The sequence below is a fragment of the Adiantum capillus-veneris genome, chromosome 6 (genome assembly GCF_014529385.1).
Source record: "Adiantum capillus-veneris isolate H3 chromosome 6, ASM1452938v2, whole genome shotgun sequence".
Classification (NCBI taxonomy): domain Eukaryota; kingdom Viridiplantae; phylum Streptophyta; class Polypodiopsida; order Polypodiales; family Pteridaceae; genus Adiantum; species Adiantum capillus-veneris.
Window position 1 is genome coordinate 142,975,873 of NC_140936.1, and position 63,697 is coordinate 143,039,569.

At 40.3% G+C, this 63,697-nt stretch overlaps 2 protein-coding genes across 3 annotated transcripts; both read left to right on the top strand.

Moving 5' to 3' along the window:
- The first annotated feature begins 49,353 nt into the window (after nucleotides 1-49,353).
- On the top strand, nucleotides 49,354-53,026 carry LOC147456399 (uncharacterized). The gene is made up of 3 exons (XM_086514893.1): nucleotides 49,354-49,501; nucleotides 52,433-52,594; nucleotides 52,890-53,026. Exons 1-3 carry the CDS (start codon nucleotides 49,354-49,356, stop codon nucleotides 52,904-52,906), a joined length of 327 nt encoding a protein of 108 aa, XP_086371019.1. The 3' UTR covers nucleotides 52,907-53,026.
- Nucleotides 52,986-57,327, top strand: LOC147456400 (uncharacterized). 2 transcript variants are annotated; one of them, XM_086514891.1, is made up of 10 exons: nucleotides 52,986-53,126; nucleotides 53,482-54,451; nucleotides 54,555-54,710; nucleotides 54,828-54,893; nucleotides 54,967-55,046; nucleotides 55,141-55,376; nucleotides 55,539-55,633; nucleotides 55,729-55,990; nucleotides 56,466-56,529; nucleotides 56,632-57,327. In XM_086514891.1, exons 1-10 carry the CDS (start codon nucleotides 53,046-53,048, stop codon nucleotides 56,788-56,790), a joined length of 2,169 nt encoding a protein of 722 aa, XP_086371017.1. In that variant the 5' UTR covers nucleotides 52,986-53,045; the 3' UTR covers nucleotides 56,791-57,327. The 2 variants fall into 2 exon arrangements, with proteins under 2 accessions (XP_086371017.1, XP_086371018.1); XM_086514892.1 differs by having other exon boundaries at nucleotides 55,735-55,990.
- The last annotated feature ends 6,370 nt before the right edge of the window (nucleotides 57,328-63,697 follow it).

Genomic DNA, 63,697 nt, shown 5'->3' on the forward strand with positions numbered 1-63,697 from the left:
TTTTTGACCTATTTTAACCTACTCCTATAAAGTTGAAGTAAAAGATTACAAAAAAATAAACAAAACTTGAAATACAATTAATAGTGTTGAATGGATGATTCTCTAAAAGAAATGAGTGACTTTGCAATTGAAATGCTTTGTTTTATTTTCAATCGTAGACTCTTTGCTACCAAATGATAGATCTAACCAGTCCTCGACTCCTAAATTCTATCAAGTGACAAAATCCCATTTTGCCACTATGTTGCTACTAAAAATGGAATAGTTTTTCTAAGGTTTTTGGATAAACACTAGTACGGTCACTAGGTCACTCACCATCATAAGATGAGATCCCCAATAGTAGCACCAATGGTAGAGGATCCCCACAATGGATGTCTATAGCATAACTATCTCACAATAACACATTATCTTGTCAGTACTCACTGAAGCGACCAAGATGGGACATGGAGATGATGCATTGGTTTGTCAATTACAACGGAATAACCATCGTTATAAGATGCACTCAAAAGAAATCACGAATCAACACATAATAATCAATGGTCAACCATTTAGTTAATCCTATCTCCAACTAATCACTTGCTGGTGTCTAACCTATATGAGCTTGAAATGATTCAAAAATCTAGGAGGCTATAGGTAACAAGGATTATAAGATCAAATATGGACCAAAAACTTGATTTTGAAAGGCACGTGAACCACGAGACATTGTTTTAGAGGTCTCCAAAACATGAGAAGAAATAATCTAACAACAACCACTAAGGCCTATGAGCAACAACCTATCAAGAAATAGCACTTAAACTTGAAAATATCACTAAGACATTATATTTAGACTCACATGGTGTAGATGCAAACCTTCATCAAGCTACCAGTGAATACAATTGATAGAAAGAGCAATAAGACAAGAACACAATGGACTTGTCAGATTTCAAATTAAATTATCAGAATAATAGGAGTGTTGATTACAAAAGAGTTGTTGTTAATTGAGCCGATGGTAGTTAACACAAGCTACTAAAGACCGAAGCCTTGCAAAGGCATATCAAAATTAGATACAAAGAAGCAATAAATATTGGAGTTACACAATTTTCACATTTTCCAAAATGGTCATGTATCGTAAATTCTTGATTTATTCCAAGCCATTGTAATCTTTATAATGTGTTGTGGGCTCAATGAGAGTTCCAAGAATAGGTCAGTTAATGTGTGCAGGTTGCAGATGCAGTAAGTTGTGGAGTCTTAAAGGCCTTGGGCGCCTGAACATTGCATATTTTAACCCTAGGTATATAAGGTAGTGTGTAAAAATAAATTAGGGTTCTCAGCCTCATTTGTTGAGACCACTCTTTGGTGAGAGCTCATGAGGTGTGTGGCTATGGAGTCCTTGAGCTTCTCCTTGCTCATGTGACTTGATCAACAATAATCAAGACTTAATTCTCTTTCACTATGCCTCTCTCATACTTCTTATAATTGTTAATGATGCTTTGATTAGCTAGATCGTAACTCAAGGGGGTGCACCTTTAAGAAACTATTCATATAATATGCATTCAAAGGGTAATAAAATGACCCCTTTTTCTTCAAAATCTTACGGGTTTTTCTCTAAAATCACTAGAAACCCCTTCTGTAATATAATCCTGTTAAAATTTGAACATTTTGGCAATTAAAAAACCCATTCATTTGAACTCGTGTGGTAACTTACATGTATAAGAGATGAACCCCCCGTGATCGTAACTAATCAGTGGTATCTCTTTCTAATCTTGTGTGATTTCCCTCTAATCTTTTTGTGTGCATGTAGGTTTGATTGGAGTGCGGATGCTTAATAGATCTATGAGTGTGTGTTTGTGATTAGTGTGTTGTATGATAGGATTAGTGATGTGTGCATCTTTGAAATCATTAGTGTATGTGATTAGGTTGATTTGAGGTGAAGAGGAGTGGATGTGGAGATTGCCAGACATCATGCCTTAGCTCCTCCATAAGTCGTGAAGCCTACTTCATAGATTTGACATTTGTGCTACCATGATTAGCTCACTAACCGGTGAGTGTTTCTATGCCCTATCCGGGTAGCCATCCCTCCGAATTGACAATTATTGTTGGTCACTGGAGCTATGCTATGATGGTACCCCCAACATTTGGAGCCGTTGCTGGGGAAAGTTGGCCTACGCTAGTGTCATTATGGCATAATCAAATGGTTTCCTCACTAATTTCACTTGTGTATATATGGTTTTGTGGATTTTGGATGTGTGTGCATGAAGCAATGTGTTCAATTTCTTCTAATTTGTTACCATATCTTGCTAATTGTGTGCCTACACATCCTAATTTCACACTAATCCCTTGCTAATTTCATTGATTTTTGCTAACTTACACACTAATTTTCTACTAACCGGACTAACATTTTGTGCTTATGCTTTGATATTTTCCTAATTAGAGGCTTGGATTGCATATTAACATTGCCGATTTGTGCTTTTGGAATGCAAGATTAGGGCTTTGGAGCTTCGACAAAAGCCGCCTACACATTGTGTAATTGGCATATAGATAATTCCTATGGACTCGACATATATGCGGTATGCTTATCCATTGTCAATTTGATGATTTGGAACTTTTCATTTTACACGTTAACATGCCGTTGTAATGCCAAAATTTTCTTGGAATTGGATGTGCAAATTAATGGTTTCATGTGCTAATGTGCATTGTGAATGAGTCTAATTGCATGCTTGAATGGTCAATTGCAAGTGCGTGCACCAAAATCAAGTGTATGTGCATTCTAATTGAGTGTGTGTATGCTTAATTTTAAGTGTACGTGCACTATTTTGCCCTTGTGTGTGCACCAAAAAATCAATGTGCGCATAAAGATTTTGCTAATTTGTGATGTGGTCATGCCCAATTAGACATTTGTGAATTCAATTTGCAAATTTTACAAGATTAACTTTTGTGTGTGCACCTAAAAATTGGTTAAAAATGGTCACTTATTAGTGTGTATGTGTGTGTGCGCGCGCGCCTAAAAAGTGCTTAATGTGCATGATTTTTTTACTACAAATTCCATGTGTGTAATGGCTAATTACTGCATTTTTTAAGCTCAAAACAAGAATTTACACACTCCGTTTGCATCAATTTTTTACCTAAAATTGCCGATTTGATTGCCTAGTTTTGAATTTTTATTGTCAAAATTATTTGGCAATTATTTCAATGTGATTATTGAGATTTGATTTGGTTGCACTAGTGGAGAATTTCCAAAAAAAATTGGATAGTTTATTTAAATTTTTGCCAATTTTTTGTATTAATTTCTAATTAATTCCGTAAAATTTTGGTATCTTATGATCTTGACAAGTTATTTTTATAAGCATAATTACAACATCATTTAGAGCACATTTATGCCCTCATCGGTCAAGTTTTGAGTGTTTTGCTATTTTTGGGGCCCAATTGTTGATTTTGTTATAATCAGTATTTTTGATAAAAGTATTATATTTGGTGCGTTTGTGTGTGTCGAAAGTGTTGGATCCTAACATATACAAGTACCATTAAGGCTAGACTTAGAGTTGCAAATGTCACATGAAGAAAAGACAAATCTTGCAGACAAAGTTAAAACCAAAGTGGACCTTCCACCGATTAACATCAAAGGTGTGACAACATATGACTTAACATCAAAAAACCTTCATGGATCGGCTTCTTCAAGCAAGTCAAGCTTTCAAAACTTCAATTCGGTTGCTAACCCAAACAAAACCTCTAGGAAGCCACCCAGAAAAGCAAAGGTATATCAGCCCAAGTACTCAAGAAATCAAAATAAAGTCAAGCAAACGTTTTTTTCGAGAGATTTTTTCAAAGTTAGTGATCCAGTGTGGATTGAAGACGGAAATTCAACATTAAAAAAACAAACACATGGGATGGATAACATCACAATTGATCTTAAAAGAACATGAGTATTATAGAGGTGACATAGAGATATGGGTACCAAAATTGTAAGTCAAGGTATATGAAGTGCAATGAAGACCCTCCCAAGAAAGGAGGCCCACTAGGTATCAACCTCGACAATATCCTAGGATACCCAAGGAGAAGGTTTATAACAAAATGACATCAGATGCTAAAGTCTACCACAACTCTCAAGAGGATACATAACAGAGACAGATCTCAACAAATCTTCCTCTTGCACCAAGGTTCTACACAAACTATACAAAGATTTGGCAATGAGTCAACCAAAGACCAAGTACAATTGAGACTGAACTGCATGAAGATCTCAAGAGCTCAACAAGATCTTGAGCTAGGCAAAGCCAACAAAGAACTTCCAAAGGTAGTTAAGAGATTTGGCTTCCTCAGTCTTCCAATACTCTGCGTCAAAATCCAGAGGCTGACAATCAACAAAGGCCTACAAAAACCTCAAAAACTCCTTACAACATGCCTAACTCAAGAACCAAATGGACAATGGAGTCTTCACCAACCAAGAAGGACAACCCAAAAAACAAAGTTTTAGATTCGAAGATGAAACATGTATGGCAAAAGGAACCTTCAATGAAAACTTGGTCCTTCGATAATCCTCTTTTTGAGGATTTAAGCTTACTTTTACTATGGACTTCTCCGCAACATAGTCGTGAAGCAACTCATCCGATTTTGGCCTATTTGGAGTCATTTTGACCTCGTATGTCAAATTTGACGCTTTGTAGCCTTCGAGCCGTTTTTTGCCTTTCGAGGGCTTTGCTTGATTGATTTTATTAAATCAATCATATATGTTGTGTATAGACCTCGTATGCAAGCTATCTGTGGAGTCAGAATCAAATTCTGGCATCTACCAAAAACCTAGCTTTTCTACTACCCCCTCAACCCTTGCCGAATGGTCAACTGATGATATAGAAGTGTTCTATTATGTTGAGCCATGCTACAATCTCATCCGATTTGGTTGAGCTGACAGGCCGCTATGGTCGATTTTTTGGTCGTAGGTCTTTGTGCACTGCTCGGATTCTAGGGGTTTTTCTAGGGGTTTAAACTAGCTACCAGGCGTACAAAATGGATCATTGATGAGTAAAGAACTTACACCTCATGTCTCGTGTGAGACGGCACTGAAAATAGGTGACTATGGACTCTGGAAAATACATGCGAAGAGGGTCGAAAGCTCTCTCTCCAAAGGCAACAAGTGAATGAGGTGGTTTTAGCCTACGTTGGGTATCTATACTCGGACTTCCCGAACCATTTTTTCCCAGATTCCCCTGTTAGTCCTCTTAGGCCGTGAAATCTATGTTAGGCTAAAAAATTTTCCCAATCGGATTCCTGTAGCTCATTTTGCAAGAATTCTGCAAAAGTAGGTCCGATCGCCTAATTTAGGCTTTCCGCTTCCATCTATCGATTTGATTGAAATTTTTTGTGCTTTTCCACCTTGTCTTTCTGATCACCACTGTGTCTTCAATTTTTCCATCTGAGCTACTTTGCTATTTATTTTTAATTTTTGACCTGTTTATTGGAAAAATCAAAGAAAATAACAAAATACGCTAAAAAGCAAAGTGAAAATTCAATAATTAAGAAAATCCATTGAAAAACACAGCTTTATTTTTTTCTATTGGATTTCTCTATATTTAAGTCTCAATATCAAGAAAAATGATGAAAAATAACCAAAAAAGACTATTTTTTTATGATTTTTTGATAGTATATATACTATTTACACTCATCGGGAAGATATTATCAGTTAAATTTCCCCTATTGATGAATTATAAGGGTGTTATTAGGTAATTTTGCAAAAAATCACATGTTAACATCAAACTTTTTCCTCCCTCTTCAAACATTGCCTTTAATTACTTAATGCTCTTCTACCCCTCCTAGATGGCGTACTCCGGGACGATTGTGTGTCTGGGTTGAACAATCGTGTCTATGCATAGCCTTGGTTGACTCTATTATGATTTGAAGATCAATGCAATTCAAACCATTATGTTGTGCAAGAGTTGGGTCTTAAGTAATTAACTCAAAGGTTTCTGATATCGAGGCTTTCTGATGTTGTTTTCCAAAGAGAAAATCTTGTAGCTTGTGTGCTTTTTGCTTGATTGTGCCATCAAGATGCTTTAACACGCTGATTGCTTGAGCTGTTGGTATCTTTTTTGACTGTTGTCGAGCTTTTACTCGCCATTGATATCTTGGTTTGTCTTGGTCAAAATGGTGTGGTTGAGGTTTCTGAGACTTGACTCTCCATTTCTTGATTGGTTTTCCAGTTTGCGGAGAAGATAAGTGGTTATTTTTCTTCCAAATCCATTTCAAGTTAGGTTCCTTTCTCGGAGATGCTCGTCTCTATTTTTTGACCCTTGGAACCATCTTTAGTATTGTCAATGATGTTTTGGGCACCCAGATTTGAATCGGCTTGTCCTTGAGCTGTGCTTTCGGTACCCAAATTTTCCTGACTCCTTGCATGCTACTTGTAGCATTTTCTTGTCGATAGGATAGAGAAGATTAATTACTTCATGGTTTTCTTTGTTGGTAACTTCCTTTCCATTCCTCCTTGCTTGGTGCAATTGGAACAATGAGTTGCCCGCCTTTATGTGATAGCTTGAGCTGATTTGTATCCCAATCTGGTACTGCCTTGTATGTCCGCATCCAGGGAATTCCAAGGATCATTGTCTCATTCATGTTTTTATCTGGTAAGCATACAAGTTGATGAGGGCATGAACATCCATGTACTATCACATTCAAGTTGATTACTCCCAATGTTGGTGTTGGGTTCTTGTTGCATCCTTTGATAGTCGCTATTCCTGCTGTCAAATACTGACTTGTTGCTTTCTTGTACGTGAAATAACTGACTGCATTTACTCGAGCTTCTGTGTCGACCAATGTATTTGTGCTATGGTTGTTGAGCTTTGCTTTGATGCGAAGGTCCATTCCATCTATCCATTCATCATCTGTTGACACTGCATCTTTCTATATTTTCCATTGTCGGTCATCTATTTCCAGTGTGTGCTGATCGGAATAGGTATTTGTTGATTCTTGAGTGCAGCTTTCCTTTTGAGTACTCGAAGCGGAACTTCCTCTTGGGCTTCCTCAATAACCTGCTGTCGTTTTATCTTCCTTTGCTTGGTTGCATGCATTCTTTCTAGCAATTCATTGGTTAGCAAAAATTTGTACTTTTTTAAACGACATCTACTAATCCAATTAGCCATTGGTTCACCATCTAGGGTGGATAGCTTAACTGCTTCACTTGGAGATATATCTTCAATGATAAACGGTCTGTTTCCCATTTTCTTAAACTTGGAAATGTGTTGCTTAAGGGAATAGACTAGAACTAAGTCCCCTTTTTTGAAGATTTTGGATCATCTAGCTTTTATAAATCTTCAAGTCTTTCTCACAATTTACGTCGAGTCCATTCAAGATCCTTAGCTACCTTTAGTCTCGGAAATAGAAATTCTATTGGCAATATGGCATCAAGACCATAAACAAGGTTAAAGGGTGTAGCATTTAAAGCTGTTTTGAATGATACTTGATAAGCCCATAGAGCTGCAAGGAGGTTCATGTGGGTGATAGGGAGTTGATTTTTTATGGATAACCATAAATTCATTAAGCAAATACTCAATTACCTCATTGAGGAAATAAGTCTCCCTATCCCTGACAATTTCTATTGGCGGTCCATATCTTGTGAATACATACTCATATAAGAATGCGGCAGTGGTTCTGGCATCATTCCTTTGACTTGCTTTAGCCTTGGCCCACTTGGTCAAATAATCCGTAGCTACAATAATATATTGAGCCTGGGTTCTATAAGCAGGTGGCTGTATTGGCCCAACAAAGTCTATACCCCATTTTGCGAAAGCTCAAGCTCCCATCATTGGTCTTAAGGGCATGCTATCTACTGGTGTTGGCATTTTTTCTCGTTGATAAGCATCACACCTTCGAACATATTCTTTGGCATCTGCAAAAAGTGTTGGCCACCATATGCCTGCCGTTAAGATTGCTCTTGTGGTGGTCTCACTAGAAAAGTGACCTCCAGCTAATCCATCATGTGCTTGTTCTATAAACGAAATATATTCGTCTTCATTTGCACAAAGACGCAAAAGTTGATCCTTACCTCTTCGATACAATTGGTTTCCAATAAGAGCATAGTCTCTTGCTTCTATTTCAATTGCTCTTTGATGGTGTTTACTCATATCCTCAAGAAAATGTTCGGCTCGATAAGTAAGTAACGAGATAGTTACTCCACTTAGGAACAGGTGACATTTGGAACAATGGTACCTCAGGTATGGGTGTTTGTTTCTTACATTGAGGACAATCCTTTACGAAAGAGCGAACATCACTCCTTATAGTTGGCCAAAATACTCCAAGTCTCAAGATCCTTTGCATAATTTGGTCTTCCGCAAAGTGAAGTCCTACTATGGTAATATGTGCTTGACTTAGGTATTGGGTTTTCTCTTCACGATTAATGCATAAGAGCAATATTCCATCTCGATTTCTTTTGTATAGCCTACCAGCTAGTAATTGATACATAGCCGGTTGCTCAATTAATCCAATTGTAATAGGAAGTGGTATTTGTGAATCCACCTGAGCTATGGTCATCAATGATACCATATTTTTCGACCATCAAGGTATCATTTCCACAGAGAACAGATATGCATCTGGTAGATCATCGTCTACTCCTTTAGGTGATTCTCCTGAAACAATCCTTGACAAATGATCTGCTCTTTGATGTGCAGTACCCTTTTTTACAACCATAGTGAAATCAAATTCTACAAGAAGTATGAACCATCTCACTATTCTTCCTATGCTGCATGGCTTGTTGACCAAGTACAATAAGGTTTGGTGGTCCACAAAGAACACAAATTTGTTTGCTAATAGGTAATGTCTATACTTTTTTACGGCATAGATCATTCCTAATCCTTCCCTTTCGGTGATGGTATAATTATTTTCCACCATGTTCAAATGTCGGCTAGCATAAGAAATAGGAAAATCGATTTTCCCGTCTCCTGGTTGAGCTAGTATACACCCTATGGCAAAATTGGAAGCATCTACATGTATGTGGAATATCTTATTCCAATCTGGTGCTTTCAATATTGGAGCTGAAGTGAGAAATTGCTTAAGCTTCATGAAGGATTCTTCACACGCTTCAGTCCATTCAAAGTGTGTGATTAAGTTATACATGGATTTTACAATTATAGCGTATATGTAAATGAACCGTCTGTAATATCCACAATGTCCCATGAAGGCTTGAACCCCCTTGACTGTTGTTGGTCTAAGAAAATCAGCAATAACATGAATTTTATCCAAGTCAGTAGCTATGCCATTTTTAGACACTATATATCCAAGAATTTTTCCTTGTCTAACCATAAATGTGCACTTTTGAGGATTCAAGAAAATCCTATAAAGTCTACATTTTTCGAATACCTTTTTGAGGTGTTCAAAATGATCAGCTCGGATTGATGAATGGAGGCATAGATTATCCATATATACTTCCAAGAATTTCCTAAGATATTCTTTAAAAGCATGGCTCATCAGTCTTTGGAAGGTGGCAGGAGCATTAGTTAACCCAAAAGGCATAACCCGATAGGCAAAAATACCCCATTCCGTTGCAAAAGCAGTTTTATGTTGATCTTTTGAGCCAACCAAAAATTGATTGTATCCCAAAAATCCATCTAAGAAGTTGTAATCTTCTTTCCCTGCAACTTGTTCTAAAACATGCTCAGTGATGGGAAGAGGAAAGTTGTCTCTAATGGTAGCTGCATTCACTTTCTTGAGGTTGACACACACTCATAATTTTCCATTCTTCTTGGGTACTAGCACAATTGGAGACACCCAATATGTGTGTTCAATTTTATAAATGAATTCGGCTTCCTTTAATTTTTTAATCTCTTCTTTAATCTTCCTAGCAAATGTTTTATTATATGTGTATGGCCTTTGTCTACTTTGTTTCGCATCATCTCTCAAGGGTATGGTATGTTGACAAATTTCTGGATCAACACCCTTGAGATCCTTGTAAGACCAAGCGAACATATCGCGGTATTCTTTTAGCAAGCATAACAAAAGCTCTTCTTCTTCTTTTGTTAGGTCATTTGCAATGTAGGCAGGCCTAGGCTCTTCTCTTGGTTTAGCCAAATCTATCTTTTTTGCGTTTTTAGGCCCTTCGTAGGACTCGCCTTGTTTTCCCAGTTCTCTAACAGGTTGTTCAACTATGATTTTCCGATCTTGGAGAGTATATTTTTTGTAATGGGATGGAACACTCATTACATCTTTACCATCCTCTTCTGTGGTTTCCATTTTAGTCGTATTGTCTCCTTTAGAGCTTTTTTCAACTCTTGATACTTCTTTTTCCGCTTAACTCGTGTCATGGTTGACTCCTTTCCTATTTTTTTGGTTTTGCTTCAATATCCTTTCTCGTTTTTCTCGTTGTTTTTGACATTTTTGGGGTTTTGTTTGAAGGATATATACCAGTGATTTTGTCCTTGACACAATCATGTGCATCTATCTGCATCAGGAATTGTGTTCTACTAGAGACTGATGGCATAGGTCTAGCTTTCATGTTTCTGGTGTCTCTTTTTTGTCTATACCATTTTTGTCTTCTCAGTTTCTGGTTAGGAAAGTCAAAAAAAAATTCCTCCCCTCCTTTCATGAGTAGCTTAGCTCTCACATGTTCTTTTTCTGACCCCGAATCTTTTGAGGTAGCTGAGTGTTCTTGTAATTGCCATTTGTTGCATTGTAGTAATGGTCCGAAAAGACTTGTTGAGCTTTCATCAATTCCTTGGGTTCCCCAATTTCATCTTCAATGGAGAGGGCTGAAATCATTTGGATGGGAATAATATCGTAGCCGTCCTCATTGCAAAATTGAGTAGGCATTGACGTATTCACACATACATCCATTGTAGCTAAAATTTGAGTCCACTTAAATGGCTCAAACAAATGCTCTGGAAAGGGTTCAGGTATCTTCATCGGTGCAATCCCTTTCTAATATAAATTCTTCTCGTTTTAAGCTTCCGTTTTTTGAAGCCCTATACATCCAAATAGGAGTGTCTTTGTTCAACCAAGATGGAAGCTTAGTTTCAGCCGAAGAGACTAAATCAAACTCTTGTAAGGGCGTTTTCATGACATCTCTATAAGTGTCATCGTTTAGATTAACCCTTGTTATAGATCCCACTTGCTTCAAGTACAGATAATTGTTTCCCCAATCTTGGATAAGATGTACCTATCGCATGAAAGGTCTTCCCAATATGATTGAGTAATTGAGTTTTTTTCCAAAGCCTACTATGGCATAAGTGTGTTGATATTCAATCCCACAGGAATTAACTATTACTTTTTTAAGCAGTCCTAATGGTCTTTCAATGTATCCATCAACCAATTGCAATTTCATTCAAGTTTGTCTAATAGCTGGCTATCCCCAGGATTCCCGTACTTCTTTTGTGTCTATGGCTATGCCTGCTCCACTATCCAGTATTGCCATGGTTTCAATGTCATTATATTTCACTGGAAGGGTGGTGTTTCCTTCTTCCACTTCGTAATATTCTCAGACTTTGTTCATTGGAGCAGATCAAATCTCTTTGTTATCCATTTTGTTTTTCAATTTTTTCAATTTTTTTGAGATTAACCCCGTTATCCCCACCTTCTCTAGGGTTTTTTGTAGACCATTCCATAAATATGGTCTGAGTTTTAATAGATCTTCGAAAGTAAGAGTGCATTGGATGGGTGTAGACATAATTGAATGAATGTTGTCTAATTCTAGGGTCTGTTCCGCTCTTTTTACTTGAGTGATCTTACACACTATGGATTCATCTTCGTTATCTCCCAAGTAAGAGGGTAATGTTTTCAAGGTCAATGGTTTAGACATTCCTGAAGATTCAGATCTGCAATCCCCATACAAGGATTGTACGTCCATGTCCATATCAGGAGGTAGATTGTCTAACCAAACTTCCTCTATAGGAGCTTACTTTAGAGTTAGGCTTCCATCATTGATCTCTCTAACTTTTTCCCATAAGTGTCTTGGCCAGTCTTCCTCTACGAATGGAATTCCGTCTAAGGCATCTTTGTTGTCCGGCACTATAAGTTCTGGCTCTTTTGGTTCAATGTGGGGTTCTACCACCACTTTGGATTTTTCTTGAGTGTCTCTTACCACAAGCTCTTCAGATTTTGCCATATTTTCGAGCTTGGGTTTTTGTTTTTTCAACATTTCTTGCGTGATTCTTACCAAATTTTGATAAGCTTCAAGCTTAGCTGCTTCCATGTCTAGAGAAGGATAGTTTTTCCATTTGTTTTCCATGTTTTGGCTTGCTTTAAGTCTTGCTTGGTAGGCTTCCAAGGCTGCATTAATAGGCTTATCAACCAAAATTGATCCTCCAAATTTCACGGTTGTTTCTTTGATTTCACTTCCAGTTTCTTTCACCTTTTCATAGAATAGTTTTTTTGCTTTCTCCTCAATTTTAGCCTTTTGTTTCTTCATTCTCATCTCATACCTCTTGCTTCTGCTTCTTTTGGTATTTTGAGAGGCAATGTTTGTATTCTCCGAATCATCAGAGGAGTTATGTTTCTTTTGCTCCGGTGATTACCTTGATTGGAACAATCGGTTCACTAGCTACTAGGTATCACTTGGACTACATTTACTACTGTTTTACCCTTGTTTAAAGGATTTTTAGGACAATCTTCCGGGAAGTGTCCTCCCTTTTTGCAACATTGTATGTAATAAGCTTCAACCGGCTTGAGGCTTTTGTTAGGCTCTGAGCATTCATTTTTCCAATGATCATCTGCACCACGGTTATGACAGTTTCCCGTTCTTGGCTTGATCATGGGTCTTATCATAGGAGGTCTAACACCTTGATTAGCTACATAATACATTGGTGCAAGCTCTGGTGGAGCATACATCACAGGTTCTTCCATTGGTGGTGGATGTGCATTATACCAATCTCCTTCTACCATCTCAACCTTCAATGTCTCTAGAGAGTTCTATCAGGACAGAATCTCTAAGGATGGGGAATATACCGCCAATGTAGATGTTGAAGCATTGCCAACTCACTTTGGACACTTTTACCAATAATGGCCTTTTTCCCGACAATGATTGTGATGCCGATCTACTTTTAAAACATCCTTTTCAACATTGCTCTTCTTTAGATTGTTGTTTCTTTTCTTCTTACCCTTTTGTTTCTTGTTTTTGTTGATAAGCTACTCATTCATGAAATCCAAGGAGACCAAGGTGTATCCAGGCCATCTTTCAACACTATCAATGAGGAGGAGATACCCCCTCTTAATAAAAGTTCAGACCATGCAATACATGAGTGCAATCTTGGTTGAGCAAATGCAAAGAAAAGAGAAATTGACTAGAGAAAAGGATCAGACCTTGCAACATGAAATGGCCAAACTAAAGGACAAGCTAGAAACCAAGGAAATGTGGGTCCCCCCCTAAGAGATCACTACAACTATAGAGACCCTCTTGGAAGCTTGATTTGACACACCTCTCTAATACCCAGGGGATTCACCATGGAAAACTTACCTCACCATGTAAGTGTAGGGGAGGGGGATTTTTTAACAAGTTACATAAGCGTATAATTTAGGGGTCGGCCCCCAATAATTTATCTCCCAAGCTTAAAAATAAGGGAGGGGGGTATCCTATTTAAGGGGGGGGGGGGGGGGGGGGGGGGGGGGGGGGGACCTGACCCGTGATGATTACTTGTAATGATTGGTCACCAATCTACACTAGAACTCAAATGAATTTAGGGAATATTTTTATATCAGGTCACACATCAAATTTTGCATCAAGTTGTTCCTAGATAAGGGTTGATTTGGAGCAGGTCAAGTGTTGATTTACACCAGGTTTGGATGGGTTAGAATTGGATGAGTAGCTAGAGCGCAGGTTGATCGAGTACATAGTTTGAAAGTCAACTAAGACACATTGAACGATACATCTAGTTATCAATAGACGTGGTTCCTTAGTACGTTGCCAGTCACTATGCTACACACTCTTTGAGTAGTTTTACTCATTTAGATCAAGTGAGACCTAATTTTTATATGTAAGATAGGGGTATGATAGTTTTCTTCATTGATTGTCATATAAGCCTAAAAAGGGGGGTCATATTCCAGAATATGAGCCATATATAGGAGTTTTATCAAAGTTGTCCGCTTGCAGGTGCTGTCCCATTTTGTAAATAGAGTGAATCCCCTAGGCTCTAATAGAACTTCCTTTGTGAGGCACCTCCATAGTTTTTGAAGGTGTCATATTAGTTATTTTACCATAGAAAAGTCTTTTATATGAGGAACAAGAATTCTAAGAGAAGAACAAAATGGAGACATCTGAGAGTGATCAAAGAATGCATGGAGTGGGAATATAGAGTCTTGCTCTCAACCAACATTATTTAGCTCAATTCTAATGACATGTATCGCATGTTGACTAGAGAGAGAAATGTTTGCATTGTTCTAGAATAGACCAAGGAGCTAGAAGGGATGGCAAGGCCAAGGTTATAAGTGTTAAATGAGCCTAGAGCATCTAAAAGTTGCACCCATGATTTTGTTAGGATTCTCTACAAATCTTTTTTGGGGACAAAATGCTTTCACATTGACCTGAAAATGACACTTTTACTACCCAAGAAACTCTGGCAAAATGGAGAATGGGAAAGGTGTCAAAATCTCACTAAATTTACCTTAAACTATGGAATATCATTGTATGACCTTGGCATAATTTTTAGTGATAAAGATGGATTCAAAACGCCTTCCAAATCATGAATTTTGTGTCCTACAAGGAATACAAGACTTGAGAAAAATTTCATGCATATGACATGAGGCTATGGATGAGGGATAAGGTTGAATCTCCATTGTCAGGCTTGAATTATGAATTAAGGCGAATAATAATTGGTAGCATTCATAATAATAAACATTAAGTTAACATGCTAATTAAAATGGTGCTAGCAAGCCAAGTACAAAGTAACACAAAATACATAGGTTGATAATATGCATATCATTTGTACAATGCTTCTCCATTTATAGATGGAATAATACATGCAAGGAGTGGAGGTGGAAAATGGTAATGCATCCACATAGGTAGCTAGGTGTAATGTGCATGAGGAGCTTTAGGAAAAGTGTCTGCTCCATGTGGCATGCTATGTGTAGGCATGTTTCCCACTAAAGTGTGTGAGAGTAGCATCATAAGGGGTTGTTCACATAGGCATAGGATGGAAGTAGGTTTAGACCCTAAAATCCATCACTTACTCAAGTCCCAGAAGTGAGGGGTCGACCCTAAAAGTTGGACCTTATTTTCCACAAATCAAGTAAAATAGTCGAACAACTAGTTTTATACTCTCTCTCTCTATATATATATATTTTTTTATTTATTTATTTTTATTTATTTATTTATTTATATATAAAATCTTCAATAGTGCCCCTCGCTAATCTGAGAACTTGTCCCCCGAAGAAGCCATGGCATGCTTATGCACTTCCTGAAACTCTTTGTAAGCTTCATCTATCTCCCTCTTCAGTTCATAGCAATAATTAACTCCTAGTCTAAACTACAGTGAAGAAAACAATTCTTGTAAGCCTAAAATGTTTCTTTACTTAAATTTTATAATCACAGATTACCTAATTATCTTTCAAATCTAGCATCTCTCCCTCTTGAAACTACTTGTTTCTTATCATCATCAGATGCCTTTGAGAATAGGGTCAAGATAACTTGTGCAATTTTGATAAAGTCAAGATTCTAATTACACAATTTGTGAAGAACACACAAAGAGCTCTATAACTTCAATTATTGATGCATGTAATCATGAGAAATTTTATAATGAAATATTTGTTTTAGGGACATTAGCTTCAAATTATCTGATCATGTACACTATATTTCTCATTTTTATAAATTTCTTGTATGCCAAAAGAGGTGGAATATACACTTGTTATAGCATTACTATTATTGCAATTGATAAAGTTTAGAAATTTGATTTCAATTTCTATGTCAAGTCTTTACAATCATAATTTGGGCTCACCACAACCACCTACTTCTCCAACTGTAAGAGGGGGCCCTAATGTCTAGCTCATTTTTCATGCATGTGATTCTAAATAACCCTCCACCAAAAATCTACGTTGAAATTCCACGCTTTTTCTACTATTAATATTTTCTTTATTTCCATTCTATTATATATATATTCCTTTTCTTCTATCAACTAATTAAAAGCCGTATAAGTAAGGTATCATTGAGCTTCAAGAAAAGTGTAAAAAGCATGCTTAGGTATCCTCATAGTACTAATATGTGTCCCAAACATAATTACCTCTTGGTAAAAGGGATCATCATGGGGGAGTCCCAGGGGAGTATGGCTCAAAACATGTTTGATTTGAGGGAACATGTCATACCTTGGATTGAATTTTTACGAACATGAAAGATATGTAGTGGATCAATTTTTAGACTAATCAAGTATATGTTTTGTAATATAGCATCTTCTTGTGTGAATTGATTTCTACATGAGCTCCAATAGTTATGTGGATACCATAAGGAGTAAAATGAAACCATAGATGTGTACAAAAGAGTTGAGATTTAGACTTTGGAGCCCTAGCTTGTGTACACAATCCCTAGCAAGAGAGGATATGGATATGGAGTTCTTGAACTTAATTAATACTTAATTAAGTATTAAAATATTTAATTAAGTTTTTAATACTTAATTAATGTCTTTCAAAAGAGATTGGTTACAACTTAGTTTTGCAATCCGTTTTGAAGTTGCAACTAACAGTCTTTGAGTTCTATTTGCTTGACCAAAGTGGCAGAGACAATGATACAATAGTTATTGATATGTCTTGGAATTGTAAAACCTACCAAATGACCAATATGCAAAAGCTATTAGTGGTTGTCGGTATCAATGATTTCATCAATTAAATATATATTAACATCATATGAAGCTTACTACATTATTTTCCCCTTTGTACTATAAGCTCCCTTGGTCTCACCCATTATTTAGGAGCCTGTTCAATGTAAGTTATAAACTAAGAACACCCAAGTATGGCCCCAAAGAGGCCACATATACATCAGAATGATCAATGCCCCTTCAAGTATCTATGACAGTCGACACGTTTTCAAATAGAGGAATTGATACCATTAGTATTAAACAATGGTCACACTATGCATAATTATTAGTTATTTTTTGAAATGATTGTGCCTCATGCATGGTCACATGTGCACCAATTATTTATCTTATATGCAAGTACGCGAGACTTTTTGTAACTATGCCGATTTTGGCATGATTGCATCAATAAATTCTTACTAATACTATGCTACACATGACCACATCCTTAATCTCTTAGTTTCATTGGTGACAAAAATGGATCATGGTATAAGCGGCTCCAAATCAAACTCCTCTCTTCAGCTGGCGGCCAATCCCCAACTTTCCTTCAATTCATTTCCCTTAATCCACAAAGCATCTCCCTAAGATTCAAATAATCAGATACTACTTCTTGCACCATATTTGGCAACCAAGGAACCACTACGTGTTTGAGGGGGTCCTGGTTGTGGCAAGCTTTTGTGAAATCATACAAGAGAGCAGAGCGATGATCCACATGATCGGAGGCAAACAAGCCTCAGAGGACTAGTCTAAAACAATACATAACATCTTGTAATAAGTAAAGCCTAGGGGTAGTAGTGGATTCTATGCCAAGCAGATAACATGTAATCCTTTGTCCCTCAAGGTTCAGTCTGAGCTCCAGGATTGGTGTATATTTTTGATGTTCTTAATACTATCCACTCACAATTGTGAGTTTTTTCAAAAACAAAAAAAAAGATTCAGCTTAAATCAATGCAACCAAAATTGAGCCGAATACGTATCATACCCACCCTCAATATCTTCAAAGTGTAATGGTTAGAATCCAAAATAGTGTCTATTTTTATGAGGGGTTAGCACAACAAAGTAGAGCTATTTTAGTTCATAAAAGATAAGTATACTAAAAGTGCTTAGATTTCATATACGACAAAGCTGAATAGTGGGTGCTACTATTAAACATTGTCATATTTTGTGAGCTGTTTATATATCACCTCACTTAAAAGCATAGTTCAAGTTTCTCAATATGAGTTACAAAATGCAAGATTTTGCACATGCAATGTCTCATGACATGATGTAAATTGAAAACGACTAAATGTCAATTGATAGTTAAGAAAAAGAAGACAAAAGTAAGGATATGTAGGGTAGGCCAAGCACAATTGAATAAAAAAATAAAAAGTAAAATCTCTTGGTTTCATCACTTTTTCCTCAAGGTAAAATAAAAAATGTGTGCCTTTCTTTCAACACAATATTTGTAGGGTACATAATTTTTAATTTAATTTTACAAAGAAGTGATCTACCAAATAAATTGTGCTTTTTGTGTTATTTACTTTAATTTTCAATCCTAATGGCTTCAATTTATGCACGTAATATCTTTTGAAAGATTTTTTTTTTTTTTTTTGAGATTGGGAGACCTAATTGCAATGAGTGTTGGTCATTTTTGACATGTGGCTTCTCACCCCTATGGTATCATTGGGTAGCGAAATATTGAGATTAGGCTTATCCTCATACACGCTTATGATTGAAAAAAGGGAAGAAAAAGAGAGAGACATGGACATCCAGATTTGTAGAATTCCAAAAACATGTCATTAAAAAGGATTCAAACTTGGGTGTGTGCATGCACGCACATGTCACACACATGTGTATAGGTAAAAATCTAACCTATGATTACTAAAATGTATGTTAGTGTTTCAAGTAGGTGGAAGGCAAGTGTCACCATGGTCACAATGTGGTTATCCATGCCCACTTAATGAAGGCATTCATGGTTTTCCATATATATTGGACATTGCCACACGATGTATGGGCCAAGGAGTTTTTCTGCAAAGTCTCTTCTTTCGTTATCCCATTGAGAACCGTTATGTAGTGTCTTATCACTGAGGGGTATCCATGGCTTAATGTTCTTGTGATAGCAAGGTGGGGTCAGCTCCATGCATGCTCTATTCATACTTATATTGAGAGAGAGAGAGAGAGAGAGAGTCTCGGCGGAGGTATGCTTTCAAAATTCAAACACTCTCTCGATGATGGAGGAAGGAGCTTCTCGGTGGAGGCATGCTTTCAAAAATCAAACACACACTTCCGGTTTGGTGACTACAACATAACAAGAGAGAGAGAGAGAGAGAGAGAGAGAGAGAGAGAGAGAGCATCGGCTCTCCTCTGGCACTTTTGACATCACAATCGCTCCGATTCTTGGCATAGGCACTTTCAACATTACTTTGACGGTGCCAGCATTTAGCTTCGACGAGGCATTTGTGTAGGGTGATGAAAATTGGCATCAACACCCAACAATTTTTCTCAACATCAACACAATAGCATCGACATTGGCACTAGATTTGGCATCAACACATTTTCTCAACATCGACATCAACATTGGTACAATGTCTTTTACAACATTGTTAAAGAGAGCATTCTTGATAGTTATTGCTTGGCTTCTTAGTGCTCTATTTTGCAGAGATTTTGATGTATGCATATTGTGGTCTGTTTTGCATTGACCACTAAATGACTTGGTATTGTCTTGGATGTAGATACATACGATATTTGGTTGTACACACCTTGTAGCTGTCTCTTGGTAGCTAGGATACTTGTTGTATCCTAGTGTCTATCAGATACTGTTTCAATCAATGCAGGCTTCACTTCTTTCGAGGTGGCATGAACATAATATGCGGTTGCAAACCTTGTCGCACAAAATATCTGCAAAGTTTTGTTGGGTCATTTTAATCAAAAAAGAGCATGCAAAAATTGATGCTCTCTAATAAATTTCACCACATGATTAGCATCTAGCAGCGTTTGTTTTATGACGGCCATTTTTTCAATGTCTTTTAATAGCAAATCAAGAGTATGCACGGCACATGGCACCCAAGTAATTTTTGGGTACTTAACTTGGATAGCCCTTCCTGCAGCCTTGTAATTGGATGCATTATCTGTGACAATTGCAATCACATTCTTTGGTCCACCTTCCTTTGTTATGGCATGCTCATATATCCTTGCTAGATAATCACTGGTCTTCTATTTTAAAGAGGTGTCAATGGCTTCTACAAACATAGACCCTCTAGGATTGATAAGTATCACATTGATGAGCGGCTTCTTCTGAGAGTTGTTCCATCCATCCAATGCTATGGTGCAACCATATGCAGGAAAAAATTCCACCACTATGCGCTTGAGGATGGCTTCAGCACTGTCTTTCACTTTATCTAGATACTCCGTGTGCATCTTATTATAATCACGAAGCACAAACCATTTTTTGGTTGTGCTCATTAAAGCATCTTGAAATATGGGGTTGCGCATAGCATTGAATGGTATACCACACACCACAAAAGCTTGTGTCCATTTCAAGTGCAACTCAAGCAACCATTGCTTATTTATCGCTTCATATAGTGTTTGGCCATTGGATGATGCTTTACTAACTTTAATTGAGCTAGGATTTGTTGCTGCTGACATTGAAGCATGTCCATAAAAAGGAGTTGACTGGGGAGTGTGATCATTTGCTTCCGTAGGCACATGCTCTGTCCTCTCATTGACAAAAGACATTTCAACATCCATTGTAGCTTGTTTGGTATTAACACTTTTCTTTTAGCTACAAAAAATTGCTCTGCAATAATGCGAGCGTACTTTGGCAATCTAGCATGAATATCTCTTGGCGGCTTCGTACACTCGGACACATTACCAGGGACTTTAAACAAATGCTCTTTGATTCTGGTTGCATTACCATTGAACTCATGGCCACATGTCTTGCATTTCAATCGAGATGTATTCTTTCTAGCACGCAGCTCGTGGACGTAACTCCACTCATGTCCTTTCATTATGTTGAAAGATAAATTTAAGCTGCCAGATCAACAAATATTCTTGTTAATTTTGAGGTCAAAATTACTTCAAAGCAACAAACTACACAAGAAATGCTCTATTGATAAACATAGTGATCAATTTGTCCACATTATCATTTAACAATAGACAATAATAGTCTTTGCATTCTTCAATAAAGTCATGTCAATCAAATCATATTTTGATGCACTAAATAACTTCATCACTTCAAACAAAATGTTTCAATCGCATTGCACTATATCAATTCATCTAAATTGAAAGCTTTTGGCTTTCACACATTACAATAATCGATAATTTTAATCCATTACACTATATCGATTTATCTAAAGTGCAAGATTAAAGCTTTTACACATTACGATAATCGGTCATACCATGAAAGTATACATACAAGATTATGTTTCAAAATGTGTGGTATGCCAAAAGACAAAGTATGATAGAGGGAAGCAGCCTGGATTACTCATCCATTGCCAATCCCTGATTCACCATGGGAGAGTATATCCATGGATTTTATCTTTGCATTACCCAAGTCTATCCAAGGAATACGGGAATTTATGGACAATAGTTGACAGGTTTAGCAAGCAAGCATACTTTATTCCTGTCAGAAAGACTATTAAGGCACACCAAATGGCAACTCACTTCATATCTTAGATTTTCAAACACCATGGATTTCCAACATCCATCGTGTCAAATAGGGATCCTAGAATGACCAATAAATTTTGGAAAGGTCTCTTTGAATATCTAGGTACAAGATTGAATTTCTCTTCAGCCTATCACCCACAAACGGATGGCCAAAGTGAGATAGCCAATCCTACGATTCTCAATCTACTAAAGACTTATGTTACAGAAGTAGATCAATGCTCACAATGGGAGTACTTACCCCTTGTAGAGTATACGTACAATAAAATTTTCCATACTACTACGGGAAAGGAACTTTTTGAGATCATAGAGGGAAGACCTAAAAATCCCTTGCTACTTAAAGTACATGGGAAGATCTTTGTTGCCGATGAGTATAGCCATGTCCTACAAATATTTCCAAAAGATTAAAGAATCTATATCCATCTCTCAATAAAGGCAAAAGGCTACTGCTAATAATCACAGAAAGGCCTTAACATTCAAAGAAAATGATTGGGTCTTACTCAAGTGTCCCAAGGCTCGATTGAGGCAAACGACGAGCAAAAATCCTACTGGCCATCAAAAGTATTATGCTAAACTAGCAAAAAGATACTATGGTCCTTTTCAAATCTTGAAGTGAATCAATGATATGGCTTATCAACTCAAGTTACCCAACCATTGGCTTGTACACAATGCTTTTCATTTGAGCCTACTTAAGCCCTACCAAGGAGAGCCACCAAGAGAATCAATTATTGAAGACCCCCCAAAAATCAACGACCAAGAAGAGGTGCTACAACCCAAAGCTATCCTTCGACATGAGGACAAGGTACTAGAATATGCTAAGATTATCTGATAGTATCTCATTAAGTTCAAAAATTATCCTTTTGAAGATGCTAGATGGATGCAAGGAATACAACTTAAGGGTAGTATGAAACTTGTCAATGCTTACAATGCTACATTAGAGTAAGAAAATGTACATGTTTCTTTTAAATGAACAAATTTTTTGTCATATAAGACTAATTATCTTTTTCTTGTGCACAAATTTAAGTAGTATGCATGCTTGGAATCATGCTTGTGTTGATGACGTCTCTCAAACACCAAGTAGAAATTGCCACGTACTCTACTTTTTTGGAACTACGATATAGACTAAAGAGCAGACATTCTTGTGGTAGCTAAGTCTCCCAAGCCCCAAATGGTTTATTCATCCATCTTGGAATGATGTCTTAGGGTAAAAAGGGATCCTCTACCCGCTAAGAAACATTAATTAATGACTAAGACTTTTATCTCTCCTCCTCATAGTCGAGGATGACTATGATTTCAAAAGAGAGGTAATGTCATAAAATCTAATATCTAGCTTTACCCAATTGATTTTCTCATGATAAACTCATCATTTAATATGGAGAAATAAAAGGGAAACAAGACCTAGAACATAGATATGAGTTTTTAGGCCAAGCTCAACATAGGGCCAAAGGGAGATGGTTCCATCTTAGTAAGGCCTCACAAGGAGTTGGTCTGCTAAAGAACAATGCTTGCATAATAGATCTTAGAAGACCTTAGGGTTAGCTTCATTAAAGACCTCCAATGGTTGGTGTAAAAGTCCTTAGAGCTTAGGTTAAAATATAGGCCTATGCTTGAGGTGCTTGATGATTAAAAGTGCATGAGATGCTTGACGACTAAGGTGCATGCTTGAAGGTAGGCATGTGCTTGAAGTAAAATCCAATCCCTACAAGGAGGGGGCGAGCCCTTGAGGCTAGGGGCATGAGAGAGAGAGAGAGAGAGAGAGAGAGAGAGAGAGAGAGAGAGAGAGGCCATGCACTTGCTAACCCTATGCTTGATGACAAAGGTGCTTGAGGTGCTTAAGTATATAGGGGTCCAAGTTGCTTGGGGTCTTGAAAGTCAACATGCATGCCTACAAAGGAGAGGATGAGCCACACAAGTAGGGGATGAGGTTGAATGACTCCTCTCTCTCCCAAAGGGCACCCCTTCCTCAAGAAGCAAAGGGACACGTGTCAAGCCCCTAGCTAGGTTGCCTTCAAGGTGTGCCTAAAGCCTATTGGTTGACCCTTAGAGAGGTCTAATGAAGAATTAGCTAATTAAATTAATTGATTAGGCATTTATCAAGCCCTCTCTCTCAAAGGGCAAAGAAGGACACTTGTCCAAAGACTACCTCTACTACTTGACTTGACTTAGGCTTATGATTGGCTAGGGTTGAGAGATCCAATGAGCTTCATGCATGAGCTAGAAGAGGGGGTCAACCCAAGCAAGAAGGGAGATTTCTTGAAAGATATACTCTCTCTCTCTCTCTCTCTCTCTCTCTCTCTCTCTCTCTCACACACACACACACACACACACACACACACTCTCATTGTGTGAAGTGCAAAGTGCAAGAGCTTCATCTCCTTATCCAAGCTTGTTGAGAAGTTGAGAGCCTAAACCAACACTCTTGGCTATGGAATGCAAATCCAACCAAGAGCCATGCTTCAATGCTTAATCTTTCCATCTTCTTCATCATCATTAATATTCTATTATGCTATGCTAAGCAAGAAGAGTCATGATAAGTGAGGAACTATCTCTTTCTCTTATGTTACTTCTTCTTCCTATTCCCTACCCTCGTTTGCCGCTAGCCCTCTCCACCTTTGAAGATGTTTGAGGCCTTGGGGCTGAGGCTGGGGATGGTTAATGCTTTTACAAAGGTTATGTTATGCATGAAGTTTTCCATCTTCATTGCATCACCTAGGTCTCAAGGAACCCAAAGATAGTATTGTATCAAGTCTCTCTGGGAAAACCTATAATAAAAAAGCCTATTGGAGGGGGACCGGCTCCACATAAATCCGGTCCTCAACTGTTGTCTATAGTTCTCTAATTCTCTCTCTCTCTCTTGCAAAATTATTGTTCATGCCAAGTTGATTAAGTATAATGGTTATGTTGCTACCGCTAATTAAGTTCACCCTCATGTTCTCAAAGTAGTCTCATAAAAATGCTCACTATAGTTCTCTTAATTCCTCTATTCTCAAAGTTCCTAGTCCATTTCTATTACAAGAAGCTTATTGTGCCACATAAGTGCAAGAGAAATGGGTTCTTTGGGAAGCTAGATAAGTGTATAAGATAGGGGTAAGCCCCTAATAATTTATCCTTCATAAATAAAACATAAAGGAGGTAAGTTGTTATATATAATTCAAGGGGTAAATGAGGGGTGTTTGGGGATAGTGAAAGAGATTGATAGCATACATATAGACATACAAGTAAAGGTCTTTTAATAGTAAACAAACCAACTATTCTAGTGAATTACATATGGTTACCCCATTACATGCCCCTATAAAGAGAATACAAGCCAATATGATAAAGGTAAAAACATAACTTGTATGGCATCAAGTTTGGTTTTTAAAATTTTTAAGGTGAGAAACTATACCTAACCTTATATATAAGTTAGAGGCATAAAATTTTTAGTAAACATATGTATTATAAGTGTAGAAAGGGGGGTCATTTTACCTCACATGAGTCGTGAATAGGGGGTTTTTCAAAACTTCTTGCTCACAAGTGGCGAGTCCTTTTCTATAGGGAATGAATTTCTCGGGGAAAATGGGTAGATTCTTTCAAGGCCCGCATGAGGAGCATTTGCCCATCAAACACGCAAAGAAACTTGAACCGCTAGCCTTCAAGAATAAAACGAATTTCCCAACTTTTCAAATGTCCTCTGGTGAATTTATACCTTTGGGTGATTGTGTTTGAAGGCAAGAAAGAATTCCACCTGCATTAAATCATGATAATCAATACACTTAATGGAAAAATCCAAATTTATTATTAACATGAAAAACTGAGACCAATCTAGTGGAAGTTAGTATGAGGTTGGTAAGTGACACTTTTGTGGTCAATGGAAGGAGAAAAATAACAAGAACCCAAATCTAATATTAGCAATCATTGTAAGACTGGTCTACCAAGACTAGTATTATAGGGATAGGTAGCTACTAGGTTGACAATTGAAGCTCCCTTTCACATAGGTGGCATTTACTAAGATTGATATTGCAAGACTGATGACTTCTAGAGCGCTAGTGGTAGCTACTAGTACTACCGTGGTAGACTGGTAGCTACCATTATACCACTATATTGGTGGTTACCACCCTCAAAGTGGTAGCTACCTTTTCCAAGATTAGCATGGCAGATAGCACCATGAGACTAATAGCTACCAGGTTGAAAGTGGTAGCTACCAATCCACCCAGACTATCATGGAAACTGGTAGCTACAAATATAAGAATGGTGGCTACCTTTAATGGGACTAGCATGGTATCTAGGAGGTTGAAAGTGGTAGCTACCAATCCACTGGGGCACCATGGTAGACTAATAGCTACCACTATTAGATTGGCAGCTACCAAGACTAGTACTAGAGGATTGTTGCTTCATGAATGCTAGTGGTAGGTACCCAGCTGACAATGTTTTTAACTAGTCTATCAGCATTACCATGGAAAACTTGTAGCTATCATTATAAAAATATTATATTGCTGGATATCACTATCATAGTGGTAGCTACCTTTCCTTGGACTACCATGGTAGCTAGCAATATAAAAGTGGTAACTAGCAGGTTGATAGTGGTAGTTCCAATCTACTAGGAGCACCATGGAGAATTGATAGCAAGCACTATCAGACTAGTGGCTACCATTTTTTGATAGTGGTGATTATAAGGATCATAATGGAAGCTACCAATCCTAGTACCAATCCTTGAGAGAGGGAGCATGATGAGTTAGCTACCTATCTGATAGTGGTAGTTATCAGGCCTAACACAATATGCAGCAACCAAAAAAATGATATTTGATACCAAAGTCAATTGAAGGATAATCAAAGTGGCTCCATAACAATGAAAATTAACTTTTTTTTGCTCAAGAAGTCAAAACAAACGTAAGGTTGCTCAAGAAGATGCACCGGGTGTTTCTTGAACACTTTTTGTGCAATATGGTTTTGACACACATCCTTTTTGTTGGGTGGTATGTGTGTATTGTTATTCCAAAAATTCACCACTATGGCCTTCACTTCCTCTATAATTACATTGATTGTATATGTTTTCCACTCACAGAAATGCAATGGTACTTGTGTGTGATTATGCTTGAATCAAATCTAGCTGCATAGAAGTTTCTTCAATGTATACCAAGAACCTTCAATCCAGTTGCTATATTTGGCTTCATGCTTGTGGAACTCATAACCATCATGATACTTGCCCATTCAATAAACAAGCCTTTCAGGATTTTTGGTCTCTTCATTGCCTTGAGAGTGTTATGCATTCCACTTATCAAAACCTTTTGTTCTTCATTGCCTTGATAGTGTTATGCATTCCACTTATCAAAACCTTTTGTTCATCATTGGAAACCTTAGTGCCTATGGATTGAGGGTTATACAAGATGGAGAGCGATTATTTTTTAGCAACAAAATAAACAAGTCAGTCTCTTCAAAATTGTTGGAATTAGGGTTGCAGAGAAACACACACAGCTTGGAGAAGTCGAAGGAAGCTCAAGGCACACAATAGAGAGTGTATTACTTAGTGTGCAATGGAAAGATAGATAGCCCTAGAGTGATGGGCGTATATACAATGCACGGGGGAAAAAACCTCCTAAAGAGGGAAAAAATGCCCGGCGGTCCTAGTGTGTTCACACACATCACTACCACATGTATATGGTAACAAATCCCCCCTGGAGTGATGCGGTGAACGAGAGCTAGCACATGAGTGAAGGGAAGTGCCATGCCCTAAGGACATGATCAGTCCACAAAGGGGAGTAAGCCCAAAGATTTGCGGAAAGCTTCAAGCTTCTCACGAGACAAAGCCTTTGTGAAAAGATCTGCAAGGTTGTCCGGTGTTGGCACATAAGCCAAGCTGATCTCTCCTGCTAAGAGCCTCTCCCTGACGTAGTGGTAATGCACCTCAATGTGATTTGTGCGAGCATGAAAAACTGGGTTTCTTGCAACTGCCAATGCACTCTGACTATCAGTGTAGATAGTGTTGGCAGTGTCCTGTCCAACACCCAAATCAGCCATAAGGCGTCTGAGCCATACACACTCAACCGTAGCTGTGAAGACTGCCCTGTACTCATCCTCACAACTCGAAGTGGCCACAGTAGGATGCTTCTTGCTCAACCATGATATACATGAACTGCCAAGCAGGAAACAAAAACCACTTGTGGACACTCGTGTGTGAAAACAACCAGCCCAATCTGAGTCCAAAAAAGCATGTAAGTCTGGCGGCAACGAAAAAGCATGTAAGTTTGGCGGCAATGATCCCCCCCTTGGGATTAAACAAGCCAAGATGTAAAGTGCCACTAAGGTAGCGGAAAATCCTCTTGACAGCCTGCCAATGCTTAGACCCTGGGCTATGCATAAATCTGCTGACCTGTGAGACTGCAAACTGAATATCCGGCCTCGTGTTGCATGCATAAATGAGACAGCCAATAGCAGTTTGGTAAAGAGTGACATCAACAGGATCGTCGGCATCATGTAGACTCAACTTCAAACCTGTTTTCATGGGAGTGGCAATAGGTTTGCAATCCTCAAGTCCAAACTTACATAGCAATGTCTCTATGTAACTTTTCTAACACAAAGCAATACCACCATCACATTGCTTAAACTGTATACCAAAATAATGATGCAACAGCCCCAAATCTTTCATCTTGGAAGTAGCATTCAAATCAGACTTAAATTCAGCAATATGTCTCTCATTTGGTCCAGTGATCAGCAAATCATCGACATAAAGAACTACAATGAGAAGTACATCACCCTCACGCTTTACATACAATGTGCTTTCTGTTGGACTGTTACGAAAGCCTTGTTTGACCAAATGAGTGTCAACTTTCTCCTACCAAGCATGAGGAGATTGCTTCAACCCATACAAAGCCTTGTTACATTTGCACACTTTGTCCTCTTGTCCTTTTATGACAAAACCGTGAGGCTGCGTTACATAAACTTCCTCAAATATGTCACCATTCAAGAAAGCAATAACAATGTCTGATTGATGTACATCCCAACCAAAACGAGCTGCCAATGCACATAGAAAACGCACAGTAGTCATACGACAAGTGGGAGCAAAAGTCTCTTCATAATCAATGCCTTTTTGCTATGCATAACCCTTTGCAACAAGTCGAGCCTTATGGCGATCGATCTCACCATCCGGCTTGCGTTTCAACTTGTAAACCCACTTCATACCAATGGCCTTTTTCCAGGAGGAAAATCACATAAAGTCCATGTGTCATTTTCTATAAGTGCATCATATTCTGAATGGCAGCCATCCAATTTTCTGAATTTTGTGCTTCATCAAAAGTTAGAGGCTCCTCAACATCATGTAAGCTAGACACAGCCAAAGCATAACAATCTGATGCATAAGATGCATGGCGAGAGCCTGAACGAGTACGACTAGACAAAGGTGCATCCAATTTACTGTCACGCAAAGTGTGCACCAGCCATTTTGGCATAACTCTGGCCTGCTCATTTTCAGCCCTTTCCTCATCAAGTACATCATGTACATCGGCATCAGTATTAAGCTGATCTAAAACATTTTGAGAAACCCCCATAGGCTGTACATTTGCCTCATTGGAACTTACATTCGTATTTCCACCACCAAAAAGAGGCAACAAAGTGTCATAAATGTCCTGTGAGCTTACATTACTGTCTCTAGTACATGACAGCAAGGGCTGAACAGAATCTTCCACAAACACTACATCCCGAGAAACTAGAATACGTTTTTTTTGCGGATGATACAACCTGTAACCTTTTCTTTCAACACTATAACCAACAAAAATACATTTGACAGCCTTATCATCCAATTTTCTGCGCTGCACTTGTGGCACCAAAGCAAATGCCAAACAGCCAAAATCACGCATGTGCTCAATAGAAGGCTTTCTATCATGCCATGCTTCATATGGAGTAATAGACTGCAAAGCTTTCGTAGGACACCTATTAAGTACATAAGTGGCACACATGATGGCCTCAAGCCAAAAAGAATGCGGCAAAGCTTGACTTTTGACCATACATCGTGTCATTTTCGTCAGTGACCTGTTTTTCCTCTCAGCAACACCATTTTGCTGAGGTGTATAAGGCACTGTACATTGGTGTTTTATCCCACGACTAGCCAGAAATGCATTAAATTCATGAGACATATACTCTCCCCCTCGATCGGAACGGAGGGTGCCCATAGTACATTTCGAAACATTTTCAGCAATAGCCAGAAATTGTTTGAAGCACATAAAAACTTCGGACTTCGCTTTAAGCGGAAATACCCATGCATGCTTGGAGTAATCATCAATGAAAGTCACGAAGTACAGGTAATTTCCCAAGGACGGAGTTTGCATGGGCCCACAAACATCACTATGCACAAGCTACAACCTGCATGTGGCCCAGACTGAACCATCCTTTGGAAACTTAGAACGCTGCATCTTACCCAAAATACATCCTTCACAAACATGTTTGGCAGGTGCTTCAAGAGGTGGCAAAGAAGTAACCATATCAGATTTCTACAAATGCAGCAAACTGGCAAAATTAAGATGACCAAAATGTGCATGCCAAAGTTTTTCATCTGAAATAGCCCTTGAATCTGCAACAGCATTTGCAAAATTTTGTCCACACTTGTATACAAAGTGAGCTTATACAGCCCACATCACAAAAGGCCAGATGCAACAATTTCATCACCAAAACTGAGATCATGAACTGTACATCTGTTATCCACAAATTTGACTACAAGTCCAAGTCTAGCAAGTGCGGATACAGACAAGAGATTCTTCTTGATCCCAGGTACATAAAGTGCATCAACAAGTGTGAAAGAACTGCCATTAGCAGCAGTAAGCACAATCTTTCCAACTCCCTGAACGGGATAAGAGGCATTGTTGGCACAAGTGACTGAATTCCCATGAGGGACAGACTCGAGAGAGGTAAACAATTCACGATGTGAGGTAATGTGCTTTGTAGCACCACTGTCGAAATACCACACATGTGAATCTGCAGCAACTGACAAGCATGCATCATGGACAACAGGATTGTAAGTGCACTCTGCGCTAAAAGCTCATTCTGCATCAACATCAGCATTAGAGTCTCCTTTCACAGAAGACTCAACAATGGCTGCATTTGTAGTGGAACTAGCATTTGCAGTGAACCACCCTCTTTCTTCTTAGCCTCTTTGGCCTTCAACTTAGGACACGACTTGATCAAGTGATCATTAGCTTTACAATAATGGCAACGCATCTTGTTTTTGCCCTTATCACTAGAATTGCCAAAGGAAGTGTTGCCAGCAGAAGCATTAGGAGCAGAATTTTTACCACTCGTAGCAGAACCATAAGAAGTGGTTGCATTGCTGTTACCACCCTTTCTTTGAGAATCAATAAAAGCCTGTTCAACTGCACGCTGCCTAGTCCTATTTTTTCTGGAAAGTGACTCTTGCAACAGCAATGTGCATAATGCATCAAACTTGAAAACTTCAGGATTTCCTTGGGTCATAAGTCTCCAAGTACTAGCAAAAGTCTGGTAAGAATCTGGTAAGGCATCAAGAACAGTCTGCACAAGGGAACTGTCTAAAATGACTTCACCTGCAGAAATAAGTTGCTCATTGATATCCTTGACACTAGCAAGGAAAGTGTCCATATCATCTTCCTCATGCATAATCTTCGACTCCAGCTCTTTACACAGCAAAGCAATTTTAGCCTCATTGCAATTTGCATAAAGACCAGCCAAAATGTCCCAAGCCTGTTTTGCAGATTTTGCTGAACGGATGTGAGGAACAATGGTGCGCTTCACAGACAACGCAATCAAAGCATGAGCTTGCGCATCCTTAACATCCGAACGAGCTTGTTCTGTTGTAGGCAAAACAACTCTAACAACAACAATCCTTGCAGCAAGACCTGCAACATCCTCAACATCGCCTACATCCTCAGAACCAGGACGTGCATCAATGCCCTGCACAATGTTCCAGACACCCTTTGACACAAGAACATGTTGCATCATATAAGCCCACATAGGGTAGTTGTCCCCATCCAACCTGTCCTCAACAGCAAACATCTTGAACACATCTGTGTTGTTGTTGTCAGCCATGGTAAATGTTGCACTTGATGTGAAAACTACCCGAAAATAGGAGAAACGGAGCAGGAACAACCTGTGCTATATAACACAAACGGTAGAAGACTATAAGGCACCTATTATGCAAAAAATGGCACTGACAAAAATTCTGCACAAAATGACGAAATAGCCTGTGCAATACTGCCTGTAGTGGAAACGGAGGCCGAAATGAGCCCAAATCAAAATTCTAAGCAGACCAAGCTCTCCGAGCTATCCCAAAATATTTGTCGACCTGCGAACGCTTGCCAAAGCTCACTGAAATCGGAGAAAGTGAGCAGGCGTGTGCTGGAGCAGCTGGCGACTAAGCCCGGGAGGACGTGACCTGCTCTGATACCAATTGTTAGAATTAGGATTGCAGAGAAACACACACAGCTTGGAGAAGACGAAGGAAGCTCAAGGAACACAATAGAGAGTGTATTACTTAGTGTGCAATGGAAAGATAGATAGCCCTAGAGTGATGGGCGTATATACAATGCACGGGGGAAAAAACCTCCTAAAGAGGGAAAAAATGCCCCGGCGGTCCTAGTGTGTTCACACACATCACTACCACATGTATATGGTAACAAAAATGTCACTACTAGTCAGACAAATTTGAAACTATTGCCATCTCCTTATGACATCTCTTCCTAGAGACTATAAAGGTCCATTTGCCCTTTATGTAACCCTTTTTAACAAATGCAACCTTCAAACCTGAAACATTAGATCTAAGACCATGAGCTCATGCATATGGAATGAGTCTACACAAAGGCATTGGCAAGCACTTAGAACAATTAAACACCCTTGTTGTTTTAAGAATATCAATTGCCATGTCCATATGCAAGTGATTGTCATCTACATCATTTGAAATAGCCCCCCACCCTCGGTGCAATATGACATGGAACTAGCTCCACGGCGGATTCTTAAAGCTAAGTGAGGATCTACATGATTCATTGACCCTAACCTAAGACTTGTACTTTGGCTCTCATCACCATCAAGACCAATATCATGTAGTCCTCTATGAATAACATTGAGCTCACTTGATCACTACAAAGTGGATCATGAGCAACAACATATGATCTCTTTCTTCTTCGAGAGCCTTTTCCAAGTGCAAGTCTCCCTCTTCTTCGAGAGCCTTTTCCAATTGCAAGACTCTTATTATTTTTCAAACAAAGTGAAAACATTCCAGTAAACATAGTACATTGATTGGTTCTTTTTGTATTTTCATAATCTAAAATTAATTTAAGAAAATAAATTTATTGAGTCTAAGATATGGATGACTTGAATCCATTTAAATAAAGATAAAAATCTATTTACTATAAAATTCTTAATATCATACTCTCTAATCATATAATTTGTGCATGTGCAAAATGAAGTGAAAAGGGTTAAAAAACCCACCCCTCTCGTGAGTGTCAGACGACGGTCAAGACTGTTTTGCGGATGAAAGGATAAGCAGTGATTCTTTTTTTTTGCATTTTTAAGTAATAATGTTTTGTCTACATGATACCAAGTGAAAAGGGGAAAAAATCCCCCCTTTGACGTGTCGTCAATGCTGCCGGCAATTGGAACCATTTTGCGGCACAAAAGGTGAAACAAAAACCCTCCCAATGTGTCGTCAGTGTCCAATGGCAGTCAAAACCATTCCATGGCAAAAAAAAAGCCCCACTTGACATGCCATAATTGTCAAACGACAATCACAAATGTTTCGTATCATCGATCGCCTTCCAACATTGTTGACACTTGGGATGATTGCTTAATATTTTTTTGGAGAATACGTTGCCCACGTGGACACGGTTCATGAAGGTGAAAACAATAAATATGTTAAAACAAACATGGAGTTGTAAAAATAATGGACCTGCAAAAGTAGAAAGCATGCCTTAAAACAAAGACGGACTTGTAGAGGATAATATATATATATAGAGAGAGAGATAGATAAAGGCGTCATGTTGGTAAAAGTAGTTATCTCTGCTATTGCCTGCAACAACTGAAATCAAGACAAATAGATATTTGTTGATGTTGTTGTCCACTACTGAGACACACACACACACACACACACACACACACACACAAAGAGAGAGAGAGAGAGAGAGAGAGAGAGAGAGAGAGAGAGAGAGAGGGGGGGGGATGTGGGATGAAGTCGCACGGTTGTTACTTGATATCATTCTCAAAAAATATTCACTTTAGTATTTTTTTCTAGCATTGGCAATGTGGCCTACGTCTGGTTTGCTACTGCAACCATTCTCCACCGACGTGGACTGGTTACAACAATAGACCAATATACAGTGCTACACTCTGCAACCTATGCTCGCTGTTGAGCCGATTGTATATGGTTAGCCACCAACCCCTTCAATTGCTTCCCTCTCCTCTTTCCTCCCCAAATCTGCTTACGGGTTCCCCTTTTGTAGCTCCATCACCTGGCCCATCCAACTCTATAGCCATCGACCAAATCCCCTTGTAGTACTCGGCTATGTGCACATTGTGGCCCCTTATTCCAAGCCAGTACGTTCACACCTATATACAACTTGTTGCTTCCTTAACTGCAGCTCTTGGCTCCTCTCATGCTTTTGTCAACTCCCTCTTTATGCAATTGGCTTCTCCCCTTCCCAAACAAATTGCAGTCCCCTTCATGCCTCCTATCATTCACGTCCTTCTCCCCTAACTTCACTTACAATGGTGCACTCTCTCATGCAGAGACATGATCGACACCTCCTTCTTTTTATTAATAGATCTAAGCTATTTTCAACTTGATTCAAAAAACTCTTGCTTGGTCCCTTGTGTTGCACTCGAAACTGCCAGCTTGGGATCGCCTTAAAAAAAACCAGCTTCACTTCACACCTTTCTACACGGCACAGTATGGCATGGCATCGACTACCATCCTTGCACTCTGGATCGTATAATGCTAATAAAAAACCCCCCTCATGTCCGCAAACCCAACATAATCGGCTTGAAGAATGATACTCCTCCTAGAGTAGTACAACCGCCTCAATCGCCACCACTAGTGACCTTCTAAATGCTTGGTTTTAAACACACGAATGCATTGATCAAGAGAGGGAAGCATGTGACTCCTTCCATACTTGTGGAACACAGCTACCACGAGTATGAAATCATACTAGAAGCTCATATAAGGGGAAAGTACGCAACATTGTGTAATGTGGCTCATCGTATATGTAGACGATACTGTTTAAAGTCATGTTGTTTTCTTTTATGTTGAATTCCATCTGACATTACAAGTGGTGTTTTGCAATCAACAACATCAAGTGATTGAACCAAAGGAGAAGATTGATTTTCTGTGGGAAGTGTAAAGCTCATGATGTGGATGGATTTTCAAAGGCACAAATTAGAAGCAATGGGCAACTGAAAAGGAGTTGATGGTAATTGCCAAGGTCTCAAAAATGATCAAAGAGTTCATAAGAAAAAACTGAACTGAGTGAGGAACAAAATCACAATTTTGATGAGATTTTTGCCTTAAGGGCTCAAGCTTAGGGAAAATCTTGATGCAAATCAAGCTAATCTAGTAGCCTTGGAGGAAAGGGAGTCCTCTATTTAGGGCCAATTTTTTGGTCTGCCTTTTTTGCCTTGGGATCTTGATACTTTAATGAGGGTTGTGAGCATAGCATGGAGGTCCCTTTTGTGACGATGATGAGATTGCCCATATCCCAACCATTTGCTTAAGGTGATGGTTCTAAAGTCTGGATTTCTCACAAAGAATCGTTGATTTGTGGTGGTGGTTACAATATGCATGGCATAGCTATTTTCTTCCAAAAGTGTTGCACTTGTTCTAATTTATCTTCAAATTTGCTTGAAATTTATCTATGCTCGATTTTTTTGGCTCGGTGATTAGAACCCCCCTGTATTGAATCTTTAGGCCTATTAATGCTCGATGCTTCAAAATACTACTAATAATTTCCCTCTTTGCCTTGTTGTCAAGACCATCTATGCAATGCTTGAAACACTTGATCACTTTTGTAGTAATTTTGTGGCGCTTAAATTCATTGAGCCGGACCTTTTTTATTGTAGCTTCCCTTTCTTTGACTCTCTTGTGATATTGTGCGCTTTTTGTATGATTAATACTCCTTGATTACACTTTGTTTGAATGAGTTGCAATTGGCTGAGCAAGAAAAAAGGGCATTAAATAAGTTGAATTTATAGCATTCTCAACTGGAACGATTGCCAACATCCTGTGAGTCTTTGTGTAAAGCTTGGGTGACTAGACTTGGAATCCTCCTCCCAACCTCCCAATATAAAGGCAGGCTCCTAGCCTTATGCCCTAGCTAGATCCCCTTGTCCACACTGCCTAGTCTGGCCCCTGGCCCAGTCCGTGACTCACTGGCCTTTCCCTTCTCCTCACATTACTCCCCCCTTAAGGAAGAGTTTTTGTCCTCGAAAACAAAAGTGGGAAACTTCTTCTTAAGAGCACTGATGTTTTCCCAAGTGGCACCTTCCTCAGGTCGATCTTTCCACTTGATTAAAGCTTGTCGACGTACATGATGATGCGTACATAAATCATGATAGTCAAGAATTGGTTCAGGTTTATGCGGTATGGTAGGAGGTTCAACGAAATCGACCAAATCTATTGGTCAATGACATTGTCATCCCCATGTAATTGCTTACATAAATGGCTTACATGAAACACTGGATGGATACGAGAATGTGTAGGTAACGCTATTTTGTAGGCACGATCACCAACTCGTGTGAGTAGTTTGAAAGGCCCATAATATCTTGGAGATAATTTAGGTCTTGGCCCAGTTTTTATACTTTCTGAATGCTCTAGCACACGTAAAAATACTTCCTCCCCTTCCTCAAAGGTAACTTGCTGACGTTTCTCATTAGCATACTTCTTATACCGATCCTGTGCTTGTCGGACGCTCTGACGAGTGAGTTTCAGCATATCCATGTGGTCTTGGAGAAAATCCTTAAACTGTTGGAGTTTTTCGGTTGCCAATCCCACCGTAACAGGTGACCTAGGTTGAAAACCATACATGAGCATGAAAGGACTAAATCCAATCGTGACATGCTTAGCACTGTTGTAAGCAAACTCAAGAAGAGGTAGGTATCCTTCCCAGCCTGTTTGTTTCTTGCTAACGTATGCACGTAGCATATCCTCTAGCACTTGGTTAGCACGTTCAGTTTGACCATCCGTTTCTGGATGATCGGCTGTACTGAGATTGAGTTGTGTACCCAATCGTTTAAACACTGCCCTCCAAAAATGACTGTTAAACTTGGGATCACGATCACTCACAATGTTACTTGGCAAGCCATACAACTTGTATAGATTGTCCACAAATAACTTCGCTAATTTTGGAGTCTTAATTGTTGATTTGGTTGGAATAAACTTACATAGTTTAGTCAATCGGTCTACAACCACCCATACTGAGTCACGACCTTGTACAGTGGTTGGTAAACCCACAATAAAATCCATAGGGATACTTTCCCATTTACCATTGGGAATCTCCAAAGGATGTAAGAGTCCTCCTGCTTTCAGGTGCTCTGATTCATTAGCTTGACATTTTTGGCAATGCAAGACATAATCTTGAACGAAGCCAGGTAAACCTGGCGAGTAAAACCGTGTCGTACGAGAGCATGTCTTTCTAATACCCGGGTGCCCTGCACTTGGACTATCATGACATTCATAAAGAATTTTTCACCAAATGTCTGTGTCCATTGGTACACAAACTCTCCCCTTATGGAGTAGGTACCCATTGCCGATGGTAAAATTCTTCCATCATTGTAGTTCATCACTGGACAGAGGAGAATTGTGTGTGTAGGTTAACGATACACTATTAGCATTGGAGTGAGAAGGATCCCTCATTTGCACATGGCTCCACACTTTGGAATATGCGTCATCCTGTTCATATTTTCCCTTTAGAGAATCCAAAAATTCACTACGAAGTTCCATGAACAAGAGAGAATTGATCTCAGGCATACGACTAAGAGCGTCAGCCACCAGATTGTGTCATCCTTTATGATACTGGAGCTTTGCGTCATATTCTTGAAGAATCTCAGCCCACCTAGCTTTTCGACCCTTCAAGTCTGTTTGTTGTGTAAACCATTTAATGCTTTCATTGTCAAACACAATCTCAAATTGAGCGCCATACAGATAATGTATCCATGTTTTCAAGGCAGACAATATTGCATAGAGTTCGCGTTCATAAGCAAAATAAGTCTGATGTGCTGAATCAAGCTTCTTGCTTTCAAATGCAATTGGCCGCCCTTCTTGTAGTGGAAGGACTGCTCCAATAGCATGGTCATTGGCATCCATTTCCAAAACGAATGGTTTCAAAGGATCTACAATAGATAGAATTGGAGTTGTAGCTAATGCATCCTTTAGCGTATCAAAACTATGTTGTTGAGCGTGTCCCCACTGAAAGGTCTTGCCTTTGCCTTTCAGTTGGTCCGTCATGGGAACAACAATATTAGCATAGTTTTTAACAAACCTTCTATGAAAACCTGCAAATCCTAAAAAAATATGTAACTCTTTTAGATTTTTAGGAGAAGGCCACTGCCGAATGGTATCCACTTTGGATTGATCCATGTGTAGTCCAGTAGCTGAAATAACATGCCCAAGACAGTGAATTTCCTCCTTTAAAAAATCACACTTAGATTCCTTGGCATATAATTGATTTGTTCGTAACAATTTGAACACCTGCCTCAGATGTTGTAAGTGTTCTTCCTCAGAAGCACTGTATACTAGAATGTCATCGAGAAAAACGATGACAAATTTGCCCAAGTACGGTTTCAAGACACTATCCATAAGTGTCATGGATGTTGCGGGCGCATTGGTTAATCCTAAAGACATAACCAAAAACTCATAGTGTCCAAACCTTGTTCGGAATGCAGTTTTGGGTATATCAGCAAATCGAATACTTACTTGGTGATAACCTGACCGCAAGTCTATTTTCGTATACGAGCTTGAGTGAGCGTGTTGAACAACTCATCCACGCATGGCAATGGGTACTTGTTCTTAACACTAACCGCATTTAAGCCACGGTAGTCTACACACATGCACATACTACCATCTGCCCATGGTGAACAAATGGGTTGGATAAACCCTTTGCTAAGATAGTTAGCAAGCTGACGTTCCACCTCAGTAGCTTCAAAGTAACTCATTCGGTAGGGTGGTTTACTTATTGGTTTACTGCTGCACAACCACATTGATGCTATGTCGCACCGATCATGTCGGCGGCAATCCTGATGGCAAATCATTAGGAAAAACATCATGAAATTCCCTTAATAAATTTTTTAAATCACTAGCAACCTTTTCTTGTTGAGAAGTAGCCGTTGGTGGAAGAGATGAGAGAGAAGCATGTGGCATTGAGGAATGTTTAGCAGATTCAATATTGGAAAGAAACTGAGACAATGAGTAACACAAGAAAACTTGATCTATTTCATTATCAAAAACGAGCTGCATAAGCTCAGCTATACATATAGGTGGTGAGGAAGGCACATCCTTCTCTCCTAACAACAACACATGTGCGCCATGGGATTCAAACATCAAGCTGTTGTGCTCATAGCTACGCTTCAGTGATGGTCCTAGGTTATGCAACCATTCCCTACCAAGTTCTAGGTCTGCCCTCTCCATATTCATAACTTGAAAATCCAAGGATGTGGAGTAGCCTTGTACTTCCAACGGTACAACTCGGACTTGAGTATCCCAGATTTCGGCATCATAACCATTCATCATTGCTACCTTGTAGGGTGGGAACTCGGAGTTTGAGGCAATTTGAGTGTTTTCACCAATGCATAATTAATGAAATTGTGAGTAGAACCGTCATCTACCAAGATGTGCACCTTGTGCCCTTGCAGAGATCCGTGCATACGCACTAACTCATGTGGTCCGAAGGTCTGTTGCCACATGGAAGCTGTGATAGAGCATTCATGAACCACCTCAGTGTGTGTTACTTCCACCGTAGAGAATCGTGAGGAAGACTCAAGAGGTAGCAATTGCACCGTGTGAAGTGCTTTCTCCTTGCCATGAGCAGCAGATTTCCCCTTGGGACAATCATTTTTGCCATGGCCGCTTCCCAAGCATTGAAAACATAACTTCTCTTTTTTAGCCTTATCAAAGTCCTCAGGAGAGAGAGGACCATGGGAACCCTTGGGTTTTTTAGCTGCTTCAAAATTGGCTACTATAAATTTCCTTTTATTGTGCCCATACTGTGTGCGTGTATTACCATGTGTATTAGCAGGAACATGATTATTATGTGATTTCTTTTTTCGGGATCATCATGAATGTGTGATTTCACTATGGCCTCCTCAAGTGTTTTAGGGTCCTGAGTCTTGACATGCTTCTTAAGCTCTGGTGTCAGAAACCCACGTACTTGATGAAAGGTGTCTAGTCATTCCAACTTGAGGATAACATCTCGATAGTGAGAGATATATTCAAGTAATGATGGGTGTTGGCGCATGGAACACGTGTCCCAAACCGTCCAATTTCGATCTGTCTCATTTGTAGGCAATAATTCTTTTCGAAACATAGCTTCAAAAGCTGCCCCAACTCTGTGGTATGATATTCTTCTCCTTGAGAGACATCCACCATTTGTAGGCCTTGCCTTTCAAAGTCAGACTTGTTTGCAGTGCTCTGACTGCATCCGGAGTACGCCGTAAGGCGTGAACTCCATACCACTTGCTGAGAAAGATATTCACTGCATCCTTATTGTGATCCCGGTCTTCCCCCTTAAAAGTCAGTGGTTTGGTGTTTTACAACAACTCATCCACCTCCTTGGCAGTGAGAGTGTGCAAAGAATCTGGAGATGGACCTTGTCCATGATCAGAAGGGCCTTACCTCTGAGTAGCAGTATGCTCATGCATGTGTGTGTCAACAACGCCCTTGGCCTGCTGCTGCGTAAGTTGTATCACTAACGCAGATAATTTAGTGACGTTTTTATTTAAAGATGCAAAATTTCCTTCCATTACTGATATGCGTGTCTGAAGTCCACGAAATTCTTGAATATCAAGCAACTCATAAGCGTCATCACCTTCCGTAGCATCGCGGGCACCCTCTGTGAGAGCATCCGATCACGAGCCATCATGGGCAGGATCAAGCGTATGATGCTCGAAATCAAAGGTCATATTGATATTTGAATCCACGGCAACACTGTGCAGTGTAAAAAAGAGAAAGAAGAATACCTTGATTCGAAAAACAACACCATAGTCGTAGTTTTCACCGCAACCAATAAGTAGCCGTGCTAATTACATTGATCGGCAAGGCGTTAAATTCATTCGTTCACTTCCACCTCATTCACTTACACCGCCGTGAAGCATGCTGCCGTTGATGCTATCTTCCGAAGAAAATAAGTAATATTTGGATACTTGTTTGAAAAACTCACAAGCCGTCGTAGATTAAGCTTGATGCAGTAATGTAAAGTCGTACAATAATTGTCATTTCTGCGTGCAAAAAAGACCCGGCCCTTTGCCGATGATGATTGAAGATGCTTGTCGAGTTAGACCGAGTACACCTTCGCAGACTGCAACCCTTGTGGATACTCGCCTTAATTCGATTTTGGTTTGCCCTAAAATTTTGGGCGGCTCAATGTGGGAAGGCCGAAATAAGCAAGGCCTGGCTATGGCGGGTAATAACGCCGATGGCAAGCAAGAGGGAGAGGGAGATGGTGAGCGCTATGTTGCTCCTCTCATGCCGCTCATGTGACGGATTCTCCTCAGCGGGTTCGCGCGCAGCTGCTGAGCCCAAGAGCTCCCGCTTTTGTGGACCTCGCCTCTGCTCACCCCCTTCGACAGGGTCAGATCCTGCGATGCTAATGACCTTCACGCCCCTTGCTAAGAGGCCATGCCTGCTTGTCGGACTCCTTTTGCTTGCATGCCATGCAAGGAGTATAACGCTCCACACCTGGGAGTCTCAAAAAAGTGGCTCTTGATACCAGTGTAAAGCTTGGGTGACTAGACCTGGAATCCTCCTCCCAACCTCCCAATATAAAGGCAGGCTCCTAGTCGGATCCCCTTGTCCACACTGCCTAGTCTGGCCCTTGGCCCAGTCCGTGAATCTCTGGCCTTGCCCTTGTCTTGACACTTTGAGAGATGGAAAGAGGATGACAAAGTACAATATCCAAAGTTTCCCAGGGATTGGTGTGTGTGTGTGTGTGTGTGTGTGTGTGTGTGTGTGTGTGTGTGTGTGAGAGAGAGAGAGAGAGAGAGAGAGAGAGAGAGAGAGAGAGAGAGAGAGAGAGAGAGAGAGAGAGGCTATTGAGTCATAAGAGTACTGTAGCAAAAGAGAGAGAGGGAGGGGGGGGGGCAACTATGAAGGAAATGTGCATGGGCGGAAGCTTCAACACAGAAGGAAGGGGGGAGAGAGAGAGAGAGAGAGAGAGAGAGAGAGGGAGAGGGAGAGGGAGTGTAACATTTAGTGGCCTAAAATCTTTTGTGTAGCGGAATTTAGCATGAACATAGTGGGCATTTCATTAGAGTTGATTCCTAATGAGAATTACAAGAGTGCTTGGGTGGAGAGAGCAACAAAAAGCATAACACCTAGTTAGATAGCATCGACAATACTTTCAAAAGAGAGAGAGCAATTAAACTATTGACAACAGTTGAGGACCGGATTTGCATGGAGCCGGTCCCCCCTCCAAAAGGCTTTGTATTATGGTTTCTCCCATCAAGAGAGACATTGTACAATACAATTCTTTGTGTTCCTTCAAGACTAGCTAGTGCAATGAAGATGGAAGCTTCATACACCAAGCAAAACACTTAATCAAACACAACTTGAATTATCCCCGTTCTCAGACCCAAGACCTCACACACCTTCGAAGATGGTGAGAGCTAGCAGGGTATGAGAGTAGATTGAGAGGAAAAAGAAGTATCTTACGAGAAAGAAGTACATCTCCTCACATAATCACTCATATTAGCATAGCTTAGCTTAGTAATTAGCTTGGTAGAGAAGATGAGCATGCATTGAAGCTTGGCTCTTGGTTGGATTTGCATCCACATGCCAAGAGAGTGTTGATGTAGGCTTCTATCTCACCAGCTTGGAGTAGGTGATGAGCTCTCCATTAAAGCTTGGGAGGAGATAGAGTATTTTTCCCTTCACACATGGTCAAGTGTGAGAGTCTGAGAGTGAATGCCAAGCAAAAACCAGCCCCCTCTCTCTCTTGGGCGAGCCCTAGCTGCTATGTTAGTCTGGCTTTTGCCTTATTGGACCTCCCCAGATCCAGCCAATAGGGATTAAGCAGCATAAGTGATAGCCTTCTGACATGTGTCCCCCTTTCCCCTTTTGTGAGAGCTTTAGATAATTAAATAATTAAACTAAACTCTCATTGGACCCCTTTGCCTCCTGGCCAATAGGAATCAGGCAAGCCATGGGGCTCCTGAATGCTCATTGGACCCCTTGGGAGACTGCCCAATAGTCTTCTAGGACACTTAATTCTTATTGGTTTCTTTTATTAAATGTTTTTAAATTAATTAAACTAGATTTACTCTAGCTTAATTCTCATTGGTCCACTTCAAGGGTCTTCCAATAGGAATTGGGCACACCTTGTGGGCATCTGGCCTAGGGAGCTGACATGTGTCCCTCATTCCCTTTGTGTAAAGGGAGCCTGTGTGTGTGTGTGTAGCTTTCTCTCTCATCCCCTAGCTTTGGGGCTCGCCCCCTCCCATGTAGGGATGCAGAAAGACTTTTTGGGCACACACTAAGCATCCAATTTTCCCTAAGGTTGACCTTTGGACACAACCTTTGAATTTTGGAACCTTAGCATTTTGGAAGTCTTAATGGGCTGAACCTTAGGGTCTTTTTAGCCCGTTGTTTCACATGGCTCTTTTGCAGATGGCCCCCCCTTTGGATCCCTATTTTCCCTCCTTTGGATCCCTACTGTGGCCGGTCTGCTAACTTAACCAATATTCTAGCTTTTTCTCCCTTGGCACTTCCCCACATTAAATGATCAGTTTAATATGAGAAAATCATTTAGGAGAATTGGATATTGATTATTATGACAGGGAGGGTACTAGAAATGCTTGTAACAGCCTTGGATCGTGGTGGGCACCTCTAAATGTTTTGAAAATTCTATTGTTGAATTCACACAAAATTTTCCCTCTATCTTCAGGGTTTGGGAGGTAGCTACCACCTTGCTAGTGGTGTTCAAGACACTATTCATGCATATACCCAATAGTAAGCACCTGACTATATTCAACATTTCCCAAGTGAGGGATTTTCTCTAGATGCAATCACCTATGCTTGCATGCTAAAGTCATGGGGTGTTACGCAAGGAAATGACTTGGAAAACCAAATGTCTGAACATATGTATGTAAAATGTGGTGAACTTTTGAAAGCATTTTTTATAATAATACCATCCAAGAGGTGATCTCTTGGAACACATCTATACATTTCCAAATAAGGTCAAGAAGATGAGCTATGTTCAACCAGTGTGCACTAAAGGTACCTCTTTTGATGCTCTTCCCTATTCTTGCATCTTGGAAACGACATCATGATTTGCAAAATTTTATTGTGTGAATTAGGATTGCAAAGATTTGATTAACATGTACACAAAATGTTGTGTAGTTTTGAAAGCATGGACGCAATGAACTTATGAGACTATAGGTATCCATTGATCTAGAAGGGCATGAAAGCTCTAGATTGCCTTTCGTGGATGCAAAAGCAGGGCCTCCTCTTGAGATTAACATAGGAAAAACAAGTTCATGCTGAGATTTTTAGTCAAGGGATGTTGAAAACAGACATGAAACTTTGTAAACTTTGGTGTACATGTATTCAACTATGGTGTACTTTTGGAGTGGACAAGAATTTTAGTCTTTTGGAATCCATTTCATGATATATCCATCAAGAAACATGAGAGGAAACTTTCAACTATTTTCCTAAGACGCGAAGCAAAAAAATTCTCCACATGCTATCATCTTATCTAGCATTTGAATGGGGCAAAAAATTATGGATGTAACTTTTAGTCAAGAGTTGCTGAAGAAGGATACTAGACTTTGCAAAGCCTTCGTCTCCATAGTTGGCAATTATGGTGTACTATGGAAATGACAAAATGTTCTTGATGAGCCCCATGTCTAGGATGCAATCTCTTTAGATATGTCTACAAGAATAGAGTAAAGAAGCCTTGATGAACCCTTGCCATTCAAATCTCAAGGGTTCTACATATTTTATACTAGTTTAGTGTAATTTTTGCAAGATAGCTCACATTTTTTCCCATAAAAAATGCAAAAAATTGAGGCATGTGTGCAACCACTCTAGATCTTTGCATCTCTTTTAGTACAACAATACTTAGGTGACCAAATCTCTCATGCCATAATTGAGTTATACCTTTTTCTGCAGTTATCGTAAGTGCAAAAATCTCATAACGATTGTTGCATCTTATTCCCTTTCCCACTGTATTGTTTTGATAATGTAAGATTGCTGCTCTAGATTGCTTGAAACGAAATTCAAGAACACGATCGGTGATTGCAACAATCGAGAGCAAATTCTTCTTGATTTCTGGCATGTACCACACATCAAAGAATCGCTTGATTTCGCTTGTAGCTGCTAAAAAAGGAATTTCTCTAGACTCTTTTATTGGACATTTTGTATTATTCCCAATAATTACATTGATGGGTTCCTGTAGGAGGCTTCTAGGAAGTATACAAATCTTTCTAATGATCATGTGTCAAGATGCTCCACTATCTAGAATCCAAGTACCATAAAAAAATGGAGTTTGTGCTGATGAACATACCTCTTATATGGTGGCCAAATTCAAAAGCATGACCTTTAACAACATGACCTTTCTTGTCACAATAAAACCAGTTGCCTGTAAATTTCTTCTTTTGGGATTCATCTTAGAAGAATTTGATGTGATCCCCTTGCTTTTTGTGTCGGCCATGAAAGCAACATGACCCTGCCATACTTAATCCTAAGTTGTAGTGCCTCGTCAAGAAACATTGCTCTTAGTTCTTCAAATGTAAGTGGAGCTCTTCAAATGTAAGAGGGGTTGGAAAAACATGGGTTCTGAGTGCCATAACAAGACCATTATATCTAGCTAAAAGTATGCGAATGCAGCATTGAGCTAAAAATATGGCCACACCAATAGCAGTTGATTGATCTTGGAGATTCTTAATTCGCTTGATAAAGGCCTCCTCCTTCTCTCTGTCTGCAAGTTTTTTAGTAGCAAGTTGATTTTCCTTATTTTGAATTTTAATGTGATTGTATGCCTCATATTTTGAATTTTAATGTGATTGTATGCCTCATATTGGCAAGCCAATATGCTCCAAGCTTCATGTGCTGTAGTGGTATGCTGAATCAAATGGAGAAAAAGATCACTTACACACATGGCAATGGCGCATAAAGTATCTCCATTCCTTCTCTTCCAAGCATGTAGAAGAGTAGCATCTGGAAGAATTATCGGAGCAGTAAGCTCTTGGTTAGCACCATTTCTCCTCGACCTTGTGTCCGCAATTCATATGAACACAGAGTGTAGTTAGTTCCATCAAGCTTGCCATTTGTGAAGGATGGTGTGGACGAATGCCTCGCAGAGTGGCACCTCATATGGGGGCCTTACAAATTGTGCAACATACATTATGTTGGGCAAAAGTGACAAGTGGACATTGCAGCCATACTAACAGGTCCAATATTTGCCGGTTAATTTTTATAGCCGTAATACTCTCAAACACTCATGCTAGGGGAGATGGTTGCAATATTTGCCTCGAAAAGGACAAGCAGAGGGTTGACCCTCGCCGTGCAACGAAGAGCTACCCTTTTGGTTCTCAATCACGGATGCCACATGGATCTGTTCTTTGCCGTGGATCCCTCTAGTTGTCCATGCCACTTATACTCAAGAGGTGGTGGGTGAAAAAACTTGGAGTGTGATACTTCAAATATATATGAAGAAAGAAACTAGAAGCTTTTGAAAAAGAGGCCCGGGGTTGCTCGCGGGGGTTGGGGGGGCGGGGGGTGTTCCTCCTCTACAACTGAATTATGTTGGGTACCCTTTGCCCTTCAAATTTCAGAGATTTTAGATTTTAGATATTTTTAGCTAATTCATCGTATATTTCAAAGGATGATTCGCAATGTAAGAAAACCCCCCAAAAAAGAAGGTAAAATACTGGTAAGAAATCAAGCCCGTCCCCTTCACATCTCTTTTGAAATTGGGCTTGAAAGTTTTGTGACACGCTCCTAAATTGTGAATGTCAAGTGCAATGAGTACGCAAAGGCATGCTCAAAAGAGGAAATGGAGTTGAATTCACATGCATGATTTTGTAGATGGTGGAATCTTTCTCATATCACAAGATGACGACCGAGTTCCTGTTCTTGATGTGGGCAGCCCATGTGGCTTTTTGATTCAGATAGTTTTAGTAAAATTTTGAAGCATATGGAAAAGCATATTGTTTGTGGACTAAATTGAAAGTTAGATATGTGGGAAGGATTGGTTGGAAGCATATATCCTTTAAAAGAGAGAGAGAGAGAGAGAGAGAGAGAGAGAGAGAGAGATCCTTTAAATGATAAAATGCTTATTGTCATGGTGAGCATGTGAAGTTGTTGAAGATGATTGGTGAGGTGTGTATGTGAGAGTAGTGAGGGAATGGGGTGATGTAAAGTGGTGGACAATATTTGGCCTAAGCATTAGAACGTACGATGCACTCCATCTTTGAGCTAAGCAAGGATAAATTTGGGGAAAGGAGGCAGCTTTGCAAGTGGGCTCTTGCCTCGGCAACCGGGCTTCTCCGGAGCGGCAACTCCGATGATTGGCTTGCCCCAACAGACTAGGCCTTGAGAGGAGATAGGGGAGGAGGTGGGTAGCTCCAGCACAACTATCATCACCAAAAAGTAACACTTAGAGAAGCAATTTGGCTTTCTCCAAGGAAAGGAAAGAATTCCTAGGAGAAGTGATCCATACAAGTTATCACAAATTTGGAGGCAGCGTTTTTTAGAATCACAAAAAGTGGCAGAACTTTTGCACATGGGAAGGTGGGAGGATAGCATAGTAGGAGTAGGATTAAAGAAAAAGTAAGGGTGAGGAGGGGGCAAGATGTTGATGATGCAAACCTCAAGGGTGACAAAAAGGGGAGGGAGAGAGAGAGAGAGAGAGAGAGAGAGAGTTTTTGTGTGTGTGTGTGTGTGTGTGTGTGTGTGTGAGAGAGAGAGAGAGAGAGAGAGAGAGAGAGAGAGGCCCTTCCATCACCCATGTATGAAAGACACTTCAAGGAAGAGCTTTTAATTTAGTCTCATGTCACACAGCCCCATCAAACAAGTGAGACACTTGGTAGGCATAATTCAATTAGGAGGGTCAGATGTCTATGCCTCCACATTTTTGCTCAAATAGTGCTTTTTCTTGGCCTTTTCATGCTCGTATACGGCATGAACCTTCATCTACTAACATAATATGGCGGAAGGGGGAGCCCTTTACACATGTCACAATCTACGACCTGAAGTCTAAAGTTCAAAACTAAAAAAAACCCCTTTGCACGCGATAAAGAGGGAGAGAGAGAGAGAGAGCGGCGGCCAGCCGTACTAGTACAAATAATGTGTATAGACTCTTAGAAAGAGAGAGAGAACTCCTTTGTCTAGTCATGAGCGAAAGAATTGAGACATAATGGGCATAATTGCTCGAACAAGCCTGAGATGCTTGGCGAGTGTCAGAAGCTTCTTTAACGAACTGTGATTTTGTTTGATATCACACATGGGGGAACATCGCGTTATTGAAAGGCCTTTCCAGATTGCGAAGGCCCTTCAGATCAACCATCTCTTATGTCTCTTTGGGACTCCAAAATTTCTCTTTGAGACGTTCATCGTAGAGATGGAGAAGGATCAAATCCTTTATCATTGTTTTGTGTGTGTGTGTGTGTGTGTGTGTGTGTGACGATCGAAGTTTGCTTTCTTAACTAATGAAAGGATCTCTTTCTTGCAAAAAAAAAACTGATGGGATCTGCAAGTACTGACGAGGATCTGGTAATGATGATATCGAGGGTGTTATTGGTGACAATGTAGATGAGGTGAAATTTGATAATGCTGGCTGATCTGCTGTCTTGGGCTGAAAACTACAAACGCTAGTACTGTCAACATCATGTGCAAGTAACATAGCCCCGTTGGATATATCTTTCCTATGTAGGTGGGAATGGCCCTAAGGGAAAAAAAAGTTCGGTTTAGAGTTGAGGGTTCAGATGAGGGAGTGGAAGGGGTGTTCCACTTGTCGCCATTTCCCAAGGCCAAAATGAATCGGCATGTTTTCACACCCACAACAAATAACCACCAACCTTGGAAGAAACCCTCTAGCTGCATTTTTCAACGAGATTTGTAGGTGTCAAAGCTCGAACACAAATTGTGCAGCTCAACCCCAACGCTACGGTGTTGTCAATGTGTTGACTTCCCAAGTCGTCACTTTACATTACTTGTTGCCTCCGCTTCTTGTGAGCAGACAACACGGAGGCATGTACAAAGAGACGAGATTGTTGATAGGCTCGTCTGAACCGAGTAGTGTTTACCAAAAAAAATTACCAATGGAAAAAAGGAGAGCTTTGAAAATCTACTGGTTTTTAGAGAAATCTAGCCGGTTTTTATTGGTTTTTAAAGTGAAATCCTCAAAATTTAGCCGATTTCCTTCAAAGCGGCCCTCAAAACTAACCGAGAATTTTCAATTTTCGTCCTTTAAAAATACACTAAAGGTCGGTTTTTCGTGAACACTGGAACCGAGCCTTAAAATTTTTTTCCATCATGTGTATGATCTTAGTGAGAACTAGACCTTGTTTTTGTCCACACGTGGTGTGACATATTGTTTGTGACATGTGTGTGTGTGAGAGAGAGAGAGAGAGAGAGAGAGCGAGCCTAGAGGTCAAAAGTTCTCAAAGGGCAATAGGCCTAGAGAGAGTTTGAAAAGTGTTCTCAAAAAGGGCGAGAGACATCAGAGAATTCATCAGAAGCAAAAAGCCCTCGGAGAAGGGAAGAGAGAGTGCGTGTGCGTGTGTACAAAAGCCCTTTTGCAAGGAAAGGAAATACGGGGAAAAACATAAAAAGACGCCTGCTTACGTGGAAGCACAAAGTCAGATGGGGGATGTGTACACTAATGTGGGGCAAGCACGTGGCAAAAGTGCGACACGTGGCAGAAAAGAATTGGGGTCCCCGGCAGGACGGGAGATAAGCCTTGGGGAGCCTGGAGAAAAGAGCAAGGGAAGCCTGGAGATGAAAGACACGTGTCAGCTAGGCAGGATAGGCCGGGGAAACCGGAGGGACCGGGCAGTGGTGCTCATGTGGCACCCATTTTCATTTAGCGAAAGCGAAGAAAGCTGACTTCCCACGTGTAGTGGGTAATGCTGTGCTTTTGTGACGTGGAGGCGATCCACCAATGACGTGACAGTGCAAGTTTTGAGAGGAACCGGCCACAACAGGCAGCTCCCGGTGACTTCCTCCCTCTTGATCGAGTCCACGTTCCTCAAAGCTTTTTGAAAAAAAAAAAATTTAAGTCCCAATTTTACAGGATGGATAACTCTTTATTATTTCTTGATTGAGTATTTGAATTTGTCTAACTGCAAATATTTTATTCAGCCGGCAAAATAGTTTGACAGTTAATTGACATTTATTACTTCGAGCTTTTTTCCAGTTTTACTTGAGTTATTTTCGATTTTTTCAATTATTGCCAATATCTTTCCTGGCCACTTGGCGCCAGTTCATTTCTTCTTGGCCACTTGGCTACTTCAAGAGAGGTCACAGACTCCTAAAGCTTTTAGTTTTTGCAAAGGCAAATCTTTTTTTAAAAAACTCACAACGGTGCCACGATATCTTTACAGGATCATAGACACATGAGTTAAATAGGGGCCACCGCATGACAATGGACGAGCCACTCTTTTACCCATACCAGTTTTGTTTTGTTTTCGAAATCAGGTAGTTTTCGGAAGCAGGTAGGGCACGTCCGATCGCTCCCCTCATACACCAAAAAAGTACACAAGAAGAACGACAAGGATTATGCACCCAAAAACCGAAGGCAGACGCTTTTGTCACTAGTTTTCTTTGGACTACGAGAGGCCAGAATTATCTACACTCTTAGGACCATAAGTCCATCAAAGCAGCACCCATGGTCCTTTGCCACTCCTCAAAGTTCATCTGTTTTCCAATGGTGATGATCGTCCTCCCGCTTTCTTAGATTATCGATGTGAACTTAGCTATTTTCATGAAGTTCTCGAAGATCCAACCGTTCCTTGCCTTCCAAATATGTTTGAAGTAACAAAATCTCACGATTTGTGTTACGATGAGCAGAGCTTGGCTCTCGAACACCTTCCCGTCCAAAAAGAGATCGTTCTTGGCAACTCAGGGCTAGAAAGATTGCTGATTTGTCAAGGCAAATCTTCGAGAGTTCTCTTTATAGTTATGTACTAACCATGTTGGCAAAACCATTGACCGATTTAGACGTTTGTAATTCAACCCGAACCAAAGAGCAATTTCTTCGAGCATCATCAACAATGTTGTCATCACAACACGTCATTAATTGGCGTAATAGGAGTTTGAATGACATGGTCCGATCGTGGCTAGCTAATCGTTAAGTATAAGAATACTACTTGACCATTTTGTAAAACCACATCTCATTTACATCTCTTTTGTAAAGCCTAAGACATGAGCACACTACTACAACCACAAAGCAAAAACTGTGGAGGACAATGCTAGGCGGTTGGGCATTTTTGCACAGGTTACATGGTTACATGACTTTTTTTCATAGTTAAAGCCAATCTTTTCTTTCGTCCCGCTGCAATTGAGGATTTTAAGCAAAGGAAGAAGATTAATATTGCAATCTATACTATTATTAAAGGGGGAGGGATTCCGGTCCCCTCCCCTGACACGTGTCGCAACCTCCTTCAACTGGTTGGTGTGCCCTACAACTCCAATGTTATAGAGGAGAGCACACGTAGCTATAGAGAGAGAAAGGTGCCAAGAAGGGGAGAGAGAGAGAGAGAGAGAGAGAGAGAGAGAGAGAGAGAGAGCCATACTAGTAGTAATTGTGAACGCATTAGTATTTTCCTTCATGGATGTGAGTGCGTGAGCTTTGAACCCACATACTCATGCAACGCAAAGGCACACCCAATTGGAGTATACGAAGCGTTTCACACGAGAGGGGGTTGCCATTAGCAACAAACCCCCGCTTAGCCAATAACACAACACCCATAATTATTGACTACGAGTTCGTGTGCTATTGAAACACCACCCCCCCCCCCCCCCCCCCCCCCCCCCAGCTTACTAGCCATGTCTCCTTCACCAGCACAGTTTGGTAACTACGCTTGCTTGGGCGGAGTTTAAAAGCTTGATCACAATTGACACTTGCCCTTACGTGCGAATGCCGTTTCTATTGGTAGGTTGGAGTAAACCCTTGCTCATCCGAAACACCTCTATTGCATGTACGGTGCGCTCGACGGCTTTGGCTTAAAGCAAGGCTCTAAACGATTTCAATTCATTTCATAGGCCCGGTTCAGACGTTGCGGCGGAGATGCTTCGCACAGGGGCGTTTAAGGTGGGTGCCAAAAGCCGATTTGCTGCAGGCAGGTATCATATTCCACCGGGCCCACCATTTTTCTTCCCTCTTTTTCGCTCTTCCTCCTCCAACAATGTTCAGACGAGGCGACAATAACCTGCGGAAAGCCTTTCTTCCTCCAGCCTAGTCTGAACCCAGCCATATTGGTAGAAGGGCCAATCTACGCGCTAAGCAAATGATATGGAAGGACCCACAATTCAAAGTGCTTTTTCTCGGAAATCAGAAATAATTAACCTATTTTTCATAGCTTCATAAAAATAGGGGTTTAATTGTTGCGGATATTGAAAAATTTCCGGAGTTTCTTGTTGATCGGTTTCTCCTTCCTCTTCTTTTGCTTGCCGAACAAACTCAAAAACCTCTCCCTCAGGAAGCCATAACCCCCTGGCGTGCGTGCGTGTGCGTGTGTGTGTGTGAGAGAAGAGAGTGACTGTGTGTGTGTGTAATGCCAAGCGTATGCGAGTTAAATTCTGTTTACCACCACCTACCCTTTATCATCATCCTCTTCATCTTGCCCATTTCTCCCTTCTGTCCTGCTTCTTCTTGAAGTTTTCTCCCTCCCCCCACTAAACCCCAACCCCCTCTTCTACCCTCAACCTCCTTTGCTTGCAGTTGCCTTCTTCTTGCCCCTTCCCCTCCCCTCCCCTCCCCTCCCTCTGCAACTCTCCGATCTGTATATCCTTCATCGCTCCAATTCTACCTCCCCTGCGAAGACAATTCTGCAAATTCTACAGCTTTTGCTGCTTGGATCGCCTCAGCAAACGGAATTTCCAGGTTTGCTTGCAGATCTACCTTTTCTCTCTGAAAAGATCACCTTTAACTTACTGTGCTCTTTGCTTATTATTCACACATTGCCTCCAATTGCCATCATGGGATTGATTTCACTTAAGATTTTCCAACGCTTGTGTGGAATTTTTTCTTTCCTTCTAATAAGTAGATGATCTGCCCTGCAGAGGATTCTCTGCATTTGAATTTTGGCCTGATTATGCTAGAGCCCATGTCAATTTGATTCGACAATGACCTTATATGATACAAATTGGACCTCATATATGATGGATCTTACATGCAGGCTCTTACAAGGCATGATCTTCATTGCACAATGAAGCGCAATGCATGATTGCAGTGCACGGATAGTGGGTGTGCAATTCTGAAAGCGAAGGCCATTGTGAGATCGTGAGGGCCTAATCCAGAATGGCAGGTGTTTGATGTGGTGTGATCACAAGTCATGGAGGCACGAAGCAGAAACTTTGGCTTTGGGTTCCCTGGCTATGACGGCTGCTTCCCGAAAGCTACACGCTCCTCACGGGTATGGCTCCACTATACTTGTGCACTAGTCTATGGCACGGTTCTTGCATTTTTCTGCCTGCATTTGATGTGTCATAGAGTATTTTGCATGAGACTCGCTCTCTTTGTAGTCTTTAAGATGGCTAGCTGTTGCCTCATTTCCTGTGTGGATGTGATATTTCTCACCTAGGTTGGCCATGGAGTGTGAGTGCCTGAAAATAACCTAATGGTACAAGCTTCCAAAGGGAGTACGATTTTGGCAGGAAAATTTGGACATGACCATAGGCACCAGAATAATTAGTGCGCTATTTTTTCTTTCTTTACCAGCTTGCAACAGACTGCTTATTGTTGGCATGCTTGTCGGTTTTACTTATCAGGGAAGAGGCGATCACACTATGCGCAAATCATTGGAAGCAAGTGATCTTCCTAAGGAGATGTGCTTCTTTGAGTTGTTAGCCACAGTGGCAGGCCAGCTCTTACAAGAGCAGGATGGGGAAGCCTTGGCATCAAGATCGCTTGTTGATCTCAAGGCTCCTAAGATGAGTGCATCAAGTGTCCTTGCCAGTGGCATGCGATCTTGCCATGCAAAAGGGTCAGAGACTGCAATTAAGGCAAAGGAAGAAGAGGCCACTGAAGCCAGTAAGGATTTACGGAACAGGTCAGACAAGTGCTATGAGCCTTCGGGTGCAAATTTCTGCCTTCATGACAATTCAGATCCTTTACATGGGAAAAATGTGGATGTGAAGCCTCTGGAAGAACCCATCAAGGCATACTCTTCGAGGAAACGAAAGCCTTCAGGGTCGATGTCTTGCCAAGGTTCAGCTGTGGTATCTTCAATTAACTGGCATACTAAGACTCAACCCATTGCACCTAGATCTGATCAGTGCACCTCAAAGGGAAAGGGAGATTGTCATGAAGACGCAATTCCTGGTCACTCCGTAGACAAGAAGGAGACCATCTCATGGAACAAGCAGGAGGGAGTTGTAGATCAGCTTTGTATTCCTCAGTGCCAGGAGATTGATTTACTTGCACCTTTTCAGGACATTGAAAGCCCGCTTTTGGTTAGCTCAGGCAGTAGTGAGGAAACTCCTTTTTCTTTGGAACCCAAGTCCTACTCTACAGTTGCATTTGAAAATGGACAGGGAGAAGTAAGGGAGGAAATTTCTAGTTGGAAAGTAGGTGATGATGACGACAATTCTTCAGAGTCAACAGTCCCCAAGAGCTTGCTTACAAAATCCTCAAGTATGTCATATAACCGAGCAATGAAAGCACGGAGATGCACAAACAGCACAGTTAGGAGAAGAGGATTGGGAGTAGGCTCTAAACGTAAATGCCATGAAATGGAAGGTATGTCTAGGACTCCATATTGCATTTTCCGCTTATCATGGATGAAGGAAATTTTTTGATCAATTGATCCGGTTATTTATTTAACTGTCTATGTTGTGTTCAGATGGGGAAAGAAGTCAAAATGAAAAGTCTCGGTCAGGAAAAGTTAAAAATAAAATGTGCAAATTGCCATTCCCCAAAGATGACAATGAGCAGTCTCACAATTTACCTATGGGCATCTTAGTAGATGATGATGGGTCACCCATCCATTGTGAAAGAGGTAATTGGTGTTTGTGCATGTTCGCTGAGTGCCTCTTTTGCATTGTTGGTCTTCTTGAAAATCTACTGTACTTTTGGTCGTCTAATTCTCTAACATTGTCGTAACTTTGCATTTCAGAGAAGAGCTCCAGTGTTATGTCCTCACCAATAACAGCAAGCCCAACGAAACAGGATGACACTAACGGTACATGCTATAATCAAATCTATGCAGTGATCCTCTAGAAGTGAACTGACTTTGTTGGAAATCTGATGTTTAGTTAAGCTGAGCATAAAGTCTTTCCTGGTTCCTGAGCTCATGGTAGCACTACCAGAGTCTGCGACCGTTGCAAATCTTAAGGTGAGAACTATTTCTACTGACGTTCTCTCTCAACAAATTCCGAATGCATTCTAAAAGGATTCGTAATCTTGCTTGCATATTAACATGTTTACAGAAAGCTGTTATGGATGCTGCAATGAGCCTTCTTGGCGGAGGCCTTTGTGTGCGTGTACTTCTTCAAGGCAAAAAGGTCACAGATGAAACCGAAAGCCTCCTGGAGGCCGGCATATCAGATGGTGGAAAGTTGGATTCTTTAGGTTTTATGTTAGAGCCAAATCCATTTCCTGCATCCGCTGGTGTCGACGACACATTTCTTGTGCTCTCCCACAATGCCAACCAGACGTCATCAAGGTCGCTAGTCATAAATATTACCTAAGTTCATGTGCATCCAGAGTTATGTGTGTGCCGAGTGTGTGAAAAATTAAAACAAGTATCTTGTTATCAACTGAAATTTATCAGTTTTTTTATGTCTTATCGTAGACATAGCGAGAGTGTTACTTTCTTTTGAGGCAGGTATCCAGTGGTGTCAAAAGGAAGTGAGATCAACACAGGCAGCTACCATGTGGGCCCATCTGAGGGATTGCTTGAGATTGATGCAAACAGCTCAGGTAGAAATGGATAATGTACTGGAGCCTTGTCTATTTTTCCGCTTGTATCTGTAATTTGAATGGAGAAATCAAGAGCGATTTGTCATGCTTATCAGGAACAGAGATGCAATCTACAACTGTGAGTCCAAGTAAAGAGGATGGATTGGTGCATGAGTCCAATGGCTTGGTTATACCGGGATCATGTGCTCTTGTTCGGCACTCAGGCCAGGCAAATAATAGCCCCAACGGACTGGCTGTTGTTCCTTTTGGTCCGAGTGCAGGAAGCATTGGGATCAACAAGCGCCGAATTAGGCGACCATTCAGTGTTTCAGAAGTAGAGGTTTTAGTACAGGCAGTAGAGAAGCTTGGAACTGGAAGGTGAGATAAAAGTAGCATCCCATGTGTTTTGTTCTTTGCTTGCTTCTTCTGAAGGCGGGATTCCAATTGTGCACATCCTGCATGATGCATTTCAATGTGGTGGTAATTGAGGATGCCATAGTATTTAGTCAATACCATGCATGATGGAGCTGATCGTTATGTTGTCTATAGGTGACTACCATGTGTCTGTACCTTGCACTTCCATTTAAAGGTGACTCTGGGCTTATCCTGGATTCATCTAGGTTAAATGAGACTGTATAGCTATGTATGTACGCATGCGCACATATGTCCTTAGCTCTATGAGAAGAGTACACAAATGCCGCTTCTAGTATAAGCTTGGTTTGTTTTTGTCAAGATTATGTTTATGAAAGTCCTCTCCTTCGAAAGTTAAGATTATTTTGAGCTTATGAAGGATGACTCCTTTGGAAGCTAGGATGTAATGCAGATGGTTGATCAACTTGCTTTCTTCTTCTAGGTGGCGTGACGTGAAATTGCACGCTTTCCCTCAGGCTAAGCATAGGACATACGTCGATTTGAAGGTATGTTTTTGGGCACTGCCCTTCTGCTGGTTCATTTGAGCAGCTCTATTCCAGTGGGTGCCAAAAAGTCTCCTACTTTCTAAATTGCATTCTTCTGGCCAGGATAAATGGAAAACATTAGTGCACACAGCAAGCATTGCGCCACATCAGCGTAGGGGAGAGCCAGTACCGCAGGGACTTCTGGACCGCGTCATACAAGCGCATTCTTATTGGACCGCACAACAGGCCAAGCAGCAATCTATGGAAACCAAGGTTTTTTAAGCTTGCCAGAAGCTCAGAGATGCTCTTGTGTGCGCATATGCCGCATCTGTAAAGTGTAGAAATGTCTAGGCCCCTCTCCCAACATATCTGTACATCCTCTCCTCCATGTAAACTAGTGTCCATACATACCGTTTGTGCATGGTGATTTGGCTGACCGATCAAACAACGATGGCTTCAGACACACAGACTAACAATTTGACCTCTCATTGATGTGGAGACCCCGATCGATTGCTGGTCTTCAAAATAATGGGGACGTCAGCCACCTTGGCTCGCTCATTCCCACCTGTTCAGTTCATTCATCAAGTGTTTATAGGATTCCTGGATTGTTTCCTTGCTGACCACAATTCTCACAACAGTCATCAATTGGCGACATCTACCTGGAATGGAAGGTAGTCATGGACACCAACAAATTTATTTTTTTTACGTAACCATGTAACATCTTCTTTGGCAAGATTATCCTTTTAGTGTATACGGCCTGTTTGTGCCTTGGCTGATATTGTACCTACATTACAATCCATTAGAAGCAAGGTTCCTCTCTCTCTCTCTCTCTCTCTCTCTCTCTCTCTCTCTCACACACACACACACACACACACACACACACACACAAAACCATTAGAAGGGTGGTTTGGTATAAGGAAAGGCAATGCTCAGTCCTATGAGTGTGAACTAAGATTCACTGTTGCATGCTATTTTTGAACCAACCTCCACAACTACTCTGTAGGAGTCCCCATTCTCTATTGAGTGCTAATCATTCCGTCTTGTCAATAAAACTGAGAGTCTAGAATCCATGCAGTATCTGCGGTAGCCCCGTCTTTCCTCGTTGTAGCGCTGAGAAAGAGTATCCTTGGTTGTTTCAAAACAGGCCAGCAAAAGCAAAGTATAAGAGATAGAGCAACAAGTAAAAGCAGGAAACGCTGGGAAACAGAAGACAGCATTGTGAGCGCTAAAAGGGTAGCGCTTTGAAGAGTCAACAACGCTGGTTGTAGAATTTGCGAGCAATACGTAAAGGCACCGTCATGCCGACCGAGGAGGCCAACAGTGGTGTTGTGGTTGGGCACCAATTAGGTGCTTCTGGTGGGATATACCAGTGTGGATAGGGTTTTCACATGTGTTTTGACACCTTCTGTAGTACGTTAGCCATTGTAGTCGTGGTTGTTGGCAATGGGTATGGATGCCAACAATAAGATTGCATGCGGAGACATTTCGTTTTGTCTAGAGCTACACGTTTGTCGTGTAAAGAAGGCTCTTTTAAGGAATTTTTTGCACGCTTTTGAGCATTGAGTTTGATGAGTGTATGATGAGCCTACTATGGCAGTTTGTTATGTGTTGCCAATGTATGGTTTATGTATACAACCCATGTTTAGCAATCTAGCCAGCTTATGGCTGATGTTTTACAACGTCGTTCTGAGTTGCCTGTCGTTGCTTGATGCTTTGTGGTTGCCTAGTGCATTTTACAGCACTGATGACGGCCTCTAGTTGTGTTTGAGATTTCTTTGAGCATCAATATAAGATTAGGACTCGGGAGTTTGAAGACCTAGGGAGTTTGAAGACCTAGGGACACTTATTTAATCAGGATGCAGACAAGATATGTGTGTGTGTGTGTGTGTGTGTGTGTGTGTGTGTGAGAGAGAGAGAGAGAGAGAGAGAGAGAGAGAGAGAGAGAGATGCAATAGCTAAGGCCAATAGCAATGTATTGCACTCACTCAACACATGTAATAGTGATGTATTGCTCTCACTCAACAAACTCATACAATGATTGTGCAATAGCTAGGGCCTTGTTATAGGCATACAAAGGTAAATATATTATTTGTAATGTGCAATGTTGTTGGAGCATGTAGGCATCCTAGGTCAAGGATATGTATGCGAGCGTTTTGTCATGTGTAAATATCTATAACTAGAGCTTGTTAGAAGTATCTAGAAAATTCTTGAAAGATGTCATTGGAATATGCTATGAGCATTGGTTGACATTTGGAATATGTTATGAGGATAGCATATTCTATGAAATTGAGCATGTTCCAATAACTAGTGTTTCTTGCACACAACATGCACATTGCTTTCCAACACATTTTTATCTACCATTTATGTAGGACTACAAATAGTACCTTGTACGCTAGTACGTTGCTTACTATTTGACATTTTATGGCAGTTTGTTTTGAGTCTAGTCTGCATAGTCTTTTACAAGGGTTGTAGTGAGGTTTTTGGAAGCTATGCAAAGGGGGGCGAGTTAGCCATAGTGAGGTCGATTAGGTAATTATAGTTTTTTTAATCATAGCCTTACCTTGGGACATGTGGCTTAAAGCAAGGTCTGGCAGTACAAAAAAAGGATCAATTTTTTTTTCACCTTATTGGTACTAATGAAAAAGTGCGACCGGTGAAATTTTTGTAGTTTGTGTCAAAACTTGTCAGAGTTTGTTTTTTTATATTCTTCTTTCCTAGACGTATCAAATGAAATACAATATGATAAGTGATTTCTTTGGGGACTTCGATAAATTGCATTGCAAAGATTTGTCCAAGGTACTATCAAGGACAACCAATTTTGTGCCACCATCCCTTTCTTTTAGCCATGTATAGATGGTTTTAGGTGTTGGTTAACTATGTCAAGTTGGTAGTTATTGAGTTAATTTGGTCTAGTCATACCCATTTTATATACATTGTCATTCTGTCACTATTTTATTATTGTTACTTTGGTCTAGTCATACCCATTTTATATACACATTGTCATTTAGTCACTATTTTGCCAAAAAAATTTAAACAACCCTAGCATAGTATCTCCTTGAGTTTTGAAGAATTCCAAGCCCATATGATCGAGGAAACGTCAAGTGATTAGTTGGTTTGAGCATTGATTTTATTCTTGGCAACCAATTGTTGATTGTTGATTTATGGTGTATCTTCCTATGTAGGTTCACTCCATTGTGATTGACACTATAATGCATCTCTGTGTCCCATTGACTCCCTATTTATTGACATTGTATGTGTTAGCATGTGATAGCTATGCTATAGACATCCATCTTAATGACATGCTAATATGATACAATTGCGAACTTTGGATCCTTGGAAGGCTTTCTATTCATGACTATTATGCTATTACGCTTTCTATTCATTCTTGATTACTTTAGTGAGGAAAAATGATTTGAGATTTGAGGAGATTGTTACCATGGAGTTGGATCAAGAAGTTTAGTTGCAAAGGCCCTGATTTAGAGGGGGCTTAGAGGCCTTAGCTAGTAGAGCATCCACGTCGACCAAAAGGTAGAGAACAAAGCATCAAGTTGTCTGGAGAAAAATCCCCCCTTGGTCCTAGCACAAACAAAATAATCTTCATCATTATTACCATAGGCATAAAAGAATCAATCCTCAAGTATGAAAAGCTATATATTTTGACTGATAATCTAAAACATGCTGCATGCAACCTTTGACCGTCTCTTAAGGTATCTCTTCAACTTTTAAAATTTTCATCTCCATATCCATAGGCATGGCAAAATGCCTATGGATATCTCTTCAACTTTCAAAATCTTCATCTCCATATCCATAGGCATGGCAACATGTGAGTCTACCTTATTGCCCCAAGATTCATTCTTATCGCACATGTCCAAAGTAGGGGCATCAAACTTCATAGCCATCCCATCATGTATAAAGTATTTTATAATTTTAGAAAAATTGTCAAACATTGAGCATCATCAATGTCAGTATCATCCATACCACAAACATCACTAAAAGCATCCAAATGATTTTTCCCCTCCATGGAAACCTCATCAACCAATGCATTGTTATTCATGTCAATATATGTCTTGGCATTATCATGGATTTGTTCATCTTCAAAAGAACTCATCACTTGGACACATGGTTAGCCATACTCGAGGTTTCCAAAACCTCTCCAAAAGCATCACTTTTAGACAAACGCACCTCCCCTTTATCTTGAATTTGGTCCATAATGAATGATTTCCTTCACATTCATGAAGTTTCTTCCACCCCCACAATTTGCTTTCACATCCTTTAAGTTGATTGGGAATGTCCCAACCACATCTCCATCAAAATGTGCGATACCTTTGACATACCATCAACCAATCCCAGCTTCCTTTGCCTCTTTTCCACTACCTGTCTTTGGCTATGTTCACAACATCTGTTGTCTGTTCTTGCCTCTCTACTAACTTGCTAATTCGTGAGATGTGCTCAAGCAGGTTCGTCTCATTAGCCACACAGAAAGTGTGTTGTTTGTGTGTCATCAAATTACATGTGGCAACAAAAAATCTTACCAAGGGGGGTCAACAAGCATTTGTTCCCATTTCTACGCCCAAAAATGCAACTGACCCCCATAGTGCAGATACAACATAGCCACTACTAGTCACATATCTCTAGGTACACCTTTTTCTAGCCCTGTCATCTCTATTGGGAGAAAGTATTTTGCATCTGTGTTGTGAACTCCTAAGAAATTACCCGACGTCCAAACATTACAAGAGGAGAACCTCCTCCTTTGACAACACCTGGATGTAGTTGAAGCACGTCTCACGAACCTTGAATATAAACACTCCAAATCTAAAGCTAGGATGGAGGCAAAGGCCTTGATTACGGCTCAAGAATAGGTTCAAGATCACCAAAAGTCTTCCATCCTACATCCAAACTCATGTCAGCAAAGAGATACACGAGTTCAAACGTCAAGATGTTGGAGGACTGCCTCAAAAGTGGTACATAGTAGATGATTTCCACGCTTCAGTACATCAACTTGCTAGTTTAATGCCAATGGTCAAGTAGGATACAATGTTTGACACATCACATGTTCAATTCATAGCACAGGTTTGACACATCACAAGTTCACATGGAATCATTACATTTAAATCCAAATTAGCCCGTGATACTATGATGTTGTACTAATTAAAGAATCTCAAGGACATCAAGTTTTGGTTTGTAGAGGATTTGATTCCTATGCAACTCTGGTGGAAGAGAGAAGAGCTTACCAAGGTTTGTGAATCCAGAGAAACTAGCAAATGGGCAGTCTATCATGGAGAACACACAATCATTAAAGACTTTTGGTCTACCAAGGCAACTCTCAATGATACCACATAACCAATAGTTTTTCTTTTGCTTGTAAAAATGGAGTTAGACACCACCACTAAGTCCTTTCATGGGACAACTAGTTGTAAGGCCTCTCCATTGTAGGTTGTGGTGGACATTTCCCTCTCTCATGTGAAGTGGAGACACTTTTCACCCTCTCCTTCTAGAGAAGAGATATAGTTTTGTATGCATCTTTGGTCCCATGGGTCATATGAAACGTCAGCGGATGATTGTTATGGGGAAGGGATATGTACATTTATTACTCAAGTGCTCATTACGAGCTATAGCCATTTACGCCCAACCGGCCAATATGTATTCGTTTTTTAGCATTGAAGAATATATAAATAAATACGTGCAAAAGGGAAATGATCACTCTTGCATGGGGGGGATTGCACCCAGGGCTCGTGTCTTTGTTCTCTCCTCTCCTCTCTTATTTCTCATGGTGCTTGTGTAGCACTCTGCTTTAGGAGGCGAACTGGCACATGTCTGTGTGCTATGTCTTGTTCTCTATCTCTTTCAGTCTACAACTGCTCTCGGTTATGTGCTCGTACAATTCGTACGATTTGTGAGGTATGCATATTTGTGGTGTTTTATTGTTTTTATCATGTTATTTGAGGTATTTTGCAGGGGCGTCATGCATCCATTTGTAGCGGAGGTATCAGAGCTTTGACTACGTTCTCAGGCTTGCAAGGAGACAAGGAGTTCGGCTACCATATTGCTGCCAATAGTTAGATCTAGAATACTAGAGAAGGAGTTTAGAAGAAGAATACTTAATTAAGTAGAAGGTGTGACGAAAAATTTGAGGTGGTATTCTGTAGAGACAATTTCGAGAGACCTTAAAAGACAAAATTGACGAGACTAGGATGTTGAGATAGTCCTTGAGAGGAAACAGGGATCTTCTATTTGTACCTAGTTGCAAAAGAAAAGCAAAAACTAAGAGAACTGAGATCTCTACTGGTGAGAACAACCCTCATACTGTCTTTTCTTTTTCAAGTCACTGATCAATGCAAGCATACTCAATAATATCGTGAAGCTGCACTGCTAATGAGTGAGCACCACCTTGACAACCATGGAAGATCATCAAATCAAAGTGGCCATGCAACGGTGGCGTTCCTCTCACTCTTTATTTTGTGACGACCGTAGTTCAACTACCTCTCTTTTTCGTCTTTAACCACCCCAATCGCCAACCATATTCATGATCACCAGCTACTTCTCAATCTCTCACACGTGCCGACTTGGGCTCTCCAACCTTCTACTCTCAATTGCTCATGGTCACAAAATGGCATGTGGTAGCATGCGCCCACTTCCCACCTCTTGCTACCACAAAATGGCATGTGGTAGCATGCCATTTTGTGGGCGCATGTGGTAGCATGCGCCCACTTCCCACCTCTTCTTTCTCTCTCATAGCTCAAGGCGCCTACACTCATCAACCACACTGTTTTTGAACAACACACACAAGAGGCCGTCAGAACATCCCCTTATGTAGTCTGACCCTCTCTCTCTCTCTCTCTTCCTCGCTCTCTCTCTCTCTTCCTCTTTCTTTTTCTGCCTCTCGTTCACTACACTGCCGCACATGCACACTATCCTTGTCTTTGAATCCTTGCTCGACTCGCTCACACCAACCACAGCCACCTCTCAGGCCATGCAATTCACAGCCTCCTTGATCTTTCCTCAAAAGTATTGATTGTAAGTGATTTTCATCTTCTCTCTCTCTCTCTCTCTCTCTCTCTCTCTCTCTCTCTCTCTCTCGGCCAACTACTATGTCCACAGACTGTGAATGTATCTCTCTCACTCTTCCCCTCATCCACCCGTTCATCCCTCTTTCACTCTTTGTCCCTAGGTGGCAACTCGTAATATCCAC

Excerpts from the sequence above, each read along its gene's own strand:
- LOC147456399 (XM_086514893.1), top strand. The coding sequence starts at position 49,354 with ATGGGGGATGTGTACACTAATGTGGGGCAAGCACGTGGCAAAAGTGCG. Across the intron at positions 49,502-52,432 it reads CCTGGAGATGAAAGACACGT|TTGCCTTCTTCTTGCCCCTT; the intron begins GTCAGCTAGGCA and ends CTTTGCTTGCAG.
- LOC147456400 (XM_086514891.1), top strand. The coding sequence starts at position 53,046 with ATGGAGGCACGAAGCAGAAACTTTGGCTTTGGGTTCCCTGGCTATGAC. Across the intron at positions 54,452-54,554 it reads TAAATGCCATGAAATGGAAG|ATGGGGAAAGAAGTCAAAAT; the intron begins GTATGTCTAGGA and ends TGTTGTGTTCAG. Across the intron at positions 56,530-56,631 it reads GGACATACGTCGATTTGAAG|GATAAATGGAAAACATTAGT; the intron begins GTATGTTTTTGG and ends TCTTCTGGCCAG.